The sequence below is a fragment of the Solanum dulcamara genome, chromosome 11, assembly GCF_947179165.1.
Source record: "Solanum dulcamara chromosome 11, daSolDulc1.2, whole genome shotgun sequence".
Taxonomy (NCBI): Eukaryota; Viridiplantae; Streptophyta; class Magnoliopsida; order Solanales; family Solanaceae; genus Solanum; species Solanum dulcamara.
In genome coordinates, this window is record NC_077247.1 from 55,248,558 (window position 1) to 55,314,547 (window position 65,990).

The 65,990-nt window shown below is 34.2% G+C and overlaps 3 protein-coding genes and 2 long non-coding RNA genes across 16 annotated transcripts; all 5 read left to right on the top strand.

The window, feature by feature from the left end:
- Positions 1–246: 246 nt before the first annotated feature.
- LOC129873861 (uncharacterized) lies at positions 247–18,886 on the top strand. 7 transcript variants are annotated; one of them, XR_008762784.1, is made up of 5 exons: positions 247–893; positions 992–1,036; positions 1,473–1,632; positions 1,721–1,793; positions 1,969–2,427. XR_008762784.1 is itself a non-coding variant. In XM_055949053.1 (5 exons), exons 1-4 carry the CDS (start codon positions 772–774, stop codon positions 18,564–18,566), a joined length of 339 nt encoding a protein of 112 aa, XP_055805028.1. In that variant the 5' UTR covers positions 247–771; the 3' UTR covers positions 18,567–18,570; positions 18,697–18,886. The 7 variants fall into 7 exon arrangements, 2 of the variants coding, with proteins under 2 accessions (XP_055805028.1, XP_055805029.1); XM_055949053.1 differs by lacking the exons at positions 1,721–1,793; positions 1,969–2,427 and adding exons at positions 18,555–18,570; positions 18,697–18,886; XM_055949054.1 differs by lacking the exons at positions 1,721–1,793; positions 1,969–2,427 and adding exons at positions 18,555–18,570; positions 18,710–18,886.
- Positions 4,661–10,989, top strand: LOC129873866 (uncharacterized). Of its 2 annotated transcripts, XR_008762798.1 has the most exons (11): positions 4,661–4,828; positions 6,299–6,455; positions 6,572–6,626; positions 6,710–6,767; positions 6,858–6,949; positions 7,402–7,572; positions 9,343–9,390; positions 10,448–10,602; positions 10,695–10,714; positions 10,801–10,868; positions 10,979–10,989. It is a non-coding gene; the product is annotated as an uncharacterized LOC129873866 (long non-coding RNA). The 2 variants fall into 2 exon arrangements; XR_008762797.1 differs by lacking the exon at positions 10,979–10,989 and having other exon boundaries at positions 10,801–10,968.
- LOC129873869 (uncharacterized) lies at positions 12,967–18,378 on the top strand. 3 transcript variants are annotated; one of them, XR_008762802.1, is made up of 11 exons: positions 12,967–13,183; positions 13,272–13,334; positions 14,011–14,077; positions 14,574–14,872; positions 14,962–15,090; positions 15,176–15,270; positions 16,190–16,208; positions 16,343–16,420; positions 17,626–17,737; positions 17,827–17,870; positions 18,307–18,378. It is a non-coding gene; the product is annotated as an uncharacterized LOC129873869 (long non-coding RNA). The 3 variants fall into 3 exon arrangements; XR_008762804.1 differs by lacking the exon at positions 16,190–16,208; XR_008762803.1 differs by lacking the exons at positions 17,626–17,737; positions 17,827–17,870; positions 18,307–18,378 and adding an exon at positions 17,518–17,614.
- Positions 18,887–27,181: 8,295 nt separating the features above from the next.
- On the top strand, positions 27,182–28,180 carry LOC129873863 (DNA mismatch repair protein MLH3-like). The gene is made up of 4 exons (XM_055949057.1): positions 27,182–27,429; positions 27,542–27,590; positions 27,679–27,718; positions 28,015–28,180. The coding sequence occupies exons 1-4, from the start codon at positions 27,421–27,423 to the stop codon at positions 28,169–28,171; spliced, it is 255 nt and encodes an 84-aa protein (XP_055805032.1). The 5' UTR covers positions 27,182–27,420; the 3' UTR covers positions 28,172–28,180.
- Positions 28,181–29,006: 826 nt separating this feature from the next.
- Positions 29,007–47,679, top strand: LOC129873862 (uncharacterized). 3 transcript variants are annotated; one of them, XR_008762790.1, is made up of 13 exons: positions 35,668–35,816; positions 35,905–36,249; positions 40,524–40,702; positions 42,163–42,319; positions 42,436–42,490; positions 42,574–42,631; positions 42,722–42,813; positions 43,266–43,436; positions 45,199–45,246; positions 46,296–46,450; positions 46,649–46,707; positions 46,818–47,151; positions 47,240–47,679. XR_008762790.1 is itself a non-coding variant. In XM_055949056.1 (5 exons), exons 1-4 carry the CDS (start codon positions 34,956–34,958, stop codon positions 35,914–35,916), a joined length of 339 nt encoding a protein of 112 aa, XP_055805031.1. In that variant the 5' UTR covers positions 34,936–34,955; the 3' UTR covers positions 35,917–36,249; positions 37,308–37,429. The 3 variants fall into 3 exon arrangements, 1 of the variants encoding a protein (XP_055805031.1); XM_055949056.1 differs by lacking the exons at positions 40,524–40,702; positions 42,163–42,319; positions 42,436–42,490; ... (6 more) ...; positions 46,818–47,151; positions 47,240–47,679 and adding exons at positions 34,936–35,077; positions 35,176–35,220; positions 37,308–37,429 and having other exon boundaries at positions 35,657–35,816; XR_008762789.1 differs by lacking the exons at positions 35,668–35,816; positions 35,905–36,249; positions 40,524–40,702; ... (8 more) ...; positions 46,818–47,151; positions 47,240–47,679 and adding exons at positions 29,007–29,127; positions 29,486–29,581; positions 30,745–30,812.
- Positions 47,680–65,990: the final 18,311 nt, after the last annotated feature.

The following is a 65,990-nucleotide window of genomic DNA, read 5'->3' on the forward strand; positions in this document are numbered from 1 at the left end:
AATGGAACGGATTGTAAAGTTTCCATGTAAAGGCAGAGTAGCTCACTGGTTATAGAATATAAAGAAATACGACGATAATGAATTAGGTAATTTGATTGTAACATTATTCATTTGTTGAGATGATTAAATTTGTATGTCCCACTCTCTAACCCTTTCTTTTTTGATCTATTGAGTAATAATAGTCACTTTTCGGATCAAATTGAAGGCCGCGACATTTTTAAATTAAACTATTAATTGAGGGTATTTTTGTTCAATTTTGCATAGTTTATGGATATTTTTGATCATTTTTTGAATATAAAATTATTATTTTATTTGATTGTTTTGAAATATAAGATTATCAGAGTAGAGAAATTAAAATTGTCACATGAATTGAGAGAAGAGTGCAACAATTAACATTCATGAAACTAAAAAGGAAAAGAAACTTTTTCCCAGTTTGGTTTAATTTCGTGTGCCAAATACCCATATATAATATATTTAGATTATACATTACCTTGTTGTTTTAGTATTAAGTTTCATAATTAACTAATGGGATGAAAGAATCATCTAGGATCAAATATAATACTAATTAATTGATGCTTACATTTTGTTTTTGCTCTTATTGTAAGATGTTCATGTACATCTCAATCTTAGGGCTTCATTTGCAATATATATATGTATCCCCACCTTTTTTTTGGTGTTTCATCTTCTGTTGTGCTTCCTTTTTGTCTGGCCATTCTAACTATGGAGTTGTATGCTTCCTTTACACCAGTGACATCAAAATACAGAATTTAGATGATATGCATGCTTTCCCAACAAGCTTTGGCTTCAAAGGAGAGGCTCTTAGCTATATTTCTTATGTTTCTTTGTTGTAAATTGTTACTAAAACTCACTGGAGGCCAAATGAATATCGTAAGGTAGTTAAGGTAAAGTTCTATTGAGATTCAATTGGTAGTATCCATTAGGATAGGTATATAACTACTAACCTGGTGTTTGTTCTTGCCATTGTTTACAGGACGGCAAGTGTTGGTACCTTGGAATTGATGATTGTAGACAAGAGGTTGGTACAACATGTAATTTTGTATAAGCCTACTTGACACATGAGTTGAATATTGTTTGCTAATAAGGAAATTTGTTGGGATTTTTCTTTTTGCATTCATTGTTCGTGATGTATTTTACAACCAACCAGTTCGAAGGAAGCAAATGTTTTCCAAGTACTTCTAGTTTTCTCACAATTAATACAAATGAAAAATGTTGATTTACGTAGTTTACTTCTAAATCTGTACTCTGTCCTGTTTGATCTTTTGGTTTGCGTATATAATCTGGAAGCTCAAAGAGTGTATCACATTCTCTAAAAGAGTCTCTGCTAAGAATCGCCCTTGTGCATCCTAGTGTCTCCTTCAAAATTGTTGATATTGAAAGGTCTGTCTCTGTTATACCAGCTCCCTTAGGATATTTCGTGTCAGGTTTCTTAGATTTTGTTCATTTGCATGCAGTGAGTATGACCTGCTTTGCACACGTGCTTCTCCTTCCCCATTGCCGCTATTGTCCAGTGGTTTTGGGATTCATCTGAGTTCCCTTAATAATTTGAATGCAATCGATGGTTCATTCAAGCTCACTAGATACATCTTAGGTTGTGATGTTTACACAGTGAAGGTATACAGGCCCAAATTGATGGATAATCTATGTGATAAGTTATCTTTTCTGCACCTTGTTTCTCTAAAAATCATTGTTTAATTTGCAGGTCCTTCTATAGATCTGTATCCACTTATGTCAGTATATTTTCCTGAACAAAGAAAACGGAAACCTAATCTTTGGTTAGCGTTTACTATATCGGATTCTTGTTTTTCACGGTGTTTTTGTTTCCCTTGACCTTCATAATGGAGATACCAATTCAAGATTTGCTTCCAAAGGACCAATACATAAATTACTTAATAACCTAACTACTGTTATTCACTTATATTAGTTTTCCATTTCAATTTCCCCTTACAGCAACAACAAAGATGAAGACAAATTATAAGTTGCTTATACTTCAAGCCACTCTATTTGATCATTGCTATGTGGAATTCATTCAGCGCCAAGTTTTAAGGTAAACTACTTAGGTGACATTTGTTTTCAGTTTTAAAAATTGACTTTTTAACTTAGAGTTCAACTTTTCGCATAATCCAAAAAGGTGACTGGTTTACATTACTGTTCTATTTTCTAACTCTGATAACGTAATAGGAAGTTCCTACAATTGTTTCAGACCAAAATGATAACTTCATTGTTCAAATTGAAGTAATCTTTACAAAAATGTATGGATAAAGATAAAACGGACGAACAAGGTGATTTTTGATGATGTTGAAAGTTGATGTATATGTGTCTGTTTGGTTTAAATTCTAGAGTTTTTGGAAGTTTGCGAGCTTAGATGCAATTTGCTTTATTATAAAAGCTAGCAGTTACTATGCTTTTTCATTTGGAGCTTAAAAGGATTTAGTTTCTTTAAAAAGTTACATTGATGGTCTTTACCTTTCTTAGTTTTATTGATAAATATTAGTGTTTTGTAGTGATGAATGTTGAGGTTCAAGAAATAATGTTGTTCCTTTTCTATTTATCCAGTATTTAAATCACTATATTGCATGCATAATCATTATATTCTTTTGTGCTTAAATGAATTTGCCTTCCCGCATGAATTCATTTATTATGTTATTATTTAAATTGATTGACATAGCGTGTCCTATCTTGTCTGAATGTAATATGGATGATTTTTACATGTATGGAGAAATCCTCAGTATTCTCTAACATTGAATGAAAGGAGCGAAAACCACACTGAATCAGATGGTGGTATACTTTCTGATTTACTGGCCATTGTATCATTTTGTAATTATGATCGTGATAACGTATTCTACAATTGTTTGATATGGTTGTATTTATATTCGCCTATGGTGTATTTGGTATAATTAAAAGTATAATCTCTTTTTTATTAATTCACTGTTAAGTGTTGATGATTGTTTTTCATGTCTGGTCTATGAACATAGTGATTTTTTTGTACTCTATATGTTTTGGAATTATGAACACTTCGCTATTCAAAAAGTGACTAATTGTTTTACATATATACTACGTTTCATTTAAAATGATTGTAATACTCAATAATATAAAAAAAAAAATTGTTGTCGCGCGAAGCACTGACTAATTTACTATAAGTTAAATAAAATAATACTAAATATTTTGAATGGAGATTAAGGTTACTAAAAATAGATGTACAGTTCGACTATGAAGTTAAAATATGGTTACTTTAGACTAAATTTTATATTTAAGTTTTAAAAAATCTATGTAATATGTATAAAATAATAATTTATAATCTGGATTAAAATTTCAAATCACAATCAATCTATAAAAATTTGCACAAAATTAAATAATTTAAGTTATATATAATGACAAAATTTCACATTATCAATGGAATACAATCTTCTTATTAAAAAATAAACGGAAAAGGATCAAAATTACTTTCGAAATAGCTCAGATATACCCTTCAACTATTTTTGGGATCATATATATCCTCGCCATTATCAAGGAGACCACAGATATCCTGCCACTTAACGGTTGATTGTTAAAACTAACGTGACAGTGCCACATGAAAAAAAATATTCACATGAATGGCCATGTCAACCTCTCTCCTTCTTCCTCATTAGTTCAGGAGTATTTTTGACTTTTTTTTTATAATTTTAATTTTTTTTCTAAATTTTCAACACCACAATATACCCCTCCCTCCATAACCCACTCATTTTTTAAATTATTAATTATTATTTTTATTTTTTTTTACAACACCACATATCCCAACAACCACCCGCCCTCCCTGATTTTTTTTAATGTTTTTAATTTTTTTTCTGAATTTTCTACACCACCACATATCCGGGCCCCACCCTCTCACTCTAAAAAAATTCTTAAAAAAAGTTTAATTTTTTTTTTGCATTTTTACACGACCCACCCCCATGACCCTCCCTCCCCACCCCACCATACCCTCCAAAATTTTAAATTTTTTAAAAATATTTTTTGGGGGAGGATTGAGGGTGGGGGGAGTATGTGGTGTTGTAGAATTTTTTTAAAATAATAATTAAATATTAAAAAATAAGTGGGTGGGGTTGTGAAGGAAGGGGGTATATGGTGGTGTAGGAAAATTTGAAAAACAATATATATAAAAAAGGGGTCAAAAATACACCTGAAGTAAAGATGAAGAGGGAGAAAAACTGACGTGACCGTCCATGTGGATATTGTTTTTTTCATGTGGCACTGTCACGTCGGCTTTAACGGCCAATTCTTAAGTAAAAGGATATTTGTGGTCTCTTTTGATCCCGATGTGGATATATATTTGATTCCAAAAATAATTGAAGGATATATTTAAACTATTTCGAATAATTCGAAGGTAATTTTAACCCTTTTTCAAAAAATAAATAAGTACTAAAATAAAATTTACAAAAAATAATATATTTTGTACTGACTCGTTTTTTATTTTTTCTACATGTATTAACAAGTTCGAAAACTGTATATGTAAGAAAAATACTAGAATAAAAATTTCACATTAATGCAATAAACTCTTCTTATTCTTTTTTAATAAATAAGTACTTAGAATAAAAACTTACAAAAAAATAATATATTTTGTATTAACTGTTTTTTTTTCCGCGTGTATTAACTAGTTCAAAAACTATAAAAGAGACACCACCTGGGCACTTTAGAACTCCCCACCATCATATTACGGAAGTCATACGCTACCGGCGCATCTTAGAGTACGCCACCGGATTGCTGATCTTAACTGTTCCGGTGACGATGTCCGATCAAAGCCCTAAATCAATTTTCCCGGTGATCATCTTCTCAAGTAATGCTACTGTTCTTCCCATTATCTTGCTGATTCTTGGCATATTTTAAGGAATTCAAGAAATCTTGGAATTCTTGCATGCATTCTTTTTAAGAAAAAATCAAGAACATTAAGCGATTGGTATTCTTAAAAGCATGTGTTAAGGATGTTCTGGAATTATGTTGTCCGATCAAAACCCTAAACCCTAAATCAATTTTCCCGCCGTTCTATCTGCTCAAGTAATACTACTGCTCTTCCCATTATCTTGGTATTCTTCCATCCATTAAAAAAGAAAGAAGGAAAAATCGAGAACTTGATATTGTAAGATTTTCTTGGAATTCTTGCATGCAAGCTTTTAAAAGAAAAGATGGGGAGCATTAAGCGAATGTCTGAGGCTATTTGGAGTTCACACAGTCTAGATGCTGGTGCCACCAAGGTGTAATTTACCCTTTCAAGTGTCAATAATCTTTATGAATTTACTAGATATTGAATGGAAGTCCCCACTCGCACAACTCTAAAAAAAATTAAGTAGTTTAATTAAAAGAAGTTGTGATTTGTAGTATATGAATGAAGACACTCAATTGGACAGACTTTCTTAAACACCCTCATTGGTTAGTCTCTTTTACATGGTCTGAACTTTTTGATTTTTATTGTTTCTTAAAAGTTAAAATTGTGCCATGTACGAGAATGAGGGATTATATTTTTATTTCTGATTTTGTTAATGTTTTGTGGGTCAATCATCTCATCATCTGTTAGTTTGAATCTATTTGCTTCTTCATTCATCAGGTAACTAAGCGTATCGTGTTGAATTTGCTTTCGAAGCCCTTCTCTCTTCTGAGTGTTCTTAGTAGGTTCACAATAATTTCCCTTGCCTGAAAGACATTTATCATAATTATTTAGATACGCTCTGAAAGCGTATAACATGTTAAATTATACTGATAGTATCACGAAATTTTACTGAAATCCGCAATGATAGTTGGTGTTGGAGGAAGATTGATAGGTGGTGAAAGTGTGCCTAGTACTAACTTGAAGAATTTAGGCATGAATTCTTGAGCTAAAGAGCTAGATTCAATCCCAGGAATTTGCTTCAATGATGATAGAAATGCCGTCTATGGGAAAACTCAGATTAGAACAGAGTACAAACAGGGACTTTTTTGGTCAAATAAATTTGTTAAGACTTATGGACTGACCTAATTGGTTTTTTCTTGAATGTCAATGACTTTGTTATCCCAATTGGTCAAGTGGGATCTCATGAAACTCATCAATTTTGGGCAAAAGTTGGTCTCTGATCATTTGTAGGGCTAATTAGAGATATTTGTGTCTTTTTACATTGTAGGGCTAATTAGAGATAAAAGTTGGTCTCTGATCATTGTAGGGCAAAAGTTGGTCTCTGATCTCGTGAACTCATCAATTTTGGGCAAAAGTTGATTGCATGCATTACTCAACTAATAGGCTGTTTGACCATTTGTGTTCATTGGTATCTTTTTACAGATGTTCAGTGGTTACTTTCATCTTCTGTTATGCTTCCGGTTCATCTGGCCCTTCTAACTATGGGTTCGAATGCTTGCTTTACACTAGCAACATCAAAATACTGCAATTTAGATGATATATATGTTTTCCCAGCAAGCTTTGCCCTAAAGGAGAGGCTGTAAGCTCTACTTTTGATGTTTCTTTGTTGGAAATTGTTACTAAAACTTACGGAAGTATCCATTAGGATAGATATAAAACTACTAACGTGGTCTTTGTTCTTGCCATTGTTTACAGGGCAAGTGTTTGCACCTTGGAATTGATGATTGTAGACAAGATGTTGGTAAAATAGGTAATTCTATATAAGCCTACCTGATAAAAGAGTTGACTGCTGACTGCTAATACGGAAATTTGTTGGGATTTTTCTTTTTGCAGTCATTGTTCGTGATGTATTTTACAACCAACCAGTTCGAAGGAAGCAAATGCACTCCAAGTACTTCTAGTTTTCTCACAATTCAATCAAATATACTGCTAAAGCTTACTGTCCTAATTGATCTTTTGGTTTGCATATATAATCTGGCAGCCCAAAGAGGGTCTTGCATTCTATGAAGTGTCTCTGCTAAGAATCGCCCTTGTGCATCCCAATGTCTCATACAATTTTGTTGATATTGATAGGTCCGTCTTTGTTATTCCAGCTAACTTAAGGATATTTCCTTTCTAGTTTCTTAAGATTTTGTTCATTTTCATGGCTTTGCACACGTGCTACTCCTTATCTGCTGCCGCTATTATCCAGTGTTTTTGGGATTCATCTGAGTTCCCTTAACAAATTGAATGCAAGTGATGGTTCATTAAAACTCTCAGGATACATCTCAGGTCTTGATGTTTACACGGTGAAAAGTATACAGGCCCAAAATTGATGGATGGATATGTGACAAATTATCTTTTCTACACTTTCTCTCCCTAATAACTACTGTTTAATTTGCAGATCCTTCAATATTTTTGTATCCAATTATTTCAGTATATTTTCCTGAACAAAGAAAACTGTAAACTAATCTTTGGTTAGCATTTACTATATTGGATGCTTGTTTTTTACGTTTTTTTTGTTTTCCTTGACCTTTGTAATGCAGATATCAATTCAAGATTTGCTTCCAAAGGACCAATACATAAATTACTTAATAACATAGTGATGAGCAGCGAAGTCGATCTCAGTTGTATCCACTGTTTTATTGAACCTAAACTGCCCAAGATCTTTATATGATTTGACTTTGGAGCCTTCAATGACCTCTGTGGAATTTAAGGTGAGATTTTTTGTTGGTATTTATTTTTTAATTGTTTTGGGGTTGGGAAATGAGTGTGAGTCTTTGGATTTATTTTTGTAGAATTGAGTTTGTGTTGGGGCTTTTTTTGTGAGAATTAGTTTGAGTTCCCTGTAAAAAATATTTCAAAACACCTAATCATTTTCTGAAACATTAATATGGGTGAAATAAATAGGTTAAAACTGGCTAAACATCATTATTTATTACTAATTGTATTGGAATTCAAAGTATTATAAAGGACCGGACCCCCTGACCAGCAAGGCCTTGTGTCACAGCTGTTCCTGGAGTCCGTAGAGCAAAATAATCTTTCTGTTGTTATGGGAGAACAATGCAAACCCACGTTTCTAGCTTCTTGTGTTTGCAAAACCAAACTGGCCAATGTTAACAAGGACATTTTGTATATATTTGTTTTACTGATTGGTTCTTATTACAATGTGTTTTCTGCTTCTAAGACTGACATTCTTCCAGTTGGAACTTAATTTCCTGATTTTTGCTTACCCAATCATTCCCGACCTGATGGATTTAGAGTTACAACGACAAGTTTACCTGAATCTAGTATATCCAAAACGCAGAGTACAAATTTACATGTAAAAATTCATTACTTAGATCATTAGAAGTTGAATTCATAAAGTTTTAAATCTTGAATTCGGCTCATTAAACTCTAACAGCAAACATTTCAAGAGAGCTAAGGGTTTTAGCTACATATTAAACTTTCTCCCAAGTCAAACTTTGGCAATCTATCAAAAAGAATGCAGAAAATATAATACATGTTAATTGCATGTTCCCCGATAATGCAGAAATGATTAAGTGGATAAGGTACAAGAACATGACAAAAATGAGACTACAGCCGATTAACATGTAAAAAACTTGAGCATGAGTATGAAGCTGCTGCTTTGTTTGATGGGTGAGAATGTAATACAATCAATCGTCTTATGAGAGCCAGTAGTTGTCATCGCTATCATATTCTTGAATGGCTACACCTTTACCTTTGTTGTTACTTTTGCCAGTAGGTGTAGTAGAATCAGGTGTTGAACCATTCTTCACAGCAGGAGCTGAACTATCCTCTGTCGCCTTGTATGATAATACTTGTCTCTTTTGGGGTTTAGTGGTTCTTTTCTCATAAGTGATTTCATAGTAATAGGAGTCATTGACAAGCTGAACATCTAATTTTTATCCAAATACATTCTGCACGTTTATCATCGTTCGCGGTTACCTTGTCAATACAGATGATGTCAAGAATTAACAACTTGTGCTTAGCTACATATTCCCCCCATCCTTTTCCTCCAAGATATTATCCCTCCTTCTCACAAACGGCAGTGACCGGTGAGGCTCTTCAATGAATTCTTATGTTCCTTTGTTTGCTACTTCTGATGACAAGGGGGCACATGTTTTATATGAAAATTGATGCTATTTTTTCTCCTCTTAGTATGATGCTCCATTGTAGTATCATAAATATTTCTCTCCAAATGAATATATTTATGACACAACTCTTATTTCTTTTTTCCATGAGATTTACTTCCTTATATGTTTGTTATTCTTATAAGTTGTGTACTCCTAGTTTGAACTTTAGTCTAGTTTCCACTTTCCACCAAATATCTGTTGCTATAGGCATTTGGACCTGCTATGTTAAGGTGGATGACAATGGTAAGTATTAGATTCTTTGACATTGATCTAATGCATTTTGATGTGTAGAAAGTTATGCCCGATTTTATTATTTCACTTCATCTTCTGAAGTTGTACCTTCTTTTGAAGGATCTGGTGTCTCATGAGATGGACTGGTGCTGATGGGAAAAAGCTATGGTAATCTTTTTGAAAAATGTTGGACTGACATCATTTTTTTTATTGTATTGATGCTGCTTGTCCATAATTTATTTTGCTTGACAACTATGATGTTCATAACTTGGAATGGGATTGCATGCATTACTCAACTGATAGGCTGTTTAACTGTTTGTGTTCATTAGTATCTTTTCACAGATGTTCTTTTATTTATTATTTTGCAGTTTTACTTGTAATTGGGAAAAGTGGTTTGGCTGTTCACAACTCAAAATATTGATGCTTACATTTTGTTTTTGCTTTTATTGTAAGATGTTCATGTACATCGCATTTCTGGTGCTTCATTTTCAATAAAATACTTTCTTTACCTGTATCGCTTCCCCAAATAAAGGGGGAGGATATATATATGTATATATATGCAGCCAGACTAAGATAGTGGGCTAGGTGGCCTATCGGTTCTCCATAGTAGTCGTAGTCGCACTCATTTGTCTTAACATATGATTTTGCATGGGATTACTGCTTATATTAGTTGGCCAGTTTACTTTGGGTATCCTATTTTATTTATAGTAGTTAATGCTCCTTTATCCCCGATCTTTCCTACCCTGACTTTATCGCTTTATCGCTCTCATTATTCATATCTTTATATTGTCTGCTATATGCCTGGCTTTACTGACCTATGTCTTGTTTCCCTTGCTTCTCCTCCCTTGTTCTTCTCTCTTAAGCCGAGGGTCTTTCGGAAACAACCGCCCTACCTTTTAAGGTAAGGGTTAGGTCTGCGTACACTCTACCCTCCCTAGACCTCATATGGTGGGATTACACTGAGTTTGTTGTTGTTGTTGTATATATGGAGCCAGAGAGAGTGAGAGAGAGAGATGAAATATATTTTTTGTTGATCACTACTGCATGTAGAAATGTTTTGATTACTTGTTCTAGCTGAAGTTGAGTTGGAACATACTTATTGGTGCTTAGGTACTTTTAGCCCCGCTTATGGAGACAGTATATGTGCCTGTTTCTTTCATATTCTGTTGTGCTTCCTTTTTGTCTGGCCTTTTAACTATGGTTTGGTATGCTTGCTTTACACCAGCTACATCAAAATAGAACCATTCAGATTATATGTACGCCTCCCCAGCAAGCTTTGGCTTTGAAGGAGATGCTCTGAGCTTTATTTCGGACGTTTCCTTGTTGGAAATTGTTACTAAAACTCACGGGAGGCCAAATGGATATCGTAAGGTTTTGAAGGTAAAGTTCTTTTAAGTTTTAGTTGGTAGTATCCATTAGGATAGGTATAAAACTACTAACTTGGTCTTTGTTCTTGGAATTGATGATTGTAGACAAAATGTTGGTACAACAGGTAATCCTTTATAAGCCCTACCTACCTGATACATGAGTTGATGTTGTTTGCTTATAAGAAAATTTCTTGGGATTTTCTCTTTACAGTCATTGTTCGTGATGTTAGTGATGTATTTTACAACCAACCAGTTCGAAGGAAGCAAATACACTCCCAAGTACTTCTAGTTTTCTCAAAATTCAAACAAATAAATAATTTTGATTTACATACTTCTTAAGCTGTATTCTTTCCTGATTGATCTTTTGGTTTGCATATATAATATGGAAGCCCAAAGAGGGTTTGCATTCTCTGAAAGAGTCTGCTTAGAATACTCCTTGTGCATCCCAGTGGCTCCTTCAAAATTGTTGATTTTGAAAGGTCCGTCTTTGTTACACCAGCTAACTTAATGATATTTCCTGAATGGTTTCTTAGATTTTGCTCATTTGCATGCAGTGTGGATTACCAGCTTTGAACATGTGCTTCTCCTTCTCTGTTGCCTCTATTGTCTAGTGGGTTTGGAATTCATCTGAGTTCCCTTAACAATTTGAATGCAAGCGATGGTTCATTGAAGCTCTCAGGATACATCTCAGGTCCTGATTTTTACACAGTGGAGGTATACAGGCCCAAATTGTAACTGATGTTTACACAGTGGAGGTATACAGGCCCAAATTGATGGGTAAGAGATGTGATCAAGTTATCTATTCTACTCTTTGTTTCCCTAACAACCACTGTTTTATTTGCAGGTCCTTCAATAGTTCTGTATCCACTTATTTCAGTTTATTTTCCTGAACAACGCAGTGTTATCAAATGCGAAAAGAGCAAAAAAGCTCTAAGGTTCATTGGGGCTTTAAGCGCAGATCACAAATAAAGTGTGGGCTTTAATGAAAAATGGCGCAAAGGGAGAAAAAGATACAAATATATATGTTTAGTCCAAAACCAATAATTATAAACATGAATGACAAATATATGACCAAGAAATTGAAAAAAAAGTATGATAAAGTGAAATATCAATTATTTAGTGTCACTTCTTCAAAAGAGGCTCATTGGCAAGGAAAAGTTTGCCTTAGAACCATGATGACCACACTGAAGCGCACATAAAGCGAGGCGAAGCGTTTAACACGTTTTGAGCCTCGCTTCAGGGCTTAAGCGTGCTTACAGCGCGCCTTTGACAACACTGGAACAAAGAAAACGGAAAACTAATCTTTGGTTAGCATTTACTATATCGGATGCTTCTTTTCTACGGTGTTTCTGTTTTCCTTGACCTTCGTAATGCAGATATCAATTCAAGATTTATTTCCAAAAGACCAATACATAAATTACTTAATAATATAGCGATGAGCAGCAAAGTCGATCTCAGATATATCCACTGTTTTGTTGAACCTAAACTGCCCAAGATCTTTACATGATTGACTTTTGGAGCCTTCAATGACCTCTTTGGAGTTTAAAGTGAGATTTTTTTGTTGGTATTTATTATTTAATTGTTTTGGGGTTGGGAAATGAGTGTGAGTCTTTGGATTTATTTTTGTAGAATTGAGTTTGTGTTAGGTCTTTTTTGTGAGAAATGGTTTGGATTGTTTTGTGTAAAAAATATTTCAAAACACCTAGGTATTATTGAATGGAAGCCCCACTCGCACAACTCTAAAAAAATTAAGTAGTTTAATTAAAAGAAGTTGTGATTTGTATTATATGAATGAAGACACTCAATTGGACAGACTTTTGTAAACACTCTCACTGGTTAGTTTCTTTTACATGGTCTAGACTTTTTGATTTCTATTGTTTCTTAAAAGTTGAAAATTGTGTCATGTAAGAGAATGGGGAATTATATTTTTATTTCTGATTTTGTTAATGGTTTGAGGATCAATAGAGGTGGGCTGCTGAGAATACGGCAAGTTGTGCTTTTATGCAATTTTCATCACTTAGACTAGTTGCACAAAAGGCAGTGATCGTTGAGGCTCTTCAATGAATTCTTATGTTCCTTTGTTTGCTACCTCTGATGACGAGGGCATATGCTTTATATGAAAATTGATATTCCTTTTCTCCTCTTAGTATGATGCTCTATTCTAGTATCATAAATAATTTTTTTTCCAAATGAATATTCTGATATTGCAACTCTATTTCTTTTTTCCATGAGATTTACTTCCTCATATGACTGTTCTTTTTATGTTTGTTATCTTATATGTAGTGTACTCCTAGTTTGACCTTAACCCAGTTTCCACCACGTATATGAGCAATAGGCAGTGGGACCTGCTATGTTAAGGTTGATGACTATGGTAAGTATTAGTTTCTTTGACATTGATCTAATGCATTTTAATGTGCAGAAAGTTCTGCTCAGTTTATTATTTTACTTCATCATCTGAAGTTGTACTTTCTTTTGTGTTTCATGAGATGTACTCGTGCTGATGGGAGAAATATATGGTAATCATTTTGCAAAGTGTTGTACTGAAGTTGAGCTGGAACATACACATTTGCGCATAGGACTTTTAGCCCAAGACAGTATATGCGCCTGTTTCTTTCACTTCTCTTCTGTTTCCTTTTTGTCTGGCCATTCTAACTATGGTGTCGTATGCTTCCTTTACACCAGTGGAGAGAGAGAAGGACTGATTGTAAATGGTGCTGGTCTTTTACTAAGGCTGCCTGCCAGCAGGTCTAACCTGTATGAGATACAATCTACATTTTAGAGGAACTAGCTTCATTTGAAAATTAACGTTCTAACAGTTTTAAGAAATAGTAGAAATTATTAATTAGAATGAGGGGATTAAGGAAAAGCTTGAATAGGCTCTGAGGAAGTGACAAAATTTTCTTATTTTTCTTTGATGAGTGAAGGAAGTGGGAGCACATGTAATCAGAGGACTGTGTTTGGTTCCTTTTAGTTTTCGACTGCATACTATGGACTGGATCAAACTTGAAAACTCTTGCACTTCTTAGGATTACTGAATTTTCTTTCAACTGATTACATAGTCTGATTATGTAGACATTTTGCTATGAACTGGAAAGGAAGCTATCGACTTCAATGATATGCTATTTATTAGAAAAGCTTCTCATTACCAGCTCAGAGTTTCCACTTTGTTTGACTTATCACCACAAAGAAAAAAAAGGGTGGGTGGAGGATAGATGTGGTTCTTGTTTGTCTATTAGAACAAGTCACTTGTTCATTTTTTGTTCCATGTTTAATGTGCAATCAAATTGCTAGAAATGATGTGCAGAATTTTATCCCTTTGTTGGCTCAATTGATACTGATTGTCTTAATCTGATAAAGTTATTTTGTTGTGTTTTTCTAGAATATCTTATGGTGACTGGTTTGTTCTTAATGTTACTTGTAGGATTGCCCCGTCTTTCTCTTTATTGAGGACACTGTCGCGAATCTCTGGATTAGAAGTAACTTTGTTGGTGAGAGCAATTGTACTCAACATTTTTATGCAACATCATTACTTAGGATTCATTGTATTTGATGTTATTTGTACATGTGGCTTTGCCCACTTCACATTCTCTTCCCTGTAGGCTGTAGCCACCCACCTGCCTCCCTAAAAGAAGTGGGGGGAGGAGGGGGACAAATTGTGGAAGGTTGGTTAGTGGAAGAGAGAATTGCTGATGCATCAGATGGTGCAAAGCATTTCACTGTTATACCATCTTGTAGTTTTGTCACTTTCCTTTCTCTTTAGATTATCGTTGTTGAAGTATCCTCCTCGTCTATTGCTATTCCATTCACTACTCCTCTTTTCAGATATAGCTGTGAATTATGAGATCAAGAAAAAGAGGTGCAGGGCCCAGTGTTGCAAAGCTACACTTCAGCTTCGTGCCCCGCAACCAAAGAAACTGACTAGATTATCGTTGTTGAAGTATCCTCCTCGTCTATTGCTATTCCATTCCCTACTCCTCTTTTCAGATATACCTGTGAATTATGAGATCAAGAAAAAGAGGTGCAGGGCCCAGTGTTCAAAGCTACACTTCAGCTTCGTGCCCCGCAGCCAAAGAAACTGACTAGAGAGTGCACTGTTAGGAGAGAGATTCGATCTTCGCATAATATTCTGTGGGGAAGTGCTTTCGAATAGCATGATCCTGAGTCTGGATTCCTCTGTCAGATTGAAAGTTCAAGTCGGTCAATTGATCGATCTCTTGCTCATTGTGCAGTTGGTGTAAACTGGAAATCGAGAAGCTCTGTACAGCCCTTTCATCCAATGCCAGGTAAATTATCCTTTAGTGCTTGTTTGTATTAATAATCAACGATGTCAGAAAATGTGTGCAACTAGTTAATGTTATTTTCCACCGTGCAGAAACTAGAGCTGTATGGAGACTGCAGCATTCTGCAAAAGCTATTTGCTCAGAGCTTCCACAGCAGTCGTCCCATCAGTGTGATCAATCTTCCACCCAAGTTGTGGTGATAGTGTATTCTCTGATGAAAGGTAAAGTTATCAAATTTCTTGGGAGGATTAGGTCACTTTCCGGTGTTATCTCAATCAAATATGTTATTAATGTTTCTCTCCTCAGGTCAAGTGTGAAAATGAAACTTGTTAACATCTGGAATAGCAAGTTACCAGCTCTAGGGGAGTGCACAAGTCCACACGATGGGGAGTCAAAACAAGGTAAACCATTTCTGCCGTTTGTTCCTGTCGTGAATAAGAGCTGAATTTTTCTACTGTGTGTTTCAGTTAATTAGCTTCATCTCTCTCACGCACTTTTCAAGATTATCTTAGAATGCATTCTTATAAATCCTGAAAGCATTTGAGATTACAATGTCTCTTTCTAAGTCTCCTTGACCACATAGTCTCTTTCAAATTCCATCTTCTACTATACTAGAAAGATCTAGTTTCAACATGTATGCTTATTGTCCATTTAATTTCATTTTAGGGTATTTTAGTCTTATCACTCAAGCTCTCCACGTGTTATGTTGCTGCTATATTCAATATGAGGCCTCCTAGCACGTCAGCTGTTTCCTCTACTTCTGTTTTCAATTTTCAATAGACCACCATAACTACATCAGTATCTCTATCTTCTCCATCACTTCTATCTTTTTGCATATTCAATGCTAAAGGAAACGTAGGAATGTGTATATCTCTTTGTCAATGGATTATGCCATATTTATTTTTCACATTCTTGTTCTTCAGAGCTTCCGTCTCCTGTTCGTTTTCAAAAGAAGTGTAGAGATCTGGGTTTAGAATTCTTCCGGATTTTTTCCGTGTTTGTTAATTTCATTTTAGATTGTTGTGGGTTTAGCTTGATAGTGATACAGATTTGGGGTTTAGGCCTAATTAGAAGGAAGAAACATTTGAGTATAATGTTACGGTGCTTAATAAAGTTTGATTATTTTTTCCATTTCCTTTGTTATTGGTTGTTGTGGGTCAATTAATTTCAAGCTAAGGGTATATTGGATAGCTTGCATCCAGCCCTTTCTGTCGCCATCTTTCATGGCCTTTTCTATTGCTGTACTTTTCTCCGCTAAATAATTTCTTCTTTGCTCGATTGAATTTTCGTTAATTTCTCTTGACTTTCCTGTTTCTACAGGCATCCTCTTGCCCAAAAGGTAAGCTTTTTCTTCTATATATATGTATTTGCGTCTCTTTGTATGTGTTTCAGTTTTGGATTTTTTTTCCTCTTTTGTTTTCCATGTGTTAAATGCTTGACCTGTTGTATTTCTGCATTCATTTTTGCTTGGAGCTGTCTTGGAGTACTCATGTGGTTGTTGAGATTGTGGAGAGTGAAAATCACTTGTAGGGAATTTTCTCCAAATTTGAGGTAAACTATCAACCAGTACTCTGTTCTTTTGTGTTTGATGGGTTATGTTTGATTAGACGTTCAAATTAAGCCAAGCTTTGCTGGTTGATTGACTTGTGATGAGGAACATGCGAAACTTAAAACATTCAATTGGCTAGGTTGATAACAAATTATATGGAAGAAAATGTGTTTGGAACTGAACTAGGATAACCAAATTTTCTAAGAGAGAATGTGAATATAGAAAAATGACAAAAGTGGTTGAAAATTGTTACATGCATGGTTTTAACTTTTAGGGATGAGTTGTATTTGGTCAAATGATATATATAAAGGTAGATGTATATTTGTATCCTGGTTAGGAAGAGTTAAAGAGAAGAAGGCCTAAACAACCTGTTTCTCTCCCACCCCACCTAGTTAATTCTTTATAGTTCGTTTTTATCTCACACAAAAAAACTCTATTTATGACCCTTCGGGGTGGCTCTTGGGACTTCCATGTTGGAAGTCTCAAGTTCGAAACCCCTTGCCAGCGAAAGCAAGGGGTTTGCCTTCTGGGTCCAGCTCGTCGTATACAAATATCGGAGGTGCAATAGAAAGCACCGAAGAAGAATCAAGAGTCTGAAATCCTACACTTGGCCTTGAACTGGCGGTGTAGCACCAACTGTAATAGGAGAGCCTAAAGTACCTGGAAGGACACATGTTGCCCCCATCACTATGTTTGTCTCCCCATTGGACCTCTCTGTGTGGTTTGCGAGTTGTTGCATAGTAGCTGGGTTTACCCCGTGCGCACCTAAAGAATAGCGGATGCGGGTTTTCCTTGTCATAAAAAAAAACTTTATTTATGGTCTTGTAGTCTTGTTACTTTTTTTCCCAATCTTTCAGTTTAGTTCCCATGGATTCTCTTTATCCTAATTTTATCCATTTTCTCCATTCTTGATTTAGTGTTCTTGCTCATGGTTTTTTTTGAGCTGTTTGGCGAAAAATCCATTTCTATAACTTTGTTTCAGAGACAGCTGGGGACTTGATGGCCATGAAAAAAGTCTTATTGTATATGTATTAAAGCTGAAGCAATTAACTCTTGATTATAAACAAAAACAATTTGGATAAATCTTGAGGTGTCGTAGTTATGGAAAATTACTTTGGAGTTGTCAAGGACGATGATCAGCATCATCAGATGGAACTGCCAGCTGGATTTCGATATCATTTCTTTGCTATTGCTGTTGGTGCTATAGATTTTAACAAAATTGAACCTTGGGACCTCCAATGTTGAGCCTTTTCATTTATTTGTTGGAAATTGTTACTAAAACTCACTGGAGGCCAAATGAATATCGTAAGGTTTTGAAGGTAAAGTTCTTTTGAGATTCAGTTGGTAGTATTCATTAGTCTAGGTATAAAACTACTAACTTGGTGTTTGTTCTTGTCATTGTTTACAGGACGACAAGTGTTTGTACCTTGGATTGATGATTGTAGACAAGAGGTTGGTACAACATGTAATTCTGTATAAGCCTACTTGACACATGAGTTGACTGCTGTTTGCCAATAAGGAAATTTGTTGGGATTTTTCTTTTTGCATTCATTGTTTGTGATGTATTTTACAACCAACCCGTTCGAAGGAAGCGAATGCATTCCAAGTACTTCTATTTTTCTCACAATTCAAACAAATGAAAAATATTGATTTACGTAGTTTACTTCTAAATCTGTGCTCTGTCTTGTTTGATCATTTGGTTTGCATATATAATCTGGAAGCCCAAAGAGGGTATCGCATTCTCTGAAAGAGCCTCTGCTAAGAATCGCCCTTGTGCATCCCAATGTCTCCTTCAAAATTGTTGATATTGAAAGGTTTGTCTCTGTTATACCAGCTAATTTTGGATATTTCCTGTCTGGATTCTTAGATTTTGTTCATTTGCATGCAGTGAGTATGACCTACTTTTCACACGTGCTTCTCCTTCCCCATTGCCGCTATTTTCCAGTGGGTTTGGGATTCATCTAAGTTCCCTTAATAATTTGAATGCAATCGATGGTTCATTCAAGCTCAGCAGATACATCTTTTTTTTTTATGTTTACACAGTAAAGGTATACAGGCCCAAATTGATGGATAATATATGTGATAAGTTATCTTTTCTGCACCTTGTTTCTCTAAAAACCATTGTTTAATTTGCAGGTCCTTCAATAGATCTGTATCCACTTATGTCAGTATATTTTCCTGAACAAAGAAAACGGAAACCTAATCTTTGGTTAGCATTTAATATATCGAATTCTTGTTTTTCACGGTGTTTTTGTTTCCCTTGACCTTCATAATGGAGATACCAATTCAAGATTTGCTTCCAAAGGACCAATACATAAATTACTTAATAACATAACGATGAGTTTTGACAGTCTTCTGACATTGACCAGCGAAGTAGATCTCTGATATATCCACTGTTTTTGTTGAACCTATACTGCCCAAGATCTTTATATGATTTAACTTTGGAGCCTTCAAAGGCCTATATGGAATTTAAGGTGAGATTTTTTGTTGGCATTTATTTTTTAATTGTTTATGGGTTGGGAAACGAGTGTAGGTCTTTGGATTTACTTTTGTAGAGCCCAAGATCTTTATATGATTTAACTTTGGAGCCTTCAAAGGCCTATATGGAATTTAAGGTGAGATTTTTTGTTGGCATTTATTTTTTAATTGTTTATGGGTTGGGAAACGAGTGTGGGTCTTTGGATTTACTTTTGTAGAATTCAGTTTGTGTTAGGGCTTGTTTTGTGAGAATTAGTTTTGGTTATTTTCTGAAAAAATAATTCACATCTCTTATTAATGGGTGAGGGACTAACTTTTTACTAACACCTAGCATAATCTAATATTGGATGCCAGTCAAGTACAAAGTCGGGAAGCCACCTTAGTTTGCTTATAGTAAGAAACTGAATATCACTGGAAGATCTGGCTAGAGTAGTGAAAGCTTACCAGGAAAGTGAATGTTGCTGTCAAAAAAATGACAAGAAAGAGATGCAAGTACATGAATAATCACCGGTAAGAGGCTCAATGTTGTGGGAACGATCCTCAGAAAGAGGCGTGACATGACCAGACAACCATCTGAAAATAGTCATGACTCTGTCAGAAAGTTATAAGAAAGAGGCGTGACTCTATTAGAATGGTTATTGGAGAGAGGCATGACATCGCTGGAACTGTCATTGGAAAGAGGTCTTCTTGACCAGTTGCCAAAAAGAGGCATGTTCACTCCGTAACAACCACCGGAGAGAGATAAGATACTGAAGAGAGAAGGGCTGATTGTAAATGGTGCCAGCCTTTGGCTAAGGCTGCCTGTCAGCAGGTCTAACCTGTATGAGATACAATCCACATCTTAGAGGAACTAGCTTCATTGGAACACTTTAACACAACTCTAACGTTCTAACAGTTTTAATAAATACTAGAAATTTATTAATTAGAATGAGGGGATTAAGGAAAAGCTAGAATAGGCTCTGAGGAAGTGACAAAATTTTCTTATTTTTGTTTGATGAGTGGAGGTAGTGGGAGCACATGTAATCAGAGGACTGCGTTTGGTTCCTCTTAGTTTTCGACTGCAGACTATGGACTAGATCAAACTTGAGAACCATTGCACTTTTTAGGATTACTGATTTTTCTTTTAACTGATTACATTGTCTGATTATGTAGACATTTTGCTATGAACTGGAAAGGAAGCTATTGACTTCAATGGCATGCTATTTGTTAGAAAGGCTGCTCAACAGCAACTCAGAATTTCCACTTTGTTTGACTTATCACCACAAAGAAAAAAAAAGGGTAGGTGGGGTGGGTGAGGGGTAGGTGTGGTTCTTGTTCTATTAGAACATGCCACTTGTTCATTTTTTCCCATGTTTAATCTGCAATCAAATTGCCAGAAATGATGTGCAGTCCCTTTGTTGGCTCCATTGATACTGATTGTCTTAATGTGATAAAGTTATTTTGTTGTGTTTTTCAAGAATCTCTTATGGTGACTGGTTGGTTCTTAATGTTACTTGTAGGTTCCGGCCCGTCCTTCTCTTTATTGAGGATACTATCGCGAATCACTTTACTGGAAGTAACTCTGTCGATGAGAGCAATTGTACTCAACATTACTTAGGATTCATTCTTTTTGATGTTATTTGTATATGTGGCTTTGTCCACTTCACATTCCCTTCCCTGTAGGCTGTAGCCACCCACCTGCCTCCCTAAAAGAGGTGGGGGGGGGGGGAGAGGGAAACAAATTGTGGAAGGTTGGTTAATGGAAGAGAGAGCTACTTATGCATCAGATGGTGCAAAGCATTTCACTGGTATGCCATCGTGTAGTTTTATCACTTTCTTCTCTTAAGCTACTTTTGGAAAACATTGATAAGAATATAGTTGTTGAAGTATCCTCCTCATCTATTACTATCCCATTCCTTGCTCCTCTTTTCAGATATACCTGTGAATTATGAGTTCCGGAAAAAGAGGTACAGGGGCAAGAGTTGCAAAGCGACACTTGAAATTCCTTCCCCGAAGCCAAGAAAACTAAGTGGAGAATGCACTATCAGGAGAGAGACTCGATCTTCACAGAATATTTTGTGGGGAAGTGCTTCTGAAAAGCATGATTCCGAGTCCAGATTTCTCTGTCAGATCAAAAGTTCAAGTCAGTAAACATTCCCTGCATGTCTAATACTTTAACTAAATAATGTCTTACTTTTTTGTGTTGAAATTTTGTGATATTTCTGAAGAAATGGAGAGTGATATAGGATGCTTTATCTTTTGTTCCATCACTATGTGACTGTCTGGTGGAGTATATTCTTATGTAGAAACTGAGGCCCGTGTCAAAATAAATGTGCGTCCCTTTTTACATAGTCAAGGATTATGATCTTTTGTTTGATTCTAGCTTTTATCTTCGTTGAGCATTACACTCATTGTCATGTTCTACACATGTTGCAGATGAGCGAATTCTTTTGGTAGAACTGCCTGAAATGGTAATGATTATCTAAAAACCCATTGATGTGTCATTTCAATGTGGAGTCTGTAACTTAGTGAATTATCCGGTCCTATTTGGACAAAAGAGGACAACAACCTATCTTGATTCCGGGCAAGAATTGGTACGTTTATGGTCATCTTAATGTGAAATAGATTTGCCTTGTGCCGCTTGGCATGTGGGGAAGAAGAAACTCTTTATATAATAGGTAACATTGATTTTGAGTCTTTGACCATGCTTTTGCAGATCATGCCTGAAATTGGTTACCAATTATTATACAACTATGCTGACCAAATTCAAAACTGGGTTGGATCTGCAACGTTTATTCTCAAGCTTCAAGATCATTTACCAGATAAGTTATGGATCTTTGTTTAGATTTTCATCACAACCAGTCTATGGAACTTGATAAAATTGTCGTTTACCTTAAATTCCATTCTACAAAATTTTGCAACATTCATTGAAGTTGAACCTAACTCTAGCATGAAGTTATATGTTTTGTTTAAAGCAGGAACTTAAGCAACCAACATATGTCACACTTCTTGCAGTAACACTCTCTAATACTTGTCTCTGTCATATTATACATTCAAAAAGTTTAAGTACATGTATACCATTTGCTAACCAGTCTTATAAGGGAAAGGTAATATAGTACTGATTGTAGTTGTTAATACAGGATTAGGAAGTGACATCATCTACTAGGAAGAAGAATTGGGATTAGGAATTTTTGGGAATAAAGCTACACTGTATAGTAAATACACCAGGGCTGAGAGCGATTGCTCTCCTACATTCTCGAACCTTTTACTACACTTTAGAGCCTAGTCTCGTTAGCTTTCATGTTCCTCCTTTTGAAGGATATATGCCCGTCTATATGTGGAAAACAAAGCATGATGAGCACTTCTTCTCAGTCTAGTTATTCCATTCCGAGGCATCAATACCACAGTTTATATCAGTTTTGTGTTCCATCTTGCTAAAAGCAAGAAGGATTTTTGAGGGTTTAAGGCTTTCAAGTGTGAGTTGTGCATATTATCTCTTAAGGTCCATTTTATGTTTTAATTAGGTTGAATATAACGAGTGAATTATGAATTGTTGCTTCTAAGGGAAATCTTTTTGTTCTAATACCATCAATAACAAGACAATGTTAGAGGCTCTCTCTTTTGAATTATGAGGCCTTGAAACTCGAATAGCTTCCAACGTATTTTGGAATTCATGACCTCATTCATGTTTTACGAAATTCGGCACTAGCTAACAAGATTCTTTTCCATGTGTTTCATGAGAAAATAGTTGTTTTCTTGATAATACAAGTTCTGTATATTTTGGGCGTTGATCTAGCTGATTTGGATCTCTTAGTGACACTAACTAGCTCTCATTTTCACTCCTCCATTTAATTAATCCTAATCTTTTTCATGTGGAATCTTGGTTATGTTTTTGTTTAAATGCAATGTCATGTTCTCTGAATAATGTATTTGCAATCCACTTAACTAACTCTCTTGTTTTAACCTTACTCCCTTCCCCCCAATTAACGCCTCCCTTTAAATTGTTCCACCCTTCTCATTTTTCTTTTGATTATACATCAACAGGAACCAGAGGAGATGAAGCCGATGGCTGCCAATGAAATTCTGAAAGATGGTGCTTTTATATGTTCTTTTCCTTTATACGTCATCTTTAGACAGACTTGTTATTCTTTCAACTTCGCCTTACATTAACAGCTTACTCAAAGACAAAGGCAAATGTATAAATGTTTATACTTCAAGGCTTCAAGCCACTCTATGAGACCATTACTATGTGGAATCCATTCAACACCAAGGTTAACTACTTAGGTGAATTTTGTTTACATTTTAAAAAAAAATGAATTTTCTAACTAAAAGAGTTGGACAGTTCGCGTAATTCGAAAAGCAATCGGTTTACGTTAGTTTTCTATTTTTTAATTCGGATAACATAATAGGAAGTTCCTATTTTCTACAATTGTTTATTGATAAATATTAGGAAAAGGGTAAAAAATTATTCCTCATTTCATTTATTAGTTAAGTTTATCCTAATTCGGTTATTTATACCCTTGCCATTATTAAACTTAGCAAATATACCCCTCAATTGGACGGTTTTTCGTAAATCAATTAAATTTACCCGTTTTCCTCTTTAATCTGAATTTGACCCACTAAACTAAATTAGTTCACACCAAATTGAGATTTTTATAGTAAGTTGGTGAGAAAAGATGGTGGATTTATTATTTTATCACAATTAAAACTTTGTGTTATTTAGTAGAACAATATCTTGCCTAAACTCACTTAGATAGTTGATGGTAATTCTTTTGAGCATTTTTAAGTTTGATACATTTGAATTACCTCTCAAGTTTTGAGAGTTCTAAATTTAAATATTAAAAAATTGCACATTTGTTTGGTGCTTGAATTGCATAATCTGAATTTCTTAATCCACTATCGATTACTTTTGTAGTTGATCATGATATTTGAATTAAACTGCATGGAAGACCATCTTCATCGCGCAAGCTTGAGCTCTTATCCAACAATTAGTTGAATTTATATTTAAGTGATTTTTCTTTAGAATTATTTTATGGATGTTTAAGTTATACAATCCATGAATTTTTATATAAAACAAAATTACATTTCAATGCTTATGGATATGCATATTGTTTGTGATTCACATTTATTAGGTGCGTGAGAGATATTAAATTAGACGTTTTTCATTTTTAAAAAAATATTTCTTCTTCCTTACCTCGTTGCCATTACTTCCTCCACCACATCATCATACACCGTTCTTCTTCCTCTTTTTTCTCAGTACACTTCACTTCCTTACCTTCGTCATTGCTTTCTTTTTTGGCCCCATTGTCATTTATATCAGTATTATTAGCAACGTCATAATTGTTCTTGTTTTGACCATCACCATTTGATTGTCCTCTTTCTTTCTAGCCACTCTTTTGAGCAGATCTCCGTCTTGACTTTGATTTCTTTATTAAATTGATGTATATATCTGTTAATTTTGTGGGATAATTTTTATGTTATTTTTTGCTTTGCTAAAAAAAAATTTAATAGTATTTTGACTGTTATGAATATATTATTTTGACTTTAAATTGATCTTTATTTGTAAAAGGATTTTCATGCATATATTTGATTAAATTGGGGGAAGAAGATAGTGGGGCTGTCGGATAGCAGGGGAAATGAGTGGGTGGGGAGTTACAATTTTTTTTAAAATTTCTTTTACTTAGAAATAATTTCCTTTTTCTTTTATTCGATAATATATTTTTAATATTTTTTTTTAATTCAAAACACGTGTCATTATTTAATTTGTCAAATTGTCAGGTCACCGCGAGTGTATTTCACACGTCTTACACTTTTAGCTTATTGTCACAATAATGTTCAAATTTGAGAGGGTAATGGTGTTCAATAGGTACAAGATCAAGTTGAGGTATCTAAGTGAATAATGCGGACAAGTTTAAGAGGCTACAGATGACTTAAGCATAAAAAAATACTAGATATTTTGAATGAAAATTACGATTACTATAGATAAATGTACGGTTCGATTACGAATATAGAATATACTTACTTTAAAGTTTTAAAAAATTTCAAATCATAATCAATCAATGAAAATTTGCACAAAATTAAATAATTTAAGTTTTTACATTATCAATGGAATAGACTCTTCTTATTAAAAAAATAAATAAGTACTAAAATAAAAATTTACAAAAAATAATATATTTTGTATTGACTAGTTTTTTATTTTTTCTGCATGTGTTAACTAGTTCAAAAACTAAAAAAATTAAAAAATACTAGAATAAAAATTTCACATTAATGCAATAAACTCTTCTTATTTTTAATAAATCAATACTAGAATAAAAACTTATAAAAAAATATTATATTTTGTATTAACTGGGTTTTTTTCCGCGTGTATTAACTAGTTCAAAATTCAAAAACTATAAAAAAGACACCACCTGCTCACTTTATAACTCACCACCATCACATTACGGAAGCCATACGCTACCGGATTGCTGATCTTAACTGTTCCGGTGACGATGTCCGATCAAAGCCCTAAATCAATTTTCCCGGTGATCATCTTCTCAAGTAATGCTACTGTTCTTCCCGTTATCTTGCTGATTCTTGGCATATTTTAAGGAATTCAAGAAATCTTGGAATTCTTGCATGCATTCTTTTTAAGAAAAAATCAACAACATTAAGCGATTGGTATTCTTAAAAGCATGTGTTAAGGATGTTCTGGAATTATGTTGTCCGATCAAAACCCTAAACCCTAAATCAATTTTCCCGCCGTTCTATCTGCTCTCTACTGATCTTCCCATTATCTTGGTATTCTTCCGTCCATTAAAAAAGAAGGAAGGAAAATTCATGGCGTTTTGTAGGGCTAATTAGAGATAAATGTGTCTTTTTACATTCTAGGGCTAATTATAGATAAAAGTTGGTCTCTCATCATTGTAGGGCAAAAGTTGGTCTCTGATCTCATGAACTCATCAATTTTGGGCAAAAGTTGATTGCATGCATTACTCAACTAATAGGCTGTTTGACCATTTTTGTTCATTGGTATCTTTTTGCAGATGTTTTTTTATTTCTTATTTTGTGGTTTTACTTGTTATTCTTGAATGGCTACACTTTTGCCTTTGTTGTTACTTTTGCCAGTAGGTGTAGTAGAATCAGGTGTTGAACCATTCTTCACAGCAGGTGCTGAACTATCCTCCGTCGCCTTGTATAATAGTACTGGTCTCTTTTGGGGTTTAGTGGTTCTTTTCTCATCAGTGATTTCATAGTAATAGGAGTTATTGACAAGCTGAATATGTAATTTGCCTTTTAGATCGGTGACCTTTATCCAAATACATTCTGCACTCTCATCATCGTTAACGGTTACCTTGTCAATACAGATGATTTCAAGAATTAATAACTTGTGCTTAGCTACATATTCCCCCCTCCTTTTCCTCCAAGATATTATCCCTCCTCACAAACGGCAGTAACCGGTGAGACTCTTCAATGAATTCTTATGTTCCGTTGTTTGCTACTTCTGATGATGAGGGCACATGCTTTATATGAAAATTGATGCTGTTTTTTCTCCTCTTAGTATGATGCTCCTAGTTTGAACTTTAATCTAGTTTCCACTTTCTGCCAGGTATCTGTTGCTATCGGCATTGGGACCTTCTATATTAAGGTGGATGACAATGGTAAGTATTAGTTTCTTTGACATGGATCTAATGCATATTGATGTGCAGAAAGTTATGCTCAATTTTATTATTTTACTTCATCACCTGAAGTTGTACCTTCTTTTGAAGGATCTGGTGTCTCACAAGATGGACTGGTGCTGATGGGAAAAAGATATGGTAATGTTTTTGCAAAATGTTGGACTGACAGCATCTTTTTTATTGTATTGATGCTGCTCTCCATAATTTGTTTTGCCTGATTACTATGATGTTCATAACTTGGAATGGGATTGCATGCATTACTCAACTGATAGGCTGTTTGACTGTTTGTGTTCATTAGTATCTTTTTACACATGTTCTTTTATTTATTATTTTGCGGTTTTACTTGTAATTAGGAAAAGTGGTTTGGCTGTTCACAACACAAAATATTGATGCTGATATTTTGCTTTTGCTTTTATTATAAGAGCATCGCATTTCTGGTTCTTCATTTGCAATAAAATACTTTCTTTACCTGTATTGCGTCCCCAAAAAAGAGGGAGGGGGATATATATATATATATATGGAGCCAGAGAGAGGAGAGAGAGATAGATAACATATATTTTTTGTTGATCGCTACTGCATGTAGAAATGTTTTGATTATTTCTTCTAGTTGAAGTTGAGTTGGAACATACTTAGTGGTGCTTAGGTACTTTTAGCCCAGCTTATTGAGACAGTATATGTGCCTGTTTCTTTCATCTTCTGTTGTGCTTCCTTTTTGTCTGGCCTTTTAACTATGGTCTGGTATGCTTGCTTTACACCAGCTACATCTAAATACAATCATTCAGATTATATGCACGCTTTCCCAGCAAGCTTGGGCTTTGGAGGAGATGCTCTGAGCTCTGTTTCTGACGTTTCCTTGTTGGAAATTCTTACTAAAACTCACGGGAGGCCAAATGGATATCGTAAGGTTTTGAAGATAAAGTTCTTTTGAGTTTTAGTTGGTAGTATCCATTAGGATAAGTATAAAACTACTAACTTGGTCCTTGTTCTTGCCATTGTTTATCAGACAACAAGTGTTTGTACCTTGGAATTGATGATTGTAGACAAAATGTTGGTACTACAGGTAATCATGTATAAGCCCTACCTCTACCTGATACATGAGTTGATGTTGTTTGCTTATAATAAAATTTCTTGGGATTTTCTCTTTGCAGTCATTTTTCGTGATGAATTTTACAACCAACCAGTTCGAAGGTAGAAAATGCACTCCCAAGTACTTCTAGTTTTCTCAAAATGCAAACAAATAAATAATTTTGATTTACATACTTCTTAAGCTGTACTCTATCCTGTTTGATCTTTTGGTTTGCGTATATAATCTGGAAGCCCAAAGAGTGTATCACATTCTCTGAAAGAGCCTCTGCTAAGAATCGCCCTTGTGCATCCCAGTGGCTCCTTCAAAATTGTTGATATTGAAAGGTCCCTCTTTGTTATACCAGCTTACTTAGGATATTTCCAGTCTGGTTTCTTAGATTTTGTTCATTTGCATGCAGTGAGTATGACCTACTTTGCACACGTGTTTCTCCTTCTCCATTGCCGCTATTGTCCAATGGGTTTGGGATTCATCTGAGTTCCCTTAATAAATTGAATGCAATTGATGGTTCATTCAAGCTCTCCGGATACATCTCAGTCGTGATGTTTACAATGTGAAGGTATATATGCCCAAATTGATGGATAAGATATGTGATAAGTTATCTTTTCTACACCTTGTTTCCTTAAAAACCACTGTTTAATTTGCGGGTCCTTCAATAGATCTGTATCCACATATGTCAGTATATTTTCCTAAACAAAAAACGGAAACCTAATCTTTGGTTAGCATTTAATATATCGAATTCTTGTTTTTTACGGTGTTTTTGTTTCCCTTGACCTTCACAATGCAGATACCAATTCAAGATTTGCTTCCAAAGTACCAATACGTACATAAATTACTTAATAACATAACGATGAGTTTTGACAGTCTTCTTACATTGACCAGCGAAGTAGATCTCTGATATATCTACTGTTTTTGTTGAACCTTTACTGCCCAAGATCTTTATATGATTTGACTTTGGAGCCTTCAAAGACCTATATGGAATTTAAGGTGAGATTTTTGTTGGCATTTATTTTTTAATTGTTTATGGGTTGGGAAACGAGTGTGGGTCTTTGGATTTACTTTTGTAGAATTGAGTTTGTGTTAGGAGCTTTCCTCGTGAGAATTAGTTTGGGCTGTTTTCTAAAAAAATAATTCACATGTCTTATTAATGGGTGAAGGACTAATTGGGTTGATTATTGCGAGTGAATTATGAATTGTTACTTCTAATACCATCAATAATTAGACAATGCTAGATGTTTTCTCTCTTCGAATTATGCTTGAAACTCGAATAGCTTCTAACTTATTTTGGAAAACTATTCATGACTTTATTCATAGCGTATAGCGGGAGGTCTAGTGCACCGGACTGCCCTTTTTTATTCTTGACCTTATTCATGTTTTAGGAAATACTGCACTAGTTAAGAAGACTCCTTTGCATGTGTTTAATAAGAAAATGGTTGTTTTCTTGATAATGCAGGTTCCGTGTATTTTGGGGGTTAATATAACTGATGTGGATGTGATAGAATTTCTTTAACAGGTTTGTACATTGACACTAACCAGTTCTCATATTTCACTCCTTCATTTAATTAACTCTAATCTTGCTTAAATGTCGTGTTATATTGTTCTCTGAATAATGTATTTGCAACCCACTTAACTAACTCTCTTGTTTTAACGTTACTCCTTCCTCCAATTAAAGCCTCATTTTAATTTATTCCACCCCTCATTTTTCTTTTGATTATACATCAACAAGAACCGGAGGAGATGAAGCCGAAGGTTGCCAATGGAATTCTGGAAGATTGTGCTTTTATACACTTTTTTCCTTTATACGTTATCTTTAGACAAACTTCTGTTATTCACTTCTTATATTAGTTTTCCATTTCAATTTCCCCTTACAGCAACAATAAAGATGAAGACAAATGTATAGTTGCTTATACTTCAAGCCACTCTATTTGATCATTGCTATGTGGAATCCATTCAGCGCCAAGTTTAAGGTAAACCACTTAGGTGACATTTGTTTACAGTTTTAAAAATTGACTTTTTAACTTAGAGTTCAACTTTTCGCATAATCCGAAAAAGTGATTGGCTTACATTACTTTTCTATTTTCTAATTCCGATAATGTAATAGGAAGTTCCTACAATTGTTTCTGACCAAAATGAGAACTTCATTGTTCAAATTGAAGTAATCTTTACATAAATGTATGTATAAAGATAAAACGGACGAACAAGGTGATTTTTGATGACGTTGAAAGTTGATGTATATGTCTCTGTTTGGTTTAAATTCAAGAGTTTTTGGAAGTTTGCGAGCTTAGATGCAATTTGCTTTATTATAAAAGCTAGCTGTTACTATGCTTTTCATTAGGAGCTTAAAAGGATTTAGTTTCTTTAAAAAGTAACATTGATGGTCTTTATCTTTCTTAGTTTTATTGATAAATATTAGTGTTTTGTAGTGATGAATGTTGAGGTTCAAGAAATAATGTTGTTCCTTCTCTGTTTTATCCCTAATTTTAATCACTGTATTGAATTCATGATCATTATATTCTTCTGTGTTGAAATGAATCTACCTTTCCTCACTGAATTCATTTATTATGTTATTGTTTAAGTTGGTTGACATAGCATGTCCTCTCTAGGTGGAATATAATATGGATTCTTTGTACATGTATGGAGAATCCTCAGCATTCTCTAACATTGAATAAAAGGAGCGAAAACTGCACTAGATCTGGTGCTGGAATACTTTCTGATTTACTGGCCATCTGTAGCTATTTTAGTAACTTGGTGTAGAGATTCCATATTAGTGCTTTTTATGGAGTTTATATTGCAATCACATTTCTTTTGGCAATTGTACTACTGTTAATCGCAAAAAGGATACAGACTCACTTAATCATGAATACAGATCTGTACATGTATCAATTATATTACTCACATATCTACTCTGTTCCTCCAGCGTATCTCTTTATAGAAGCAAGTCTTTGGTTAGTATTTCGTGAACACATGGCTTGGATTAGTTTCTATGTGGAAATAGCGGCTTGAATTTATATTCAAGTGATTTGTTTTAGGAATTATTTTATGCATGTTCGAGTTATACAGTCCCTGAATTTTTATTATTTATTTTTAACTTTCTAATGCGTATGGATGCTATAACGATGAGTTTTAACAGTGCTTCTGACATGGACCAGCAAAGTAGTTGAACCTAAACTGCCCAAGATCTTTATATGATTTGACCTTTGTGGAATTTAAGGTGAGATTTTTTGTTGACATTTATTTTTTAGTTGTTTTGGGGTTGGGAAACGAGCGTGGGTCTTTGGATTTACTTTTGTAGAATTCAGTTTGTGTTAGGGCTTGTCTCGTGAGAATTGGTTTGGGTTGTTTTCTCAAAAAATAATTCACAACTTATATAATGGGTGAGGGACTAACTTTTTACTAACACCTAGCATAATCTAATATTGGACACCAGTAAAGCACAAAGTAGGGAAGCCACCTTAGTTTGCTTATAGTGAAAATGTAAGAAACAGAATATCACAGGAAGATCTCGCTAGAGAAGTTCCAGTAGATGGAAGCTTACCAGGAAAGTGAATGTTGCTGTCAGAAAAATGACCAGATAGAGGTGCAAGTACAGGAATAATCACCGAAAAGAGGCTCGATGATTTGGGAACGCTCACGCGACACGACAAGACAACCATTTGAAAATAGTCACGACTTTGTTAGAAAGTTATAGGAAAGAGGCGTGTCTCTATTAGAATGGTTGTTAGAGAGAGGCTGATATTACTGAACTGTCATTGGAAAGAGGTCTTCTTGACCAGTTGCCAAAAAGAGGCATGTTCAATCTGGAACGACCACCGGAGAAAGATAAGATACTGAATAGAAAAGGGCCGATTGTAAATGGTGACAGCCTTTGGCTAAGGCTGCCTGTCAACAGGTTTAACCTGTATGAGATACAGTCCACATCTGTAATGACCTTGAGGGTGATTTTCGTAAATTTGTACAAAACATGCGTGAACAGTAACACGCGTGAACAGTAACTTTTTGGGCAGAAAATGCCCCTTTCTTCCCATTTCAATATTTTTTCAACATTTGTTTGAGTTCTTGAGGTGATTTGAGAAGAGATTTTCGAGGCAAAGCGTTGGGTAAGTGATTTTTGACCTAAAACCTTCCTTTTTCATTAAGTTTTTTGACGATTTTAACTCTTAAATTTTAGTTTCAAACCCCAAAAATCCTTGTTTCTTCCCTAATCCGAATTTAAGGAAAATTGTGATTTCCAACTCGTTTTGAGCTCTATTTTTATGGGTTTTTCAACCATGAGTTCCTTATTACCAATAGAATGGGATTGTTCAATAAATTTACAGATTTGACCCTTTTCGAAAATAGTTAATTTTTGGACCATTTTACCCCCGGTTCCGAAACCTATCAATATGGGTGTCATTGGACTCCTTGTGACGTGTATGTTTCATTGTTGATAGTGGATTGTCATTCCGGGCGCTGAATTCGAGATTTGCTTGTCCGGTGGAGGTATTTGAGTGCGGTTTCGGCAATTGAGGTAGGTTTGGCTATCTTTCTTTGAGATTGAGATGGGGTAATTAATCATTCATATGTTATAGACTTTGGGATGGGGTTGTAGTATGAGTGGAGAATGTTATATATATTATGATGTCCGTGTGGAGGCTTATTTATTAATGTGTTGTCGTGATGGGGTTTATTTGTATTACATAGCCCGTGTGGGGGCCTTATTTGTTATCTTATTTGCTTTGAGAGCATGTGAATTATGATTTGCCTAAGAGAGAGGCTTGCGTATATTATTTGACTTGTGATGCCGCCTGAGAGATTGAGTTGGGGGTTTTGAGCATACTTGAGTATTGAAATATTGTTGAGAAATGGGTGAATATTTAAATGAAAGTGTGTTCTTCCCGTTACTATTTATTGAGGGTGAATATCATGTGTAGGTTAAGTTTTGAGAACTTTGAACATTATATCACATGTGAGTTGATTATTACTTCCATGCATATGTGTTTTGATGCATTCATCCTCATTCATCACATCATGAAACATGGGAAGTTGAGAAATATGGAAATTCTAATTGAGAAAGAAAATGAAACACCTTTAAACCTTTGTATCTTGAGTCCCTGACCGAGGCAGTTTTCCGGCAGGGTAGTGGATGCATTGTGATCCCAACCTTTGTATCTTGAGTCCCTGACCGAGGCAGTTTTCCGGCAGGGTAGTGGATGCATTGTGATCCCTTGACCACGAGGAGGTGGCAAGGATAATGAGATATTGTGATTGAGGTATATGGTCTGCGAGACCCCCATGGGTCCTGCTTGGTAGCACAGCTCGGCAGGTGTATACGACAGGCTGTGCGACAGTCTTGATTCCACCGTACCACCACATCATTGCATCATCATATTGCATTGCATTGCATTGACATTTGTGCTGCTTGAATTATTTGATTAATTGTGATTATGAGTTGTTATTATACTTTATTCGTGCCACTATATATATAAACTGGCGGCACCGATGCCGAAGTGGGACTTTTCTATATGCAGGCGGAAGCGTTCCTTAGTTTATTTCATAGGTTTGATTAATTCCTTATACTCAGTCAGCTAAAACCTACTGAGTACATGTGAATTGTACTCACCCCTACTTCTGTATCCTTTTTTGATGCAGATACTAGTCGGGGTACCCCACGTGGCAGTTAATATTCTAGCGGATTGTGTAATTCTCAGATTAGTGGTGAGGTCCCCGAATTCGGATCGTCACTAGTCTATCTTTATTTTTCAGTCTTTTGTATCATTCAGAGACTTATGTTGTATCTTCAGATTCGAACCTTGTATTAGATGCTCTTTATACTTATGACACCAGGTTTTGGGATAATTTCTTCATTGTTTTTTTTTATTATTATTTAAATCGTGGAATCACTTTCCCCTTTGGGAGTCTTGTATGAATTTTATTTTTAGGGTTACACATCATATTGGGTTTTGAGATGTGTGCCATCATGACCTCAGTTTTTGGATCGTGACAACATCTTAGAGGAACTAGCTTCATTTGAACACTTTAACACTACTCTAACATTCTAACAGTTTTAATAAATACTAGAAATTTATTAATTTGAATGAGGGGATTAACGAAAAGCTAGAATAGGCTCGGAGGAAGTGACAATTTTCTTATTTTTCTTTGAAGAGTGGAGGTAGTGGTAGAACATGTAATCAGTGGACTGTGTTTGGTTCCTCTTAGTTTTCGACAGCAGATCATGGACTAGATCAAACTTGAGAAGTGGTGCACTTTTTAGGATTACTGAATTTTCTTTCACCTGATTACATGTCTGATTATGTAGACATTTTGCTATGAACTGGAAAGGAAGCTATTGACTTCAATGGCTTGCTATTTGTTAAAAAGGCTGCTCAGCAACAGCTCAGAATTTCCACTTTGTTTGACTTATCACCACAAAGAAAACAACTGAAAGGTGGGTGGGGCTTGGTACATATATACATATTCAACAAATAAATGTATGTATTAAATGTAACACTAGCTTTTGGTGGTAGTATACACACACGCACATACACACATGAAAAATAGGAAAATGGAACGGATTGTAAAGTTTCCATGTAAAGGCAGAGTAGCTCACTGGTTATAGAATATAAAGAAATACGACGATAATAAAATAGGTAATTTGATTGTAACATTATTCATTTGTTGAGATGATTAAATTTGTATGTCCCACTCTCTAACCCTTTCTTTTTTGATCTATTGAGTAATAATAGTCACTTTTCGGATCAAATTGAAGGCCGCGACATTTTTAAATTAAACTATTAATTTAGGGTATTTTTGTTCAATTTTGCATAGTTTATGGATATTTTTGATCATTTTTTGAATATAAAATTATTATTTTACTTGATTGTTTTGAAATATAAGATTATCAGAGTAGAGAAATTAAAATTGTCACATGAATTGAGAGAAGAGTGCAACAATTAACATTCATGAAACTAAAAAGGAAAAGAAACTTTTTCCCAGTTTGGTTTAATTTCGTGTGCCAAATACCCATATATAATATATTTAGATTATACATTACCTTGTTGTTTTAGTATTAAGTTTCATAATTAACTAACGGGATGATAGAATCATCTAGGATCAAATATAATACTAATTAATTGATGCTTACATTTTGTTTTTGCTCTTATTGTAAGATGTTCATGTACATCTCAATCTTAGGGCTTCATTTGCAATATATATATGTATCCTCCACCTTTTTTTTGGTTCTTCATCTTCTGTTGTGCTTCCTTTTTGTCTGGCCATTCTAACTATGGAGTTGTATGCTTCCTTTACACCAGTGACATCAAAATACAGAATTTAGATGCAGTGACATCAAAATACAGAATTTAGATGATATGCATGCTTTCCCAACAAGCTTTGGCTTCAAAGGAGAGGCTCTTAGCTATATTTCTTATGTTTCTTTGTTGTAAATTGTTACTAAAACTCACTGGAGGCCAAATGAATATCGTAAGGTAGTTAAGGTAAAGTTCTATTGAGATTCAATTGGTAGTATCCATTAGGATAGGTATATAACTACTAACCTGGTGTTTGTTCTTGCCATTGTTTACAGGACGGCAAGTGTTGGTACCTTGGAATTGATGATTGTAGACAAGAGGTTGGTACAACATGTAATTTTGTATAAGCCTACTTGACACATGAGTTGAATATTGTTTGCTAATAAGGAAATTTGTTGGGATTTTTCTTTTTGCATTCATTGTTCGTGATGTATTTTACAACCAACCAGTTCGAAGGAAGCAAATGTTTTCCAAGTACTTCTAGTTTTCTCACAATTAATACAAATGAAAAATGTTGATTTACGTAGTTTACTTCTAAATCTGTACTCTGTCCTGTTTGATCTTTTGGTTTGCGTATATAATCTGGAAGCTCAAAGAGTGTATCACATTCTCTAAAAGAGTCTCTGCTAAGAATCGCCCTTGTGCATCCTAGTGTCTCCTTCAAAATTGTTGATATTGAAAGGTCTGTCTCTGTTATACCAGCTCCCTTAGGATATTTCGTGTCAGGTTTCTTAGATTTTGTTCATTTGCATGCAGTGAGTATGACCTGCTTTGCACACGTGGTTCTCCTTCCCCATTGCCGCTATTGTCCAGTGGGTTTGGGATTCATATGAGTTCCCTTAATAATTTGAATGCAATCGATGGTTCATTCAAGCTCACTAGATACATCTTAGGTTGTGATGTTTACACAGTGAAGGTATACAGGCCCAAATTGATGGATAATCTAGGTGAGAAGTTATCTTTTCTGCACCTTGTTTCTCTAAAAATCATTGTTTAATTTGCAGGTCCTTCAATAGATCTGTATCCACTTATGTCAGTATATTTTCCTGAACAAAGAAAATGAAAACCTAATCTTTGGTTAGCATTTACTATATTGGATTCTTGTTTTTCACGGTGTTTTTGTTTCCCTTGACCTTCATAATGGAGATACCAATTCAAGATTTGCTTCCAAAGGACCAATACATAAATTACTTAATAACCTAACTACTGTTATTCACTTATATTAGTTTTCCATTTCAATTTCCCCTTACAGCAACAACAAAGATGAAGACAAATGTATAGTTGCTTATACTTCAAGCCACTCTATTTGATCATTGCTATGTGGAATTCATTCAGCGCCAAGTTTTAAGGTAAACTACTTAGGTGACATTTGTTTTTCAGTTTTAAAAATTGACTTTTTAACTTAGAGTTCAACTTTTCGCATAATCCAAAAAGGTATTTGATTTACATTACTGTTCTATTTTCTAACTCTGATAACGTAATAGGAAGTTCCTACAATTGTTTCAGACCAAAATGATAACTTCATTGTTCAAATTGAAGTAATCTTTACAAAAATGTATGTATAAAGATAAAACGGACGAACAAGGTGATTTTTGATGATGTTGAAAGTTGATGTATATGTGTCTGTTTGGTTTAAATTCTTAGAGTTTTTGGAAGTTTGCGAGCTTAGATGCAATTTGCTTTATTATAAAAGCTAGCAGTTACTATGCTTTTCATTTGGAGCTTAAAAGGATTTAGTTTCTTTAAAAAATTACATTGATGATCTTTACCTTTCTTAGTTTTATTGATAAATATTAGTGTTTTGTAGTGATGAATGTTGAGGTTCAAAAAATAATGTTGTTCCTTTTCTATTTATCCAGTATTTAAATCACTATATTGCATGCACAATCATTATATTCTTTTGTGCTTAAATGAATTTGCCTTCCCTCATGAATTCATTTATTATGTTATTATTTAAATTGATTGACATAGCGTGTCCTATCTTGTTTGAATGTAATATGGATGATTTTTACATGTATGGAGAAATCCTCAGTATTCTCTAACATTGAATGAAAGGAGCGAAAACCACACTGAATCAGATGGTGGTATACTTTCTGATTTACTGGCCATCTGTAGCTATTTTAGTAGTTTAGTGTAGAGATTTCATACATTAGTGCTTTTATGGAATTTATACTGCAATCACTTTGTTCTAACTTTATTTATCTGGTAACATTAGTTATCCCCCCTCTTAAAAGTAAAGTCATGGGGTTTGATTTTCTTGATTGCCTTCAAAAATACATTCGTAATAGGTTAAGTAAATGACACTCGATCTGAATTCTATTGAACATTTTTAAGTTTGATAAATTTGAATTACCTCTCAAATTTTGAGAGTTCTAACTTTAAATATTTTTTTTTGAAAAAATTGCAGATTTGCTTGTTGCATGAATTGTCTAATTCACTGTCAATTTCAGAATTGAATATGATATTTGAAAAATAAAAGAATTTTGATACATTTTCCTTCTTAAGCAGTAAGAGAACCGTCTTAGTCGTGCAAGCTCGAGTTTTTATCCAATAATTAGTTGAATTTATATTTAAGTGATATTTCTTTAAGAATTATATTTGCATGTTTGAGTTATACAATTCCTGAATTTCTATAGTTTATTTTTTACATTTTAATGCTTGTGGATATGCTATAATGCAAGGTGTTAATTCAATTTTATTGCTATATGTAGAGAGATTCTTTGGTGGACATACAATTAAGAATATAAACTTTACAAGCGTGGTTACATAAATTCTTTAATAGTATCCAATTAGGGACATTTCTTAGAATTCATGAAAGAAGAGCCTCAGATCTCAATGATAATTAGTTTAATTGCTAATTTAAGAGTAGAAATTGTACGAAACAATTGAAGAAATTGGATCTTTCAGACTTCTTTTTTTTTAAGGCTAATCATTTCAAGGTAACTATGCAAAATCTCTAATGATTTTTAGAACTCCAAACATAAGATGTAAGTTAATCTTTGTTTATTTTATATATTAAGACATCTCTTTGCGTCATTTTGTAATTATGATCGTGATAACGTATTCTACAATTGTTTGATATGGTTGTATTTATATTCGCCTATGGTGTATTTGGTATAATTAAAAGTATAATCTCTTTTTTATTAATTCACTGTTAAGTGTTGATGATTGTTTTTCATGTCTGGTCTATGAACATAGTGCTTTTTTTGTACTCTATATGTCTTGGAATTATGAACACTTCGCTATTCAAAAAGTGACTAATTATTTTACATAAATACTACGTTTCATTTAAAATGATTGCAATACTCAATAATATAAAAAAAAATTGTTGTCGTGCGAAGCACTTACTAATTTACTATAAGTTAAATAAAACAATACTAAATATTTTTAATGGAGATTAAGGTTACTAAGAATAGATGTACAACTATGAAGTTAAAATATGGTTACTTTAGACTAAATTTTATATTTAAGTTTTAAAAAATCTATGTAATATGTATAAAATAATAATTTATAATCTTATAACAGGATTAAAATTTCAAATCACAATCAACCTATAAAAATTTGCACAAAATTAAATAATTTAAGTTATATATAATGACAAAATTTTACATTATCAATGGAATACAATCTTCTTATTAAAAAATAAACGGAAAAGGGGCAAAATTACTTTCGAACTATTCGAAATAGCTCAGATATACCCTTCAACTATTTTTGGAATCAAATATATTTCCGTCATTATTAAAAGAGACTATAAATATCTTGTCACTTAATGGTTGACTGTTAAAGCTAACGTGGCAGTGTCACATGAAAAAAATATCCACATGGATGACCATGTCAACCTCTCTCCTTCTTCCTCATTAGTTCAGGAGTATTTTTGACTTTTTTTTTATAATTTTAATTTTTTTCTAAATTTTCTACACCACCATATACCCCTCCCTCCGTGAACATAGTGCTTTTTTTGTACTCTATATGTTTTGGAATTATGAACACTTCGCTATTCAAAAAGTGACTAATTGTTTTACATATATATTACGTATCATTTAAAATGATTGTAATACTCAATAATATAAAAAAAATTAATTTGTTGCCGCACGAAGCACTGACTAATTTACTATAAGTTCAATAAAACAATACTAAACATTTTAAATGGAGATTACGGTTACTAAAAATAGATGTACAGTTCGACTATGAAGTTAAAATATGGTTACGTTAGACTAAATTTTATATTTAAGTTTTAAAAAATCTATGTAAAAAAATAAAATATTAATTTATAATTTGGATTAAAATTTCAAATCACAATCAACCTATAAAAATTTGCACAAAATTAAATAATTTAAGTTATATATAATGACAAAATTTTACATTATCAATGAAATAGAATCTTCTTATTAAAAAATAAACGGAAAAAGATCAAAATTACTTTTGAAATAGCTCAGATATACCCTTCAACTATTTTTGAGATCATATATATCCTCGCAATTATCAAAAGAGACCACAGATATCCTGTCACTTAACGGTTGATTGTTAAAACTAACGTGGCAGTGCCACATGAAAAAAAATATCCACATGGATGACCATGTCAACCTCTCTCCTTCTTCCTCATTAGTTCATGAGTATTTTTGACTTTTTTTTTTTATAATTTTAATTTTTTTTTCTAAATTTTCTACACCATCATATACCCCCTCCCTCCATAACTCACTCATTTTTTTTTAATTATAAATTATTATTTTTAATTTTTTTTTACAACACCACATACCCCAACCCCCACACACCCTCCCTGATTTTTTTAAAGGTTTTTATTTTTTTTTTCTGAATTTTCTACACCACCACATATCCAGCCCCCTACTCTCTCACTCCAAAAATATATTCTTAAAAAAGTTTGAATTTCTTTTTTTTGAATTTTTACAACACTCACCTCCATGACCCTTCCTCCCTATCCCACCATCCCCTCCAAAATTTTAAATTTTTTAAAAATAATTTTTTAGGGAGGGTTGAGGGGGGGAGAGTATGTGGTGCTATAGAATTTTTTTTAAAATAATAATTAACTATTAAAATATAAGTGGGTGGGGTTGTGGAGGGAGGGGGTATGTGGTGGTGTAGGAAAATTAGAAAAAAATATATATAAAAAAGGGGGTAAATAATACCCCTGAAGTAAAGAGGAATAGGGAGAGAAACTGATGTGACCATTCACGTGGATATATTTTTTTTCGTATGGCACTGTCACGTCAGCTTTAACGGTCAATTGTTAAGTAAAAGGGTATTTGTGGTCTCTTTTGATAACGATGAGGATATATATTTGATACCAAAAATAGTTGAAAGATATATTTAAACTATTTCGAATAGTTCGAGGGTAATTTTAATCCCTTTTCAAAAAATAAATAAGTACTAGAATAAAATTTACAAAAAATAATATATTTTGTACTGACTAGTTTTTTATTTTTTTCTACATGTATTAACAAGTTCGAAAACTATATATGTAAAAAAAATACTAGAATAAAAATTTCACATTAATGCAATAAACTCTTCTTATTTTTTTTTTAATAAATAAGTACTTAGAATAAAAACTTACAAAAAAATAATATATTTTGTATTAACTGTTTTTTTTTTCGCGTGTATTAACTAGTTCAAAAACTATAAAAGAGACACCACCTGGGCACTTTAGAACTCCCCACCATCATATTACGGAAGTAGTACGCTACCGGCGCATCTTAGAGTACGCCACCGGATTGCTGATCTTAACTGTTCCGGTGACGATGTCCGATCAAAGCCCTAAATCAATTTTCCCGGTGATCATCTTCTCAAGTAATGCTACTGTTCTTCCCATTATCTTGCTAATTATTGGCATTGCACATATAAAGGAAATTCAAGAAATCTTGGAATTCTTGCATGCATTCTTTTTAAGAAAAAAGCAAGAACATTAAGCGATTGGTATTCTTAAAAGCATGTGTTAAGGATGTTCTGGAATTATGTTGTCCGATCAAAACCCTAAACCCTAAATCAATTTTCCCGCCGTTCTATCTGCTCAAGTAATACTATCTTGGTATTCTTCCATCCATTAAAAAAGAAAGAAGGAAAAATCGAGAACTTGATATTGTAAGATTTTCTTGGAATTCTTGCATGCAAGCTTTTAAAAGAAAAGATGGGAGCATTAAGCGAATGTCTGAGGCTATTTGGAGTTCACACAGTCTAGATGCTGGTGCCACCAAGGTGTAATTTACCCTTTCAAGTGTCAATAATCTTTATGAATTTACTAGATATTGAATGGAAGTCCCCACTCGCACAACTCAAAAAAAAACTAAGTAGTTTAATTAAAAGAAGTTGTGATTTGTAGTATATGAATGAAGACACTCAATTGTACAGACTTTCTTAAACACCCTCATTGGTTAGTCTCTTTTACATGGTCTGAACTTTTTGATTTTTATTGTTTCTTAAAAGTTAAAATTGTGCCATGTACGAGAATGAGGGATTATATTTTTATTTCTGATTTTGTTAATGTTTTGTGGGTCAATCATCTCATCATCTGTTAGTTTGAATCTATTTGCTTCTTCATTCATCAGATAACCAAGCGTATCGTGTTGAATTTGCTTTCGAAGCCCTTCTCTCTTCTGAGTGTTCTTAGTAGGTTCACAATAATTTCCCTTGCCTGAAAGACATTTATCATAATTATTTAGATACGCTCTGAAAGCGTATAACATGTTAAATTATACTGATAGTATCACGAAATTTTACTGAAATCCGCAATGATAGTTGGTGTTGGAGGAGGGTTGATAGGTGGTGAAAGTGTGCCTAGTACTAACTTGAAGAATTTAGGCATGAATTCTTGAGCTAAAGAGCTAGATTCAATCCCAGGAATTTGCTTCAATGATGATAGAAATGTCGTCTATGGGAAAACTCAGATTAGAACAGAGTACAAACAGGGACTTTTTTGGTCAAATAAATTTGTTAAGACTTATGGACTGACCTAATTGGTTTTTTCTTGAATGTCAATGACTTTGTTATCCCAATTGGTCAAGTGGGATCTCATGAAACTCATCAATTTTGGGCAAAAGTTGGTCTCTGATCATTTGTAGGGCTAATTAGAGATATTTGTGTCTTTTTACATTGTAGGGCTAATTAGAGATAAAAGTTGGTCTCTGATCATTGTAGGGCAAAAGTTGGTCTCTGATCTCGTGAACTCATCAATTTTGGGCAAAAGTTGATTGCATGCATTACTCAACTAATAGGCTGTTTGACCATTTGTGTTCATTGGTATCTTTTTACAGATGTTCAGTGGTTACTTTCATCTTCTGTTATGCTTCCGGTTCATCTGGCCCTTCTAACTATGGGTTCGAATGCTTGCTTTACACTAGCAACATCAAAATACTGCAATTTAGATGATATACATGTTTTCCCAGCAAGCTTTGCCCTAAAGGAGAGGCTGTAAGCTCTACTTTTGATGTTTCTTTGTTGGAAATTGTTACTAAAACTTACGGAAGTATCCATTAGGATAGATATAAAACTACTAACGTGGTCTTTGTTCTTGCCATTGTTTACAGGAAAAGTGTTTGCACCTTGGAATTGATGATTGTAGACAAGATGTTGGTAAAATAGGTAATTCTATATAAGCCTACCTGATAAAAGAGTTGACTGCTGACTGCTAATAAGGAAATTTGTTGGGATTTTTCTTTTTGCAGTCATTGTTCGTGATGTATTTTACAACCAACCAGTTCGAAGGAAGCAAATGCACTCCAAGTACTTCTAGTCTTCTCACAATTCAATCAAATATACTGCTAAAGCTTACTGTCCTGATTGATCTTTTGGTTTGCATATATAATCTGGCAGCCCAAAGAGGGTCTTGCATTCTATGAAGTGTCTCTGCTAAGAATCGCCCTTGTGCATCCTAGTGGCTCCTTCAAAATTGTTGATATTGATAGGTCCGTCTTTGTTATTCCAGCTAACTTAAGGATATTTCCTTTCTAGTTTCTTAAGATTTTGTTCATTTTCATGGCTTTGCACACGTGCTACTCCTTATCTGCTGCTGCTATTATCCAGTGTTTTTGGGATTCATCTGAGTTCCCTTAACAAATTGAATGCAAGTGATGGTTCATTAAAACTCTCAGGATACATCTCAGGTCTTGATGTTTACACGGTGAAAAGTATACAGGCCCAAAATTGATGGATGGATATGTGACAAGTTATCTTTTCTACACTTTCTTTCCCTAATAACTACTGTTTAATTTGTAGATCCTTCAATATTTTTGTATCCAATTATTTCAGTATATTTTCCTGAACAAAGAAAACTGTAAACTAATCTTTGGTTAGCATTTACTATATTGGATGCTTGTTTTTTACGCTTTTTTTGTTTTCCTTGACCTTTGTAATGCAGATATCAATTCAAGATTTGCTTCCAAAGGACCAATACATAAATTACTTAATAACATAGTGATGAGCAGCAAAGTCGATCTCAGTTGTATCCACTGTTTTATTGAACCTAAACTGCCCAAGATCTTTATATGATTTGACTTTGGAGCCTTCAATGACCTCTGTGGAATTTAAGGTGAGATTTTTTGTTGGTATTTATTTTTTAATTGTTTTGGGGTTGGGAAATGAGTGAGTCTTTGGATTTATTTTTGTAGAATTGAGTTTGTGTTGGGGCTTTTTTGTGAGAATTAGTTTGAGTTCCCTGTAAAAGATATTTCAAAACACCTAATCATTTTCTGAAACATTAATATGGGTGTAATAAATAGGTTAAAACTGGATAAACATCATTATTTATTACTCATTGTATTGGAATTCAAAGTATTATAAAGGACCGGACCCCCTGACCAGCAAGGCCTTGTGTCACAGCTGTTCCTGGAGTCCGTAGAGCAAAATAATCTTTCTGTTGTTATGGGAGAACAATGCAAACCCACGTTTCTAGCTTCTTGTGGTTGCAAAACCAAACTGGCCAATGTTAACAAGGACATTTTGTATATATTTGTTTTACTGATTGGTTCTTATTACAATGTGTTTTCTGCTTCTAAGACTGACATTCTTCCAGTTGGAACTTAATTTCCTGATTTTTGCTTACCCAATCATTCCCGACCTGATGGATTTAGAGTTACAACGACAAGTTTACCTGAATCTAGTATATCCAACGCAGAGTACAAATTTACATGCAAAAATTCATTACTTAGATCATTAGAAGTTGAATTCATAAAGTTTTAAATCTTGAATTCGGCTCATTAAACTCTAACAACAAACATTTCAAGAGAGCTAAGGGTTTTAGCTACATATTAAACTTTCTCCCAAGTCAAACTTTGGCAATCTATCAAAAAGAATGCAGAAAATATAATACATGTTAATTGCGTGTTCCCCGATAATGCAGAAATGATTAAGTGGATAAGGTACAAGAACATGACAAAAATGAGACTACAGCCGATTAACATGTAAAAAACTTGAGCATGAGTATGAAGCTGCTGTTTTGTTTGATGGGTGAGAATGTAATACAATCAATCGTCTTATGAGAGCCAGTAGTCGTCATCGCTATCATATTCTTGAATGGCTACACCTTTACCTTTGTTGTTACTTTTGCCAGTAGGTGTAGTAGAATCAGGTGTTGAACCATTCTTCACAGCAGGAGCTGAACTATCCTCTGTCGCCTTGTATGATAATACTTGTCTCTTTTGGGGTTTAGTGGTTCTTTTCTCATAAGTGATTTCATAGTAATAGGAGTCATTGACAAGCTGAACATCTAATTTTTATCCAAATACATTCTGCACGCTTATCATCGTTCACGGTTACCTTGTCAATACAGATGATGTCAAGAATTAACAACTTGTGCTTAGCTACATATTCCCCCATCCTTTTCCTCCAAGATATTATCCCTCCTTCTCACAAACGGCAGTGACCGGTGAGGCTCTTCAATGAATTCTTATGTTCCTTTGTTTGCTACTTCTGATGACAAGGGGGCACATGTTTTATATGAAAATTGATGCTATTTTTTCTCCTCTTAGTATGATGCTCCATTGTAGTATCATAAATATTTCTCTTCAAATGAATATTTTTATGACAACTCTTATTTCTTTTTTCCATGAGATTTACTTCCTTATATGTTTGTTATTCTTATAAGTTGTGTACTCCTAGTTTGAACTTTAGTCTAGTTTCCACTTTCCACCAAATATCCGTTGCTATAGGCATTTGGACCTGCTATGTTAAGGTGGATGACAATGGTAAGTATTAGATTCTTTGACATTGATCTAATGCATTTTGATGTGTAGAAAGTTATGCCCGATTTTATTATTTCACTTCATCTCCTGAAGTTGTACCTTCTTTTGAAGGATCTGGTGTCTCATGAGATGGACTGGTGCTGATGGGAAAAAGCTATGGTAATCTTTTTGAAAAACGTTGGACTGACATCATCTTTTTTATTGTATTGATGCTGCTTGTCCATAATTTATTTTGCCTGACAACTATGATGTTCATAACTTGGAATGGGATTGCATGCATTACTCAACTGATAGGCTGTTTAACTGTTTGTGTTCATTAGTATCTTTTCACAGATGTTCTTTTATTTATTATTTTGCAGTTTTACTTGTAATTGGGAAAAGTGATTTGGTTGTTCACAACACAAAATATTGATGCTTACATTTTTTTTTTGCTTTTATTGTAAGATGTTTATGTACATCGCATTTCTGGTGCTTCATTTTCAATAAAATACTTTCTTTACCTGTATCGCTTCCTCAAATAAAGGGGGAGGATATATATATGTATATATATGGAGCCAGACTAAGATAGTGGGCTAGGTGGCCTATCGGTTCTCCATAGTAGTCGTAGTCGCGCTCATTTGTCTTAACATATGATTTTGCATGGGATTACTGCTTATATTAGTTGGCCCAGTTTACTTTGGGTATCCTATTTTATCTATAGTAGTTAATGCTCATTTATCCCCGATCTTTCCTACCGTGACTTTATCGCTTTATCGCTTTATCGCTCTCATTATTCATATCTTTATATTGTCTGCTATATGCGTGGCTTTACTGACCTATGTCTTGTTTCCCTTGTTCTTCTCTCTTAAGCCGAGGGTCTTTCGGAAACAGCCGCCCTACCTTTTAAAGTGGGGGTTAGGTCTGCGTACACTCTACCCTCCCCAGACCCACATGGTGAGATTACACTGGGTTTGTTGTTGCTGTTGTATATATGGAGCCAGAGAGTGAGGGAGAGAGATGAAATATATTTTTTGTTGATCACTACTGCATGTAGAAATGTTTTGATTATTTGTTCTAGCTGAAGTTGAGTTGGAACATACTTATTGGTGCTTAGGTACTTTTAGCCCAGCTTATGGAGACAGTATGTGTGCCTGTTTCTTTCATATTCTGTTGTGCTTCCTTTTTGTCTGGCCTTTTAACTATGGTTTGGTATGCTTGCTTTACACCAGCTACATCAAAATAGAACCATTCAGATTATATGTACACTTCCCCAGCAAGCTTTGGCTTTGAAGGAGATGCTCTGAGCTTTATTTCGGACGTTTCCTTGTTGGAAATTGTTACTAAAACTCACGGGAGGCCAAATGGATATCGTAAGGTTTTGAAGGTAAAGTTCTTTTAAGTTTTAGTTGGTAGTATCCATTAGGATAGGTATAAAACTACTAACTTGGTCTTTGTTCTTGGAATTGATGATTGTAGACAAAGTGTTGGTACAACAGGTAATCCTTTATAAGCCCTACCTACCTGATACATGAGTTGATAATGTTTGCTTATAAGAAAATTTCTTGGGATTTTCTCTTTACAGTCATTGTCCGTGATGTATTTTACAACCAACCAGTTCGAAGGAAGCAAATACACTCCCAAGTACTTCTAGTGTTCTCAAAATTCAAACAAATAAATAATTTTGATTTACATACTTCTTAAGCTGTATTCTTTCATGATTGATCTTTTGGTTTGCATATATAATATGGAAGCCCAAAGAGGGTCTTGCATTCTCTGAAAGAGTCTCTGCTAAGAATACTCCTTGTGCATCCCAGTGGCTCCTTCAAAATTGTTGATTTTGAAAGGTCCGTCTTTGTTACACCAGCTAACTTAAAGATATTTCCTTTATGGTTTCTTAGATTTTGTTCATTTGCATGTAGTGTGGATTTCCAGCTTTGAACATGTGCTTCTCCTTCTCTATTGTCTAGTGGGTTTGGGATTCATCCTTCACAATTTGAATGGAAGCGATGGTTCATTGAAGCTCTTAGGATACATCTCAAGGCCCAAATTGATGGGTATACAGGTCCTGATGTTTACACAGTGGAGGTATACAAGCCCAAATTGATGGGTAAGAGATGTGATCAAGTTATCTATTCTACTCTTTGTTTCCCTAACAACCACTGTTTATTTGTAGGTCCTTCAATAGTTCTGTATCCACTTATTTCAGTTTATTTTCCTGAACAACGCAGTGTTATCAAATGCGAAAAGAGCAAAAAAGCTCTAAGGTTCATTGGGGCTTTAAGCGCAGAGCACAAATAAAGTGTGGGCTTTAATGAAAAAAGGCGCAAAGGGAGAAAAAGATACAAATATATATGTTTAGTCCAAAACCAATAATTATAAACATGAATGACAAATATATGACCAAGAAATTGAAAAAAAAGTATGATAAAGTGAAATATCAATTATTTAGTATCACTTCTTCAAAAGAGGCTCATTGGCAAGGAAAAGTTTGCCTTAGAACCTTGATGACCACACTTAAGCGCACATAAAGCGAGGCGAAGCGTTTAACACGTTTTGAGCCTCGCTTCAGGGCTTAAGCGTGCTTACAGCGCGCCTTTGACAACACTGGAACAAAGAAAACAGAAAACTAATCTTTGGTTAGCATTTACTATATCGGATGCTTCTTTTCTACGGTGTTTCTGTTTTCCTTGACCTTCGTAATGCAGATATCAATTCAAGATTTATTTCCAAAAGACCAATACATAAATTACTTCACATTCTCTTCCCTGTAGGCTGTAGCCACCCATCTGCCTCCCTAAAAGAAGTGGGGGGAGGGGGGGGGGGACAAATTGTGGAAGGTTGGTTAGTGGAAGAGAGAATTGCTGATGCATCAGATGGTGCAAAGCATTTCACTGTTATACCATCTTGTAGTTTTGTCACTTTCCTTTCTCTTTAGATTATCGTTGTTGAAGTATCCTCCTCGTCTATTGCTATTCCATTCCCTACTCCTCTTTTCAGATATAGCTGTGAATTATGAGATCAAGAAAAAGAGGTGCAGGGCCCAGTGTTGCAAAGCTACACTTCAGCTTCCTGCCCCGCAGCCAAAGAAACTGACTAGAGAGTGCACTGTTAGGAGAGAGATTCGATCTTCGCATAATATTCTGTGGGGAAGTGCTTCCAAATAGCATGATCCTGAGTCTGGATTCCTCTTGTCAGATTGAAATTTCAAGTCGGTCAATTGATCGATCTCTTGCTCATTGTACAGTTGGTGTAAACTGGAAATCGAGAAGCTCTGTGCAGCCCTTTCATTCAATGCCAGGTAAATTATCCTTTAGTGTTTGTTTGTATTAATAATCAACGATGTCAGAAAATGTATGCAACTAGTTAATGTTATTTTCCACCGTGCAGAAACTAGAGCTGTATGAAGACTGCAGCATTCTGCAAAAGCTATTTGCTCAGAGCTTCCACAGCAGTCGTCCCATCAGTGTGATCAATCTTCCACCCAAGTTGTGGTGACAGTGTATTCTCTGATGAAAGGTAAAGTTATCAAATTTCTTGGGAGGATTAGGTCACTTTCCGGTGTTATCTCAATCAAATATGTTATTAACTCGCACGACCTGATGTTTCTCTCTTCAGGTCTAGTGTGAAAATGAAACTTGTTAACATCTGGAATAGCAAGTTACAAGCTCTAGGGGAGTGCACAAGTCCACACGATGGGGAGTCAAAACAAGGTAAACCATTTCTGCTGTTTGTACCTGACGTGAATAAGAGCTGAATTTTTCTACTGTGTGTTTCAGTTAATTAGCTTCATCTCTCTCACACACTTTTCAAGATTATCTTAGAATGCATTCTTATTAATCCTGAATGCATTAGAGATTACAATGTCTCTTTGTAAGTCTCCTTGACCACATAGTCTCTTTCAAATTCCATCTTCTACTATACTAGAAAGATCTAGTTTCAACATGTATGCTTATTGTCCATTTAATTTCATTTTAGGGTATTTTAGTCTTATCACTCAAGCTCTCCACGCGTTATGTTGCTGCTATATTCAATATGAGGCCTCCTAGCACGTCAGCTGTTTCCTCTACTTCTGTTTTCAATTTTCAATAGACCACCATAACTACATCATTATCTCTATCTTCTCCATTACTTCTGTTTTTTTGCATATACAATGCTAAAGGAAACGTAGCAATGTGTATATCTCTTTGTCAATGGATTATGCCATATTTATTTGTCACATTCTTGTTCTTTAGACCTTCCGTCTCCTGTTCGTTTTCAAAAGAAGTGTAGAGATCTGGGTTTAGAATTCTTCCGGATTTTTTCCGTGTTTGTTAATTTCATTTTAGATTGTTGTGGGTTTAGCTTGATAGTGGTACAGATTTGGGGTTTAGGCCTAATTAGAAGGAAGAAACATTTGAGTATAATGTTACGGTGCTTAATAAAGTTTGATTATTTTTTCGATTTCCTTTGTTATTGGTTGTTGTGGGTCAATTAATTTCAAGCTAAGGGTATATTGGATAGCATGCATCCAGCCCTTTCTGTCGTCATCTTTAATGGCCTTTTCTATTGCTGTACTTTTCTCCGCTAAATAATTTCTTTTCTTTGCTCGATTGAATTTTCGTTAATTTCTCTTGGCTTTCCTGTTTCTACAGGCATCCTCTTGCCCAAAAGGTAAGCTTCTTCTTCAGTTTTGGATTTTTTTTCCTCTTTTGTTTTCCATGTGTTAAATGCTTGACCTGTTGTATTTCTGCATTTATTTTTTGCTTGGAGCTTTCTTTGAGTACTCATGTGGTTGTTGAGATTGTGGAGAGTGAAAATCGCTTGTAGGGAATTTTCTCCAAATTTGAGGTAAACTATCAACCAGTACTCTGTTCTTTTGTGTTTGATGGGTTATGTTTGATTATACGTTCAAATTAAGCCAAGCTTTGGTCGGTTGATTGACTTGTGATGAGGAACATGCGAAACTTAAAACATTCAATTGGCTAGGTTGATAACAAATTATTTGGAAGAAAATGTGTTTGGAACTGAACTAGGATAACCAGATTTTTTAAGAGAGAATGTGAATATATAAAAATGACAAAAGTAGTTGAAAATTGTTACATGCATGGTTTTAACTTTTAGGGATGAGTTGTATTTGGCAAATTATGTAGATGTATATTTGTATCCTGGTTAGGAAGAGTTAAAGAGAAGAAGGCCTAAACAACCTTTTTCTCCCCAACCCCACCTAGTTAATTCTTTAAAGTTCGTTTTTATCTCACACAAAAAACTCTATTTATGACCCTTCGGGGTGGCTCTTGGGACTTCCATGTTGGAAGTCTCAATTTCGAAACCCCTTGCCAGCGAAAGCAAGGGGTTTGCCTTCTGGGTCGAGCTCGTTGTATACAAATATCGGAGGTGCAATAGAAAGCACCGAAGAAGAATCAAGAGTCTGAAATCCTACACTTGGCCCTTGAACTGGCTGTGTAGCACCAACTGTAATAGGAGAGCCTGAAGTACCTGGAAGGACACCTGTTGCCCCCATCACTCTGTCTGTCTCCCCATTGGACCTCTCTGTGTGGTTTGCGAGCTATTGCATAGTAGCTGGGTTTACCCTGTGCGCACCCAAAGGATAGCGGATGCGGGTTTTCCTTGTCATAAAAAAAAGAACTTTATTTATGGTCTTGTAGTCTTGTTACTTTTTTTCCCAATCTTTCAGGTTAGTTCCCATGGATTCTCTTTATCCTAATTTTATCCATCTTCTCCATTCTTGATTTAGTGTTCTTGCTCATGGTTTTTTTTGAGCTGTTTGGCGAAAAATCCATTTCTATAACTTTGTTTCAGAGCCAGCTGGGGACTTGATGGCCATGAAAAAAGTCTTACTGTATATGCATTAAAGCTGAAGCAATTAACTCTTGATTATAAACAAAAACAATTTGGATAAATCTTGAGGTGTCGTAGTTGTGGAAAATTACTTTGGAGTTGTCAAGGACGATGATCAGCATCATCAGATGGAACTGCCAGCTGGATTTCGATATCAATTTCTTTGCTATTGCTGTTGGTGCTGTAGATTTGAACAAAATTGAACCTTGGGACCTCCAATGTTGAGCCTTTTCATTTATTTGTTGGAAATTGTTACTAAAACTCACTGGAGATCAAATGAATATCGTAAGGTTTTGAAGGTAAAATTCTTTTGAGATTCAGTTGGTAGTATTCATTAGTCTAGGTATAAAACTACTAACTTGGTGTTTGTTCTTGTCATTGTTTACAGGACGGCAAGTGTTCTTGTCATTAGTTTCTAGGCTGTTATCTCTGCAAATTCTTTCAACTCTTTTATCTGCAATATTGCTAGAATACTGACATGCTCCTTTATTAATTCCTTCACCCAGAACTTTGACAAATTTACTATTGTCTTTCTTGTCGGCTTAGTTGGAGATATAAGCACTAACAACTGATTATTACTTCACAACTGTACAGGGTTTTTTGGTCAAAAACTGCAAAGGAGGTTATAATGGGAAAAAATGCATCATCGATACACAATACGTAAATAGTAGACTTGTAGATTGTTCTCCAATATATGATGTATAGAATATGTGCTTTTGTATTTAAGTTTTACGCGCTCCATATGTGCTTTTGATGTTATTCCATAGTCTCTGAATAATATTCAGCAATGAGCTAAAATGCAATGTTGTCCAGCTAATTTGATACCACACTCATGTCTAAACGGAAGTTTAGAATTTAGGCTACCAGCTAATACACGAGTCAATAGATTGTACAGTCCTCTCCTAATTTTTCCTAATAAAACATTAATTGATGTTTTGCCAAAGAATATACAGGTTGTTCAAACATTTATGGAAAAATTACCTATTTACACATATTATAATACCATAATTACTAATATTCTCTACCATATAAAAAAATATCAAAAATTCCTCTTTTTTTAACTCTCTCTCCGTCTCACTGATACATCACATTTTACTTCACTCAACTACTCTAAATTCATGCCTAATTTCAAGCTCCATTTCGTCAGTATTTTAAATTTTTGTACATTTGTTACTCAATTTCAAGATTCTAACTAAGGTATGTTTAAGTTTTTCCTTGTCTGGAATCTCACTTCATTCTCACTAAAATTGATTTCCGTTGCTTTCTTCTATAAATTTTTGTGTCCTTTTACTCATATTCTTCACTGATATATATGGAATCCGCTCCATCTTTTAGTGTTGATCTCACGCGGTTGAATAAAAACCAAGGAATTCTTGTTTCACCGGGTTCTGATTCATCTTGGAAAGGTTTCAACGACGTTAGATCCAAACATCGTAACGATCCAGCAGTGACGGATAAGCTATGTGAGAAATTAAAGTCGGAATCTCCAGTTCAACATACACCCAAAGAAGCAGACAAGAAAATTGAAGGGGTTACAACACGCCCTAATCTCCCAAAGGTATGAGTTCATATAAGATGAGTTTTTTTTTAATGTAGTTTTTTCTGAAGATTCACTGCTTCTAATACATTTAGTTTATGTATCAGATTCTTATGTATCAAACTTTAATGCTTCTAATACATCGTGTTTTTGTATCAGATTCTCATTTATCAAGCTTTACTGCTTCTGATACATCTTATGTATGTATCATATTCTCATGTATCAAGATTTAATGATTCTGATACATAGTATTTTTTAAAAAAAATATCATTTTTTTAAAGATTTACTGCTCCTCATATATTTTGTTTATGTATCAGATTCTAATGTATCAAGTTTAAATAATTCTGATACATCTACATTTATGTATCGGATTCTCATGTATCAAGCTTCACTGATTCTAATACATCTTCTGTACATATCAAATTCTCATGTATCAAGCTTCACTGATTCTAATACATCTTCTGTACATATCAAATTCTCATGTATCAAGATTTAATGCTTCTCATACATCGTGTTTATATATAAAGTTCAAGTTGTAGTTAATTATTTTCCATGTCAATGCAGGGAATGAAGTACGTCATCAAGAAAATCCCTTCCCACTCCTTGAGATTCGGCACTGCATATACGGCTAATTTTATTGATGATTTCAAATCATCAATAGGTGAAGAAGCTATAAAGTTATTTAGGCAAATCATATTTGGTCACTACCTAGATATGCCACAGTGCAATTTTCAAGGGCAAATCATCAAATGCCTCTTACTTCTTGAGGTAGAGCAAAAAAACAAAGAAGAATTACACATTCGTCACGTGTAGGGTAATATACTCTGATTCACAATAAAGAAATTTGCTATTATTATTGATTTGCGATGTATCGGTAATATCAATGATTTTCGGTACCCAGATGCACCAACAAGTAGATTGTTGTCTAGATATTTCCTAGTGTAAAAGATGGGGTCAACAAAGCACGTTTTGTTCAGCGTTTTCTGGTTGGAGGATGGAAAACAAATGAAGACGCTGTTCAGATAGTCATTTTCTACTTCATCCACACTTTTATTTTTTCTCAACTAGGTGATTCACCTATTTGTGTTGATGATTTTAAGATGGTAGAGGATGGTAGGTATGAGCAATACCCATGGGGAAAAATAGCATTTTCCAAATTGATAAAAAGAATGAGGCAGGAGTTTTATAATGCCAAACAAATGTATCATTTTGGAGGTATGTCATACACTCTGAATGCATGGATCTACGAATGTGCATCTCAGATGCCTTCTTAAATTGTTGTAAGAGTGGGTAATAAAATTCTCAAAATTTTTAATTGGCGTGTTGTTTCCGTCAAGTCAAATTTTGATACCTTCATGTCTACCATATTCAGTGAGGTATATACACTGAAGATTATTCCTTTATGCACTGACTCATTATACATGACATCTAAGATACATTCTATATTCTTGACCTTGATACAATAGTATTTATTGATTTATTTTCTGATTAGCAACAAATCTTTTTTGCAGTATCTATGCTCCAACATTGTGCCATCTTAATATGAAATGAAATCTATTGTCATTCCTGGCACTGAACATCAATCTGAACTGCTACATCAGCTGCCAAGGTCAATTTTACAGAACCTCAAGAAGTCCCCGAATTAAGAAAATTCAGTCATATTGTTGATACATCTTCTCCACCTCCTCCCAAAAGAATGAAGTCTACTCGTGCTAAAGAACCAATTCAAGTAGAAACATATAACATGCATAAGGATGTGTCACGCCCCGGGAGGGTACCCTAGACGTGACTGGCACTTGTAAGCCATTTCTGACCTTCAAGCGAACCACTTGATTCAGTCACCTCATCATTCAATCATACTCACCCAAAAAAGGGGTCAATCATAGCATACTATTCACATTTCAGGGCCGAAGGCCAAACATATTCAACCCAACAAAACAAGAACAATAGAACTCCTCAAAATAACAGTCCAGCCTACCCACACTCTAGTCTATGAAGCCTCTATCCAAGTCTAGAAGGTGCCAATGACAAGTCCATGGCTATCAATAATTAAAATAAAAGAAATGACATTAAAACTGTACAAGAAGGCTCAATATCCTCCGGGAACTAGGAGGACTCACCAACTAGCTGGAAGTGTATGTGGATCTTCAACGGAGCGCCGGTTGATGATCTCTGGTACCTGTCGCTGCATCATGAAACGATGCAGGCCAAATGGCGTCAGTACATGGAATGTACGAGTATGTAAAATGGCCAGAGGAAACAACATCAAGAAAGCATCAATATCAACTCAAAATATTAACTCATATATATATATATATATATATATACATAACAACTCACTCAAATGTCCTAAGTCCAACAAGAATAGTTTATACAGGACTAACTCATAAGCCACTTAACTCAACTGACTCGGAGCACTATCAAGGCCTAAATGGGAGTTTCTCTTAACCGACAACCATCACCTATGAGTCGGTGATAGTACAACAATCAGACGTTGTTGCCACGTCCGTCCATACCTTTTCAGGGCATGAACGCCTCCCTAATCATGGATACCATCGATTAGTCAAGTTCTATCATTTCAGAACAGTAAAATAGGAAACATTCGACTTTAACGGTTTGATCCCATGGGAAGCATCCGACTTTAACGGTTTCATCCCTACCTACGTTGGCGGCGTAGTTTTTGGGGTTTCAAGTATGGACTATACTCTTGCCCGCTTCGGTGCTCGATACTCCTCCCATGACTCTATGCTCATAAGACTCCCTCCAATCATCTCAAACAAGCCCTCACGGCTAGTCTCATGTGGAACATTTCCCACTCATCAACTCTATCCCCATTCTTAACTCAATTTGAGTCATAATGGCAAGCCTCATTTAGGACCTTGTCCACTTGTCAATTCCATCCTCAAATCAATTCAATCAAGCCTCATTTAGATAAACATTTATGACATCTCCTCAATATTCAGCATAACTCTATGACTTTAGCTCAACAATTTAAGTAGAATAGCACATTTAAGGAAATTGACTTAAGCAACATAATCACATGGCTAAAGAGATCAATAAGGCATAACAACAAGTCATCTCCATCAACTCATACTAACATGAAGGATTTTAGGGACTTCTTAGCTCAACAACATCAACACATATAGCATCAAATAAATAGGAGACAAAGTTCATACAAACATAAACCATACCAAGAAACTCTATTTTCATGAACATCTAACCTCAAGGCAAGAGTAGGGCACATGGGTGAACTCAACCCATGTTTTAGATAGCCTTACATACCTTAGTGAAGACTTGAAGAAAACCTTGTGGTTGGGTCTTCAATGGAGGACTCAAATCTTGAAGCTCTTGTGATAAATCTTTGTTGAGAATGGAGAAGAAGAAGAAGATGAAAAAGAGAGAGGGGGAGAGGAACTTCTAGGGCTTTTAGAGAAAGAGAGAGCTGGAAATTTTGATCCCAAAATGACCAAGGGTAATACATATATAACTTGGGTAAGTTCCCAAATTACCCCTCCTCAAAGTTCTGAAAATAGGCTAAAAACGCACCTGGCGCGATAGTGGCGCGTCGCGCCATTGCAGCGGTAGGCTGAATATGCCAAAAACCTGCACACCTCGTAGTGGCGCGCCGCGCTAGAGGCCAAACTATTGAGGCATGTTTCTGGCGCGATAGTGGCACGTCGCGCCCTTACAGCGCCAAGGCCATATTTTCTGGGTTCTGGAAATTTGGCCTGAAAAACCCTACACAACTTTTAGTGGCGGGTCGCGCCAAGGACCAAACTACTGAGGCATATTTTTGGCGCGATAGTGGCGCGTCGCGCCCTTACAGCGCCAAGGTTATTTCCCCAGCAGTTGTAACCCAGGCCAAAATAAAATTCATGTCGTGCTAGTTCATCTTAGGATCGTCATATCTTTTGACTCCGAACTCTAAAATTTACGTTCTTGGTGGCGTTGGAAAGAAGACTCAATGACCTTTAATTTGATAGGTCGTGGGCCACCCAGATTGACGTCCTTCTAAAGATAGGGTCGTTAAAAGTTGACCCTTATACGGACTCATCCTAAACTTAACTACGACGGATCTTTTGGACTTAGCTCGGTCCTAGGGGTCCTTGGTGACCCCTCATCACCTCTAACCCTGCTTAGTCCCTCAGAGACTCATCTTAATTCGCAAATATACTTCAATATACTCGGGTTTGACCCCTCCCGAACACAAGAAGGGTACAAATCTTTGGAAAAATTTTGAGGGGTGTTATAGGATGTCATACCACCAAATTCATCAGAGAAGCCTGTTTATACTGATACAGAACCAGCGGCAAAGTCAGTGGTAGGCGGTGAATCTTCAGGTCATTCAGAGCAAATTGTTCATATGCAATTCAAAGCATTAAAGAAGTCTCTAAAGAAATACGTAAGTTATTACTATAAGATGTATCTCACATAATATACATTTAATAAGTTGATACATTTTGATTTTTCATATATTTGTATTAAGGTTGACTGAAAATTCAAGCGATGAGAGAATAAAATTGATTCAAATCATATTGATCTTTTGAAAGCCATCGACAATATAATGCACCACATGACTGACACGGCATCTCAAATTAAAAAAGATGATTTTGTTCAACCATTCCATGTGGTGGAACAACAAGAAGCACCTGTTGTATTGGAGGAGCACAATGATCCAAATAAATCTGACCCCCCCTTCAAAATGACCAATCTCATATCCACGAAGATATTAAGGTAGATACATCACATAATTATTGATATTTATATTTTTGATATACTTTTAAACTACTGGATACATTTCACTTTTACATATCAAATATTTAATTTTATTTGTAATTGTCATATATCATAAGTAAATGTTATTATGTTTGCAGGATTAAACCGACTAGCTGACGAAGGATTTGATTTCTTTGACTTTTAGGAAAAATTAAGGAAAACAGAACTCAAGGTACAAGTACAATAAAAAAGCAGTTCAGTAATTTGGGAAAGTTTTCATCTATTTTGTATTTGTAACATTTTGGCGACATGGCCGAGTGGTAAGGCAGATGACTGTAAATCCTTTTTTCCCCAATTCAAATCTAGGTGTCGGCTGATCAACAAAAAACTTGAAATCTTTTTTTTTCTTCTGTTGATATAACCCGCTGAATGATTCGCCAGCAGAAGAAGAGAAAGCAGACTGTTGATACTTGTTTGATTCTAAGCACCTAGTCTGGGTGTATCAGAACAAAACATTATATTAGATGAACTAGAATTATTTGAACAACATGTTTCTACTGATACATTAAAGGTAATGTATCAAAACCAAAGTTCTGACCAATCTAATGCTACATATATCTTGTATTTGTTAAACCTGTGATAATATATAGTTATTGATACATTCCATACTCATATATCATAAGTAAATGCTATTATGTTTGCAGGAAGATGAACCATCCAACATGATACAACAGGTGGATGATGTATCAGAACAAAACATTATATCAGATAAACCAGAACTATTTGAACAGCATGTTTCTACTGATACATTAAAGGTAATGTACTAGAACCAAAGTTATTAAAGGTAATATATCATTTCAACAGTCATTTTCTTAAATAATAGTTATTATTACATTTGTAGGAACTAGAAACATCCATTATTCCATCATAATTAAAGAATATATCATCACATCAAATAAAACCAGATAGAGCAGATTTTTTTTCTGTGTTTGTTGATTCTTATACATTAAAGATAATGTATCAAATAAATTTTTGTGATAGATTCAACATTAATAAGTTTAGTACTTATGTTATACATTTCGTTTAGAATAATGCCACGAAAGATGCATGAGAGCCTGTTGGTAATACAGATAAAGTTGAAGAGCATGTTGAGCAGATTGATAAAGAAATCAAACCAAATGCATCAGTAATATAAATCAATTGTATCTGATTCATTAAATTAAATAGATTTTAGTATACTAAAGTTATTATGTTTTTTATAATTCTTCAAAATTAGGAATCCGATACTTTAACATCGATATCGCTTGAAACTCTGGATGTGATAGATGCTCTAATATACAGACTTTCATTACCGGCCATGCCATTGAATGTTGTTAGTCATGAACAGGTAGTTCAGGATGAATGTCTACTATGTGATAGCCAGTTACCCACCACTCTTCCATCAAAACCCAATGTATTGCCAGATGATGCGAAAACACCTCTTCTAAGAAGTAGGCTGCCTTCTAAGATCTTACAATCGCCGTATCTAACAAAATTTGGGTTGAGTAAAAAGGATAAGGAAAAAATAACATCAGTTAGGCATCAAAACACCCTTTTAAAGATTTTGGCATACGTTATCATCCCCCAACCAAGCTTATCTGAAAATACTTTCAATGGATAGATAAAGGATGATTAAAATCGTATGCCAATAAGTAAGTATTATATTTACAAATTATATCAACACAAGTTGTTTATTATATATTTTCTGTCATTTTAATATAAGTTTTCATTCAGGAAATCAAATGAGGAACATTACAGATCCTAATTCTCTTCATTCGGGTTTGATAAAATAGACTTTGTAGTGGCATTTCCTCAAGATAAGAACTGGTTCTATCCTATGTCATAGCCGAACAGATGTTGCGATGATGAGGTAATCATTTTTTCATAGAGCATCTGTTAGATGTCAGTCACATTTCTGATACATAGATATTATGTATCAAATACATCTAGTACATCAGTTTCTACCCTATTTAAAAATTATGTATCAGTTTGTATAACCAATACTTTCTTAAAATGTGCAACACATCGATGTAATATTTTCCTACCATCGGAATCAATACACAACAACAAACTATATTTTCAAAATTTTCATTAAATCTGCACACACACGATACTATCACATTCCACTTGACATTTCTACCCAAGAAGATATGGCAAGGGCCTCTGTTATAGCTCATCATGAGAGATCTGTGAAGAACATAATAAAAGGTTTCTCAATACCTACCGGATTGCCCTGTATTTGGTAGTTGAGGTATACATTCTGATAAATTGTGATAGGGATTTTCATTGGGTTCTTGCGATGGTTGTGTTGAAACAGAGGTTGATACGCGTGTATGATTCATCACCTAAAAGAAGAACTAGCAACCCTTCCTTAGAGATTCAAAAGATAGCAGTAATGCTACCTACATACCTCCAGGATAGTGATTTTTTGAGAAGAATGAACGTACTGATTGGTCATCGCTTGATTCATACAAGGATAAATCAATCGAAAACATGCTTGAATCACATCACCCTTTTGTAGTTGAATACGTTGAAGTCATTGAGCAACAAGAAAGCGATAGCTTGTGAGTATTAATAAATATTCATATTTAAATCTTTAGTAGGTCAATTTTTTAAAAAAGTTGTGTATTCCTTTCTTTGCAGGGATTGTGGTATTTTTCTAGCTATTTTTGTTGAATATCTTACTGATAGAATTTCTATTCCAACTACTGGACTACACGTCGAGGATGGTTATGTTAGCAAAAACAATGATCCAAAAAACCTAAGAGAAATTTCATCTCTCCTAGTCATGGAGAACCGATGGACATCGAGTAAATTTTTTTGCATTTTATAGTAGTAGAATGTACAATTATGTTTTTGCACCAATAGTAAATATTTTTTTCTCTATTCAACAACTTAGCAGACTTCTAAGCTTTTCTCATATTTATGTATCATATTCTGATGTATCAAATTTGAATGCTTCTGAGACAAAATATTTATGCATCAGATTCTAATGTATCAAGATTTAATGATTCTGATACATCTATATTTATGTATCAGAATCTCATATATCAAGCTTTACAGCTCCTGATACATCTATTTTATGTATCAGATTATAATGTATCAAGATTTAATGATTCTGATACATCTAGATTTATGTATCAGAATCACATATATCAAGCTTTACAGCTTCTAATACATCTTGTTTATGTATCAGTTTCTAATATACCAAGATTTAGTGATTCTGATACATCTATATTTATGTATCAAAATCTCAGTTATCAAGCTTTACAGCTCTTGATATATCTATATTTATGTATCAGATTGTAATGTATCAAAATTTAATGATCCTGATACATCTACAAACTATATTAATACAACATATTATGTATCAACCACAATTCAGTTGAAAACTAATACAACAACATTTAAAGTATCAACTCTTAATACGTCGAATGGTTATGTATTCGCTATTCTCATTTATCAGATTCGAAATTACTATATCAATACTTAGTAACTTACAATGAAAATAATTATCAACCATTCATGTATCAATTATTGATATTCAATTACTATTCTGGTTAATTGATATATGTATCAAATACAACCCTACACTGTAAAAACAACTACGTAGATGTAAGTACATGATCCAAATAGAATGTATCTGGGATAACAAAATATCATTTCTCTTTGGAAATAAAATTATAAATCTTTCTGTTGTGTCCTTCATGGCCACAACGACCACAAAAATTTGTGTTTGTTCTTATTTTCTCACTAGAGTACTTTTTTCTTCCTTTTTTTGGTCTTCCTGGCATCCTTTTGTATCTTGATGGTAAGACAAATTTTTCTAAAATTTCTTTCAAAATAGACCAATCTTTCTTATCTGGCATTTGAACCATTGGCAATTCATAAGTATTTGTCAACACCTCTGGCTTGTAGTAATCAGAACAGTATGGGTACATGTCCATAATGTTCTTTCTCTTCAACACTACAATTGCGTGTGGACATGGTATCTCATCTAATTGAAACCTATCATAATTGTATATTTTTCTTTCAATACACACAATGTATCTTATATCTGGTTCATAAATAGAATAAAGATATTCTGAAGAAGCAACAACCTGCAGAAAATAATTATCACAGATATGTATCAAAACTGATGTATCAGGAAATAATGATCATAGGAAATACAGAACTGATGTATCATATAGGTATGTATCAAGCAACTATGTATCAAGTAGATATCTATTTAAAAATAACTGGTGTGTACCTTCATTCTCGAACACTTCATCATGTTTGATACTAGGATATCTTCGAATTTCCTACCTAAAGTATGTTTTGTATAAGCTGCTATTTTCCTATTTTTGCAGTTCCAAGCACCAAATAACATTCTTGTTTGCTCCAAAAAGTCAATTATAGGCAACTCTCGTGCTTCAACAAGACATCCATTAATACATTCCGCAATGTTAGAAGTCATTATTCTCCCCCTGTTGACAGTTGCATGAACCCTTCACCACTTTTTGTACCCCGTATTTTTCAAATACTTTATCACTCGATAATCAATTTTTTCAACTTTTGCCATTAATTTTTCGAATTCATCTTTTTGGTATGCCTTTGTCATCGAGTAGAAGAGGTCACTTAGTACAGCTTTGCTCCTCCTGTAGTTAGTACACATATTTTTCCATATATGTCAAATGCATGCAAAGTGAGGGACATTGGAAAATACCATGTTTACACTCTTGATTATGCTTTCATTCCTATCTGATACAACACACATATTGTCCCTCTCACCAAATGCATTTTTGAAGTTCTGGAAAAACCACGTCCATGAAGAATCATTTTCTGTATCAACAACACCATACTCCAATGACAATATGCAACCTAAAAAATTATTAACAGCGATAACATAGCTATTAGAATTCATCAAATTCACAATAAATATGTCAACTAAGATGATACACTGTTATTCAATATGCAATAGTAATAAAAAGTAATACCTGTCCCATCAAGTGTGCTAGCTAATACAAATGTTCCTTTATAAGGTCCATCAATATGTGCACCGTCAACAACAACTACAGGTCGACAAAACTAAAAAACCCTCATTAATGGCCTTAACGCTGCGAACAGATACATGAACTCATCATTTGGTGACTTGTGCATACTTATGTATGAATTTGGATATACGGTTTTTAGCATATGTATGTATACCGGCAGCTGTCTATATCCATCAGTAGGTTTTCCCTTTAACATCTCCAAAGCATGTTCTTTTGAACGTCATGCTTGTTGATATGTAATATCAATTCCATACGCTGCTTTAATATCCTCTCGTATATCATTAGGGGTGTGAATTCTCTTATGATTAACCAATTTAGGTGCCGTGAATGCACTTACAAAAGCCTTTGTAACATGAATTTTACTGAAAATCCTATCTCTTAGTGCACATGAATGTTCACTATAAAAATATCTCACTTTGAATATATCGGATTTTTTCCAACATGATGCTTTTATTCTCCAACAACAGTCGTCTGAATAGCATATTAACACATAACTGCACAATTTTAGGAAAAACAGTTAACATGTATCAGATACATAGAGATTCATATGTATCTGATACATTCTGACAATAAGTATTTTAACTGTTGTACCTGATACATACTGCTTAGTATGTATCATGAATAAAATAACAAAATTAACTTTCCGAAATCAATAGTACATCTAGAACATTTTTGAAGTGAGTTAGATACATAATGTTATGATGTATCACGACAAGAAAAATAAAAAAATATTAACGTGTATCAGATACACAGAAATTCATATGTATCTGATACATTCTGATAATAAGTATTTTAACTATTATACTAGTATGTATCATGAATATAAAACAACAAAATTAACTTTTCAAAATCAATAGTACATCTGGAACATTTTTGAAGTGAGTTAGATACATAATGTTATGATGTATCACGATAAGAAATATAAAAAAATATTAACATATATCATATACACAGAGATTCAAATGTATCTGATACATTCTGACAATAAGTATTTTAACTATTGTACCTGATACATACTACTTAGCAATATAAAACAACAAAATTAAATTTCCAAAATCAGCAAATACACATATCTTTTACTGTCAGATCTTTTAACTTTGAAATTGAATCCACTGTCAACTTTGTATTTGGCCATTATATTAACTAGTGTTGCTTTGTCCTTGTACAATTGATTCTTCTTCACTTCTGCACCGATTGTATTAGTTATGTAGTTCGTCACATCCAATTCCGATATATAACAAACTGCAGCATTACCAGATTCTTCTAAACCAGAAATTTGTGACTCATTCGTGTTTGATTCGGCACAAACAATTAATCCAGATGTAGCGTCGAATGATTGTAACTCACATATCTTGTTATCAGAAGTTGTTATGCATAGGGATATTTTACGAATCCAGGATCGTTCTTCTTCAACTCTATGTAAAGATTAACACCCATATCATTACGAATAATCATTGGCAACGAGTTACCTTGAACGATGTATCAGATTTCAATATTTTTCACCAATTCATCTATGGTCAATCCAGCAGCGATTGCTGCTTTTAGATTTGAGTAAGATACATTGTCGCCCACTACGATTCTATCACTTTGGTATCGTTCATAACTCACCTCACATTGTCAAACTCCAGAATATCTCAGTAATATCGTGATATTCATCACGTTTCGCTTGATGAAAATCAAATTTTGGTTTGAATTTTTTATTTACAGTGATGCTCTATTTTTTGAGTTTTTCTTCCTTTACATAACTGTTACTTTTTAACGATTAATTCCATTAATTATAATGGTAATTGATTGAAAGAACCAATCCTAACTTAATTTACCTTACTATCTATAAATAACTCAACAGGATTAATTATTATACAGCAAAATATGATGTATCAACAAAATAAGTAATGTATCAGAAATATGGAAAAAGAAGGAAAATCGGGTAATTTAAGAAAAATAAAGGATATATTGTAATTGAGATTTTTCATTATGAAATTTAGGTAAAATTTACAACATTTATAGCATTGGGCCAATGCTGGCATGGACCATACTCCCCTAGTTGTAATAGAATTGTCATGCCATACATTTTTTAATTCAAAATTTCAGAATTTACACAAACAAAAACTCAAAGTTTCTTAATTCGGAGACACAATGGAGGGACTTTCGTCCAGATATCATAGTTGAGTACCTTAGCTATATAAAAATAGTTCAATTAAGATGAATTATACAAATGAGATAGTTTAAACTATAACTACAATCCATAAATATGCAAACTATAGCTAAAGAGCCTAATTAAGTTTATTATAGAAATTATTTGCCAAATTTTCCCTTTTTCTTTCCGTGCTCTTATTACTTAAACTCATTTGACACTTTTTTCTTTTAAAAAAAACACAAAAAAATAAATTAAAAAGAAGAGGGGATTGAACTAATGTTAGAAAAAAAATATAATATAACATAACGTTAAAGATGTGTTTCACCAACAAAAAAAACATGATTTTTTATTGTTATAGAAAATAATTATTATGGAAAGGTTTAACTGTAAAAAACATTTAGCAATTCATGCGCAGATGAGTTGAATGATGTGATTGCATATTTGTGGTAGGAATGTCAATTGTGCAGGACAATGCGGGGAGAAGGGGGTCAAATATTTTTTAAAGAAAATCAAGTGAGGCAAGGTAGAATTGTTATGTGGAGACATATGAAAATAATATTTCTAATTAGTCTCATTTTATGTAGAATTGTTTGACTTGGCATGATATTTAAGAAAAAAAAGATCTCTGAAATTTGAAGTTTAAAATAATCTTTTATGTTTGTGGTAAAAAGGAAATTTTTGAAGTTAAATTATTTCTAACTATAATAAGGTTACATTTTTTGGGGACAAACTAAAAAGAAAAAGAATGCCACATAAAATGAGACGCAGAAAATATTATTTTAGATTTTTGAATTTTGATGTCTGTTGTCTAAGAATTAATCCGTGTTCATATAATTGGTCTCGTTATTTCAGTTTTTTAAATCAAGATTTTTGTGAGTCTGACAAATCTTGTTAGATTAAAATCATCAAATTTCTTGAAATTTACCCCGCAGCCGCCTCGCCTCTTTGTCATCCTAATCTGTGGTACATAAAAAATATTGTACATCTATCATTGAAGGCGGAGTACCATGATGTGTTTATCTTACTATTGCTATTAAATACTATCTATTTTTTAATGTTTAGATGACTTGTATTTAATTAGGTTGATTTGGTAAAATTACTCCTATTATTTACTGCTTCTCAATTCTTGTGTCAAATCAATAGTGGACAACTATTGTTGAACAGTGTGAGTAGTTCATTACAATTAAAAACTTAAAAGATATTAGAGAGCATATATGTATTTTAACCTAATTAATTATGTTATTGTTATAAAACAAACTAACTTAGCAAATTAATAAAAGAGACAGTAAGAGAAAGAGAGACAATTAAGAGAATTTTTTATATCTGTAATTGCATAGCAGTGGTTAAAATAGCCATTGCAAATAAAGAAAGGTAACAAATTGGGGAACAAATTTTGATGGAGAGAAAAAGTGGAGATGAACATCCACTTGTACAACAATTTTAAACATATTTCTTTTATGTGCAGGTTTAATTCTTTTATTTATAAGCTAAACATTGAAAATTAAAGACTTAAACTCAAAATCTCTATTTATTAATATATATATTATATTAAAGCATGTGATCATTTCACTTGTTTGACAAAGTATGTTTTTATTTTTGACTCGTTTAATTTGAATTCTGCAAA

Coding starts and splice junctions, on each gene's coding strand:
- LOC129873861 (XM_055949053.1), top strand. CDS start 772: ATGATATGCATGCTTTCCCAACAAGCTTTGGCTTCAAAGGAGAGGCTC. Junction 894..991: donor GGCCAAATGAATATCGTAAG/GTAGTTAAGGTA, acceptor CATTGTTTACAG/GACGGCAAGTGTTGGTACCT. Junction 1,037..1,472: donor TTGATGATTGTAGACAAGAG/GTTGGTACAACA, acceptor ATTTGCATGCAG/TGAGTATGACCTGCTTTGCA.
- LOC129873863 (XM_055949057.1), top strand. Junction 27,591..27,678: donor ACAAAATGTTGGTACTACAG/GTAATCATGTAT, acceptor TTCTCTTTGCAG/TCATTTTTCGTGATGAATTT. Junction 27,719..28,014: donor TACAACCAACCAGTTCGAAG/GTAGAAAATGCA, acceptor ATTTGCATGCAG/TGAGTATGACCTACTTTGCA.
- LOC129873862 (XM_055949056.1), top strand. CDS start 34,956: ATGATATGCATGCTTTCCCAACAAGCTTTGGCTTCAAAGGAGAGGCTC. Junction 35,078..35,175: donor GGCCAAATGAATATCGTAAG/GTAGTTAAGGTA, acceptor CATTGTTTACAG/GACGGCAAGTGTTGGTACCT. Junction 35,221..35,656: donor TTGATGATTGTAGACAAGAG/GTTGGTACAACA, acceptor ATTTGCATGCAG/TGAGTATGACCTGCTTTGCA.